Below are 69,542 nucleotides of genomic sequence, written 5' to 3'. Positions count from 1 at the left end.
GAACTCCTGACCTCAGGTGCTCCACCTGCCTTAGCCTCCCAAAGTGCTGGGATTACAGGCGTGAGCCACCATGCTCTGCCTGAAATTTCTGTTTAAAATGGCCATTTAAGAAAATTAAAAACAGATATTTCAGGATAAATTTGACAAACCTGTCCAAGACTTGCACTCTGACACCCTAAATACACCAAGCAAAAGTAAAAAACTAAGCAAATGGAGAGAGATATACAGTGTTCATGGATAAAATCAATGTTGTCAAAGTGTCAGTGATTCCCAAACTGATCTATAGAATCAGCCCAATCCTCCGAATCAAAATCTCAAGACAATTCTTTTTTATTTTTTTTTAGAAATGGGCAAGCTAATTTTAAAATGTGCATCAAAATACAAAGGATCTCTGGTGCCTGTGCTGCTGGAAATAAAGAAAAAAAATACAAAGGATCTAAAATAACTAAAATCAGGCCGGGTGTGATGGCTCATGCCTGTAATCCCAGCACTTTGGGAGGCTGAGGCGGGCAGATCACTTGAGGCTAAGAGCTCAAGACAAGACTGGCTAACATGGTGAAATCCTGTCTCTACTAAAAACACAAAAATTAGCCGGTGTGGTAGCACAAGCCTGCAATCTCAGCTACTCGGGAGGCTGAGGCACGAGAATCACTTGAAACTGGGAGGTGGAGGTTGCAGTGAGCTGCGATCACACCACTGCACTCCAACCTGGGTGACAGAGTGAGACTCTGTCTCAATAAATAAATAAATAAAATATAAAATAAAAGAACTAAAATGACCTCGCAAAAGCCGAACAGCAGTGGACTACTTATTCTGGTTGACATCAGGGTTTATTATAAACTACAGTGAACAGTGCTGGTATAAAGACACACAAACAGAGAAATGGGTCAGAATACAGTGCCCAGAAATAGATCCGCACGCATGTGGACAACTGATTTGCAACCAAACTGCCAAGGCAATTAAGAAGAAAAGGCTATCTTTTCAACAAATGATGTTGGAGCAGTTGGATAGCCGTAACAGTGAACTCCAATCTTTACCTCCTGTGACACACAAAAGCCCAGTGAAAATGGATCACAGGCCTAATGGAAGAGATAAAGCTGCAACAACTTTTAAAAGAAGACAGAGGTGAAAGTCTTACTGATCTTGAGTTTAGCAAAGACTTATTAAACACAAGATTAAAAACACTATTAAATAAAAAAAGAGGCTGAGCGCGGTGGCTCACGCCTGTAATCCTAGCACTTTGGGAAGGGGAAGCAGGCGGATCACAAGGTCAAGAGATCGAGACCATCCTGGTCAACATGGTGAAATCCAGTCTCTACTAAAAATACAAAAAAAATTAGCTGGGCGTGGTGGCACGCACCTGTAGTCCCAGCTACTCAGGAGGCTGAGGCAGGAGAATTGCTTGAACCCGGGAGGCGGAGGTTGCAGTGAGCCGAGGTTGCTCCACTGCACTCCAGCCTGGCGCCTGGTGACGGAGTGAGACTCTGTCTCAAAAAAAAAAAAAAAAAAAAAGAGGCCCAGCACTTTGCGAGGCTGAGCGGGGTGGAGCACCTGAGGTCAGGAGTTTGAGATCAGCCTGGCCAACATGGTGAAACACCATCTCTACTAAAAATACAAAATTAGTACCAGACCAGGCATGGTGATTTACGCCTGTAATCCCAGCACTTTGGGAGGCCGAGATGGGTGTATCACGTGAGGTCAGGGGTTCAAGACCAGCCTGGCCAGCATGGTGAAACCCTATGTCCACTAAAAATACAGAAATTAGCTGGATGTGGTAGCACAAGCCTGTAATGCCAGCTACTGGGAAGACTGAGGCAGGAGAATCACTTTAACCCTGGAGGCAGAGGTTGCCCTGAGCTGAGATTGCACCACTGCACTCCAGCCTGGCCAACAGAGTGAGACCAACCTGAACAACATGGTGAAACCCTGTCTTATTTATAAAAAAAAAAAAAAAAATTTGCTGGGTGTGGTGGCACATGCCTGTAATCCCAGCTACTCAGGAGGCTGAGGCGGGAGAATTGCTTGAACGCAGGACGTGGAGGTTGCAGTGAGCCAAGATTTCACCACTGCACTCCAAGCCCGGGTGACAAGAGTGAAACTCTGTCTCAAAAAAAAAAAAAAAATTGGTAGGCTGAGGTGGGTGAATCACGAGGTCAAGAGATCAAGACCAGCTGTGTGTGGTGGCTGACGCCTGTAATCCAAGCACTTTGGAGGCCAAGGTGGGAGAATCACCCTGAGGTTGGGAGTTCAAGACCAGCCTGACCAACATGGTGAAACTCAGTCTTTAAAAAAAAAAAAGAGAGATCAAGACCATCCTGGTCAACATGGTGAAACCCCATCTCTACTAAAAATACAAAACATTAGCTGGGCATGGTGGCATGTGCCTGTAATCCCAGCTACTCAGGAGGTTGAGGCAGGAGAATTGCCTGAACCCAGGAGGCGGAGGTTGTGGTGAGCCGAGATCGCACCATTGCACTCCAGCCTGGGTAACAAGAGCGAAACTCCGTCTCAAAAAAAAAACATTGGATTTCATAAAAAATTCCTTAAAACTTCTGTTCTTTGAAAATACTGTCTGTTCTCATGCTAGTAATAGTAAAGAAATTAAAAAAAGAAGAAGAAAAAGAAAAATACTGTCAAAAGAATGAAATGACAAGCCACAGACCAGGAGAAAATGTTTGCAAAATATTGTATTTAACAAAGAGCTGGCATTACTAATATACAAAGAACTTTTTTTGCTCAGTAATAAGACAAACAAATGGAGAAAAAAATTGAATAAGCCGGGTGTGGTGGCTCACGCCTGTAATCCCAGCACTTTCGGAGGCCGAGGTGGGTGGATCATCTGAGGTCAGGAGTTCGAAACCAGCCTGACCAACATGGAGAAACCGCATCTCTACTAAAAATAAAAAATTAGCTGGGCATGGTGCTGTATGCCTGTAATCCCAGCTACTTGGGAGGCTGAGGTAGGAGAATCACTTAAACCTGGGAGGCAGAGGTTGCAGTGAGCCACGATCGTACCATTGCACTCCGGCCTGGGCAACAAGAGTGAAACTCCATCTCAAAAAAAAAAAAAAATTGAATGAATATTTCATAAAGAACAGATGCCCAAGTTAATAAGCCATTAGGAAAATGCAGCCTGAAACCAGAGTGCAACATCACGGCACATCTATGAGAGTGGCTACAGTGAAAATTACCGGCCACACCCAGTGCAGCTGGGGTGTGGAGCAAGTGGAAATGGTATACACTTCTGGCGGGAATGGAAAACGGCACACACACTTTGAAAACACTGATTTTTGTTTTTAAGAGACAGGGTCTGGCTGTGTCACCCAGCTTGGAGTGCAGTGGTATAGTTACAGCTCACTGCAGCCTGGAACTCCTGGGCTAAAGGGATCCTCTGGCCTCAGCCTTCCAAGTAGCTGGGACTACAAGCATGCACCACCATACCCTGCTAAGTTTTTTTCTTTCTTTTCTCTTTTTTTCCTCCCTTCCTTTCCTTCTCTCTTTCTTTCACAGGATCTTGCTATTTTGCCCAGGCTGGCCTCAAACTCTTGCCCTCAAGTGATCCTCCCACCATAGCCTCCCAAAGTGCTGGGATTATGGGTGTGAGCCACTGCACCTAGCCTGAATTTTTAAAAAATTACTCACATAGGCTGGGTGTGGTGGCTCATGCTTGTGATCCCAGCACTTTGGGAGGCCAAAGTGAGCAGATCACTTGAGGTCAGGAGTTCAAGACCAGCCTGGCCAACATGGTGAAACCCCATGTCTACTAAAACACAAAGATTACTCAGGCGTGGTAGTGGGCATCTGTAATCCCAGCTACTCGGGAGACTGAGACAGGAGGATTGCTTGAACCCAGGAGGTGGAGGTTGCAGTGAGCCGAGATCGTACCATTGCACTCCAGCCTGGGCGATAAAGCGAGACTCCATCTCAAAAAAAAAAAAAAAAAAAGTTCACGTATCTTCCGTGCAACTCAGAAATTCCCCTCGTAGATCCTTATACAAGAGAAGCGGAAGCACCTGTCACCACAGACTTGGATGTGAATGTTCCTAGCAGTTTCACTTGTAATCCCCAGAAACTGGAATCCTTCCCAAATACCATAAACAGCTAGATGGAGAAACAGATTGTGCCTGTGACGGGAAACGATTCTGCAACGAAAATGAAGGCAGTATAGACTGCGAGAGGCAGAACAACCGTCCCCCAGAAGATGTTCATGCCCCAGTCCCCGGAACCTGGGACTCTGGTAGATTTATGCGGAAGGGGAATTAAGGTTGCAGACGGAATTAAGGTTGCTAAGCAGCTGACCTCAAATAGGGAGATTATCCTGGATTATCTGAGTAAGCAATGTGATCACATGCCGCTTAAAAATGGAAAAAAGAGGCAGAAGAGGAGGTCAGAGTGCTGGGATGCGGGAAGGACTGGACCAGCCAAGCTGGCTTTGAAGATGGAGATGGGCCGCCAGCCGAGGAACGCAGGCAGCCTTGGGAGCTGGAGGGGCGGGGACGTGGGTTTTCCACTGGAGCCTCCGGAGAGCGCACAGTCATTTCTGTTGACACCTTGATTTTGGCCGAGTGAGACCCATTTCAGAATTCTGGCCTCCAGAATTGTAAGGTAATAGATTTGGGTGGTTTTTTTTTTTCTTTTTTCTTTTTTTTTTTTTTGAGACGGAATTTCGCGCTTGTTACCCAGGCTGGAGTGCAATGGCGCGATCTTGGCTCACCGCAACCTCCGCCTCCTGGGTTCAGGCAATTCTCCTGCCTCAGCCTCCTGAGTAGCTGGGATTACAGGCACGCGCCACCATGCCCAGCTAATTTTTTGTATTTTTAGTAGAGACGGGGTTTCACCATGTTGACCAGGATGGTCTCGATCTCTCGACCTCGTGATCCACCTGCCTCGGCCTCCCAAAGTCCTGGGATTACAGGCTTGAGCCACCGCGCCCGGCCCAGATTTGGGTGGTTTTAAGCCACTCAGTGTGTGGCAATTTGTGACAGCAGCCGGGAGAAAGTGAACACATCGATATATGCATGATATGGATACATCTCAAAATGATTACGCCGAGTGAAACCAGATAAAAACAAGCACATGCCATCTGACTTCATCGATAGAACATTCTAGAAATGGAAACTCGTCTTACAAAAAGGCAGAACAGTACTTGTCCAGGAACCGGCAGGGGTGGAGGTGGGGAGAAGGGGGGAACAGGGAGGGATGGCCAGTGTGTCACAGTGGAGGCCGTGGAGGGATGTTTCTTATCTCAACCATGGAGATGGCTCGTTGGTGCTCACCGGTCTCAAACCTGGTCAAATCGTACACTTCAGGCTCGTGTGGTTTATTGTGCATCAATTATCCAATCATTCACCACGTAATCACAGGGAGATGTGTTCCGAGAGACGTGTCCTCAGATTTCATGGTTGTGTGACTATTACAGAGGGCACTTACACAAACCCAGATGGTGTGGCCTGCCGCACACCCAGGCTGCCTGGTACAGGCTTCTGCTCCCAGGTGTCAGGCCTGCTCAGCTGGGCGCCGTGCTGAGTACCGCAGGCAACCGTAACACCATGGTAAGTATTTGTGCATCTAAACACAGAGAAGGCCGCTCATTGAGCTACGGCCGTATGAGGGCTCCGACGTCACTAGGCGGTAAAAACTTTTCAACCCCATTATAATCAAACAGAACTGCCAGGGTCTAAGTGGTCCATTATATTTCAGACGAAATGATCAAAAGGCTGGGTGCTGTGGCTTAGCGCTGTAATCTTAGCACTTTGGGAGGCTGGGACAGGAGGATTGCTCGAGACCAGAAGTTTGACACCAACCTGGACAACCTTGTGAGACTCCGTCTATACAAAACATGAAAACACTAGCCGAGCGTGTCTGCTGGTGCATGTCTGTGATCCCAGCTACTCGGGAGGCTGAGATGGGAGGATCACTGGAGCCAAGGAGGTCAAGGCTGCAGCGAACTCTGACCGCATCACTGCATCTCACCCTTGGCAATAGTGAGTCTCCAAATTAAAAAAAAAAAAAGGTAAAAAACAGTTTTAACCACTGGAACATAAGCGAGCAGTAGCAAAATGGGATCAGATGGTTCAGAAGAAATGTGCCAGATGTGGGTTTGGGCTGGGGGTAGACCCAGCCTCAGGAGGGCCGGGGAGCAACCTCTGGGCTGGATCTGTGGATCAGTCGCAGTCAGCGGACTGGGAGGAGGCGTCCACAGACATGAGCTGGGCAGAGGGTCAGCCCTCGCAGGGCAGAGGGCACATGGAGGAGAGTTCCAGGGTAAGCCGAGGCCACCAAGCTCAGCGGGGGACCAAGATTACAAAGGACCTTGAGGCCCAGAACTCTGTTCCTGTGGCCAAGTGTGCTCGAAATCAGAGTCCTGGGGTAGAGGAATGGGATCTGATGAGCCTTTCAACAAGATCCTCTGCTGACTGCACCATGGCGAGCAAACTGTAAGGGCCCTAGGCCTGCAGAGGAGAGGGCCTGCGGGCCCAGGTGGGCACCTGCTGGGAGAAGGGATCTGGGAAAGGGCGGTGTTGGGGGTGGGGAGGGAGTTGAGTCACTGACACGGAAAGAGCACTGATGGCTGTGGTGAGTGCAGGGAGGATCCCCTGCCAGGCCCGGGCTGTGGGGTGCAGGCAGGAGACCCAGGCAGAGGTGCTGGAGCCCATTAGGGGTTCATGTGTGTTCCCCAAAATTCATGTGTTGGAGCCCTGATCCCCAAGACCTCGAAAGGCAATGTGAAGTCCTGGGGATCGGGGCTCCAACACATGAATTTAATATTTGGGGATGGGCCTCCACAGGGGTGGAGCAGTTAGAATGAGTATTCAGGGTGGGCCCTCATCCTGCAGGCCTGGTGTCCCTGTGGAAAGCAGAAATGAGGACACAGACACGCACAGAGGGGTGGCCCTGTGGGGACACAGGCAGAAGGAGGCCTCAGGAGGAGCCAGCCCTGCCCACACCTTGATCTCGGACTCCAGCCTCCAGAATGTGACGCAACGGACGTCTGTGGTTTAACCCGCGCAGTCTGTGGTCTCTGTTCGGGCAGCTCTAAGGGAACTCCCGAGTTCAGCTGCTTTTCTGAACGAACTTCTGAGAGCTAGCTGAGCCCATTGCTGAGTCCACGTATAACTCTGCGGCGGGCCCATCGGAGCTGGGGACCGTGAGGACCCTGCTGAGCCTGCTGAGCCTGGGCGGCTGACTGTGCTGTGGTGGATGTGGGTGGGGAGGAGGGACAGCGTGCGAGGGGACAGGCCCTGAGCAGGGCAGCTGGGAGAATTGGGGTTCATTTAGGGTAGAGTGTGGGCGGGCCCCGCAAGAGCCTGCAGCATGGGACACAGGGCCACCCTCAGGCCCTGGTGGACGCTGCTTGTGTCTCTGGGCCCAGGGACAAGGCCGCCGAGTCTGCTTCTGGTTGTGCCGCTCACCTCAGACCGGGACGTGCCCAGCAGCATGAGCGTGGGAGCCCCTAGAGCCGCCAGCCCCAGCTCTGCTCTGACCAGCAGACGGGAAGGGAGAGAAAATCACTCTCGTTTCCTCCCCTAGAGATCCGGGGAGGTGGTGGAAACTCCGTGGAGAACCCTCCTGGGCATCTCAGTTCCCTCCTCTGCCACAGAGGGCAGGTGGGGCTGGGCCCCAGGCCAGGGACTCCTGCATCGCCACTTGGGGGCTCTGCTTAGTGGCCAAGCAAGGAGGTGGCCTGGTGCGATGGCTCATGCCTAGAATCCCAGCACTTTGGGAGGCCGAGGCGGGTGGATCACCTGAGGTCGGGAGTTCGATACCAAGCTGACCAACATGGAGAAACCCTCGTCTCTACTAAAAATCAAAAATAGCTGGGCGTGGTGGCACATGCCTGTAATCCCAGCTACTCAGGAGGCTGAGGCAGGAGAATTGCTTGAACCTGGGAGGCGGAGAGGGTTGTGGTGAGCCAAGCTTTCGCCATTATACTCCAACCTGGACAACAAGAGTGAAACTCCATCTCAAAAAAAAAAAAAAAAAAAAACAGGATAAGAACAGGAGCTGGAGGAGCCTGAGAGATCTGAGGAAGAACGGCCACCAGGGCCCAGCCAGGGATGGGGCCGTGGGGGCTGAGGGCCAGAGCAGGCTGGGGGCCCTGGGCTGGGAGGGGAGACGCCTGCCCACCGCATCACTTGGGGTGGGGGGAATCTCAGGCATGGGCACCAGGCTCCAGGGTGAAAATCCTGACTCTGTGACCTCATGGCTGCTGGGCCTGCCCTGCCTCTGTCTTCCCGCCTGTGAAGTGGGACCCAGCTTCAGCCTCTCTCCAAGATGGAGCAGATCCCGCATCCCCAGCGCTCTCCATGAGACATTCTGCCACAGGATGGGGTAGACACTTGGGGACAGCGAGTCGGGGCTTAAGGCAGGAGAGGAACAAGAGGAGTGACTGCTGTCTGGCCCACCTGGGGATGAGAGGGGCCAGGACTGTGGGACTTGTGGTTTGACAAAGGTCAGTTGGTCACCAGACACAAGGGCTGTCTGAGTCTCTGACGAGTTAACTACTGTGGCAGATTACCACAAACAGTGGCTTAAAACCACACAAGTCTATCAACTTGTAGTTTGAGAGTTTGCAAGTCCCACAAGGTTTTCATGGAGCTAATATCAAGCTGTCTGCAGGGTGGTTCCTTTCTGGAGCCCCTAGCCATACATCCATCTCTCGCTGTGTCTCCCATTCCCGGAGGCTGCCAGCATTCCCTGGCTCACGGCCCCCTCCTCTGCCTTCAAGTCCAGCAGTGGCATCTTCTGGTCTCCTGTGGCTCTGACCCTCCCCGCCTCCTATCCTGACACTTGTGATTGCCCTGAGCCTGTCTGGATATTCCAGAACCATCTCCCATCCCGTGTGCCTTGACTTAGCTACATCTGGAGGCCCTTTAGTCATGTAGGTCCTGATGGTTAGAACATGGACATCTTCGAGGACCCTTTTCAGACCAGCAAAAGAACAAAGGATTGGGTAGAGAAAGGGAAAGAAGTGGAGGGGCCGTGAGCAGAGGCTGGGTACAATTGAGGGATCCAGAGACAGGAGGATGAGGCGAACAGGGGCTCCTGTCCTGTTCCCTGGTGAGGTGAGGGCCTGGCTCCACTCGGTCCAGATGGATCCCTGCTTCACTGGACGTTGTGGCAAGCGCCTTCTCTTTCCGGGCAGGCAGTGCTGTGAGGCTGGCACCCCTGGGGTGCTGGTTTTTCCCCTGCTGAGGACACGGAAGCTTGGGAGGGGCCCCCCCAGCTCGAGTGTGAGCTGCTGTGGGGAGGGGGCTGCTAGTTAAAGGGCATCCTGCCCCTGGGGCCTGTAGAGTGGCGACCAGAGCCCTCTGTCCACTGGGGCTCTGTTCAGGGCACAACTACTGTGGGGAAACAGCGGGGACACTGCCTGTCACCCCAACAGAGATGTGACTTTTGCAAAACTGGAAAGGCAGCAAAAAAAAAAAAAAAAAAAAAAAGCCTGATCGGGAAGTGCTGCACTTTACTTGAGCAACCGCCTTTGTGGGTGCAAGTTTCCTCATCTGGGGCAAAGGATCAAGGCCCTGCCTGCCCCTTGGGGCCTGGGGGGATGAGGCAAGGGAGGCTAAGAAAGGGCTTGGGGGCAGCCTGGCACGGTGGCTCACGCCTATAATCCCAACACTTTGGAAGGCTGAGGCGGCGGATCATGAGGTCAGGAGATGGAGACCACCCTGACCATGGTGAAACCCCGTCTCTACTAAAATAAAAAAAGTTAGCTGGGCATGGTGGCACGTACCTGTAGTCCCAGCCACTCAGGAGGCTGAGGCAGGGGAATTGCTTGAATTCGGGAGACGGAGGTTGCAGTGAGCCAAGATTGTGCCACTGCACTCCAGCCTGGTGCAAGAGCAAGACTCCGTCTCAAAAAAAAAAAAAAAAAAGAAAAGAAAAAGAAAAAGCAAGGGTTTGGGGACATGACGCCAACTGCACGGGGGAGGGGCTGGGGACCGCCACTGCCTTTCCAGCGTCTTCCTCCTTGTTGCTGGGCCGTACTGGGACCTCTCTTTGGCCTCCAGGTGGACTCTCCCGGCTCTGTAATGTCACCCTCCCAGGCCCTCAGCCCGAATCCCCAGCCACAGTCCCACCCCCTCGGGACCTGGGAAGCTCACAGCCCCTGGGAGGTGACAGCTCCCAGCGGTGAAACAGCTGTGACGGGGCTCCCCCATGCTGTCTGCACCTCAGGATGGGAGGTCCGTTCTGGCCGAGGGTGAACGCTCCTCGTCGCGGTCTCAGCAGTGGAAGGACGGGCTTGGCCAGGCCCAGGAGGCAGGAGGGCACTGCCCATGTGGCAGAACCTGTACACAGAGTCCGGGCAGCCGCACAGGTGGGCAGGGCCTCTGCCAAAGGGTGTGGAAGAGCTGCCATCTGCTGAGGGGAACAGGCTCTGTGGCTGAGAAGAGGGGCTGCCTGGAGCAGGGCGAGAGGCAGAGCTGGGGATGGGCACAGTGCCCGGGCCTCAGGGCCTGGAAGCTAAGGCCAGCCTCACATGACAACCCCAGCACAGGGACACGAGGGCCACCTCTGGAAGGGGAAGGAAGTCGCTGGCTGGCCTGCAGGCCACAGGAAGGGCCTCGCATCATGTGCTCAGAGGTCAGCTGGACCTGGGCCTCAGTGGTCGCTGGTGCAGGACACTCAGGGAGGGAGTGGACTTTCCACTGCCCCAGGGTCTCCCTTGCAGGCCAGGGCCCGGGGTTAGCGCCCAGCAATGCTGCAGACACGCTCAGTGGCTCTGCCTCCCCTCGCTGACTCTGTGGCAGCCCACCTTTCCCAGTGTCACAGCTGCCACCCTTTCACCTGCAGGAATTGCTTCCATGTGCCAGATGCCCCCAGCAGCTTCAAGCGCATCCTAGGGCATCCTGGCCACCACGCTGGTCCCCTGCCCCTTCCCAGCCACACAGCCCGAGAGAGTTAGCCCCAGACACCAGCTCCTGGCACCTCCTCTCCATATCCTTCAAGCCTGAACCACTGGGAGCTGCCTCTGCAAGCTCCTGAGTGCTGCTCATGGCCATGTCTGGGGATCAGTGTGGACGCGTCCCGTGCTCAGCCCCGGGACCCCGCACACACCCTCCTTTCCCGGCTGGCTGCTCTGTCTCCGGCTCTGCCCCCTCTCCAGCTCCTCCTTGCTCCTCTGGGTCGACCCTGACCCCTTGACATTTCGTGCCACCTCCAGGCTGGAAATCCTCTTGGGCTGAGGGGTTCCATGTGCATCTCAGTCAGGGCGCTCCTCTGATCCCCAGACCTGCGTCCAGCTGCCCGTTGGCCACGCGGTGGGGGACTGGCGGCAAGTCACCCTCGGTGGTTCTGACCACCTCCTTCAGACAGGCTCTTCCTCAGCCTCCCCTTCTAGGAGGCATCCCTGTCACTGCCACCACCTCCACCCATCCAGCCCACCAGCAAAACCTGCCACCCCACGCTGACTTGTCGGCCAGCACGTCCCATACAGTCCCCCATCTTTCTCCTCTGCTTCTCCCACACCCAACTACACTCCTCTCTCAACAAGCGCCAGTGGCTCTGATGGCCTGCTGAGGTGCTCCTCACCCTCCTGCTCTCAGCCCTGCAGATGCCCCCCGGGACACTCAGGACGCAGCCTGCAGGGTCCAGTTCCCTCCTCTGTGCGCTCCTGCGCCTGCACCACTGGCCTGGTGCACTTGTGCCCGCGGGGCACGAGCTGTCTTCCTCCCTGCCTCCGCTTCCTTACCTGGTAGCCCCTTCTCCAGAGGCCTTCCCCGACCCCAGGCGTCCCCAGCAGCGGCCCCACCCTTCCCCTTGACTGCTCTTCCAGTCACTATTCCTGTGTTTGTCACTATGTTGCCCATGTCCCCCGTGTTCCCCATCCCTGACCGTCCGCTCCTGGAAGGCAGGGATTTCTGTCCGTTCTGCTCATCACAGCATCCACGTCCTGCGTCTGGCCACAGGGTGAGCAGCACAAACCCTTGGCAAAGGAAGCAGCCAATGGACCAAGGAAGCAGGGGCCTCCTCATCCTGCTGCGACAGCTCCGTCCCTGGGCCAGGCCAGGAGGGCCGGCACCCTTGCAGACAGGACCCCACTGGGCAGTTTCCGTGGAGACTTGGGGAGCATGGCGCAGAGCCACGGGTAGGGCTGCCTCCCGCCTGGCACTGGTCCCCCCAAGAGGACCAAGCCTACGTGCATGAGGAGCAGGGGGAGCCACGGGCCCTGAGGACCCCCTTTCCCTGTGCCCAGCTGGTGCTCTTCTGTGTTAGGGGTTGCCCAGAGAGGGGCACAGTCCCTGCAAATTCAGTGGGGTGAGCGAGTGAGGAGCAAAAGCGAGTCCCACGTGGGACCCAGAGAGAGGAGCTTGCTTGCCACCACTCCCAGCAGCACCCACCCGATTGCCCGAGAACAGACTCAGATGCCCTCACCATGGCATTCGAGGCTCTCCCAGCCTCCCTCGACCTCCCTGTCCAGCCTCCAGGGCTGCAGCTCCGCCTCCACCCATGCACCCTCGGTCTGGCCAAGCCAGCAGGACGGCGTGCTGGCCTCCCTGCTGCTTCCTGCTTCCGGGGACATCCTGCCCCCAGGGCCCTGCCTCCCACAGCAGGCTCCCCACCCTCTGGCTGGCCTCCTCTTAGAAGACGTCCTCCCTGCCTTTCATGAGCTCTGTAGCCTGGTCACCATGCTTCTCCCACGGCCTGTGTGCCCTCCATGGCCTGAGGGGCAAAGACCCCTGGGCTTTCTTATGTGGCTGCCAAGCAGTCCAGAGCCAACGGAGAGGGGCAGGTTACACGGGAGCGCCTGCTACTACGTTCCCACCCTGCACGTTACCATCCCATTTTACAGATTGGAGACTGAGGTTCCGACAGATGAGAAGTCCAAGTGAAGCCACACAGCTGGAGGACCTCTGTCTGCCACAGAGCTGTGGTTTCTGCCAGCATGACATGGGGAGGTGTAGGGCATCGTACTGGGTAACTCGAGGAATGTGGGCTCTGCATCCACAGCACCCCTGACGAGGCGTGGGGTCCCTCCAGGACTGGAAGCGGAGGCCTCAGCATCTGCCTCTGGGCAGGGCAAGTCCCACCCTCCCTGCTCTGCCCCTACCTCAGCAAACCCATGCAGGCTGGAAGAATCAGGGCATTGTTCACGGGACAGAGGGGACACCTGTCCCCGCCCACCACTCCCTGCCCTTCTGAGTCACTGCTCCAAAGAGAGGGGGTGTCACAGTCCCAGACCCGTTTGTCCAGCTGCCTGGGAGGGGCAGGGTACCACAGAGGAACTGGCATCCCAAGAATGGGCGCGGATTGACCGCCCCCACCGGCCCACCCTGGGGAACAGTCCGCTTGGCTGTGGGTGGAAGGTGGGCGAGGGCCGCAGGAGAGTGATAAGGTCTTTTCCTCGAGTGGGACCAGATCAGGCCACAGCAGAACGAGTTCTTCCGGGAGAGGAGGGAGCGGCCATGCCCAGGCTCCATGGAGCTCTAGCTCTCCTCTCCATCTGCACTCCCACGATGAGGTCACGACGGGGTCGGTGTGGCCCTAGCCTGGGGACTGGAGTGGGACTGGAGTGGGGATGCGGTGGCACTTCCGGCTTGCTGTGGCTCTGCTGCAAGGACTTATTGGGGTGGACTGAGGAGGCTTGGAGACTAGATGGCCTGGGCTCCTTCTGGGTATGGAAGTCAGGACCCATTTAGAGTGGCTGGCCTGGTGTGAGGCTACGGGGTGGTCACTGGCCCCGTCTGGGGCGGAGGTGAATGCAGATGTTGGGACAGTGCCTGAGGCCCCTGGGGCCAGCGGAGGGCCACTTCCTCCATCACCCTCCAGCTGCTAAGGCATGAGTCATGCCTCTGTTCCGTGGCACATTCAGATGGCCCAAGACCCCTTTGGGGAAAGCCACAGGCATTGCCCAACCCCTCCTGACACTCACAAACCCTACACCAGAAACAAATGTCTCAGCCCAATCCAGCCTGGCCAAACTGGGGCAGAACCATCAACCACCAGGACCACCCTAGCTAAACCAAGCTGCCCATCCTACCCAACCCAACACCAGTCGCCCCATCCCCCCAAATCACCATCATGGCCCCCTCCCACCGGCTCAGCCCCTGTGGCCCCCTCCCACCGGCTCAGCCCCTGTGGTCCCTCCCACCCAGCCCAGCCCCAGCTCTACAACTCATCCTTTCTCAGTGTATCCCTCTCCACCCCAAGCTTCATCACCAGATACTCCAATTCTGGAGTAAGGGGCTTTGGGATTCAGGTCCCTCCCCCGCCCCTACTTCTCTCCCTTGCCCGTGTGTTCACACAGATGCCACCACCAGCTGGTGACTTCCAGAGCTCTGCTTGGACTCCAGCAGCCTTGCTTCTGACCTCACCCTGCAGGCCCGGGGGACATGGGGACACCTTCAGTCCACAGGCACTGCACACTCTCTGGGCCCCAAATTGAACCCCTCTTCCTCACCCAACATTCTCCATTTCAACAAATGGCTGTGTTGTGGGTAAACTAATGCCCCCTCCAGAGACGTTTACATCCTCATCCCTGACACCAGAGAGACGTGGCCTTACCAGGTCAAAGGGACTTTGAGGATGTGACTCAATAGCTCTCGAGATGGGAGCTTATCTTAGATTATCAGGGTGGGCCCCAGGTCACCACAGGAGCCCTTGGACGGGAATGGCAGGGAAGGAGGCGGAGGAGAAGGTGATGAGAAGATCGAGGCAGGTAGAATTGTCGGCTTTGAGGACATAGGTAGGTCCCAGCCAAGGCAGCCTCTAGAAATGGGCAAATCCAAGGAACAGGTTTGTTCCGGAGCTTCCAGAAGGAGCCATCCCTGATGACACCTCAGCTTTCGTCCAGAGACACTGAGTCTGGACTTTGGCCTCCGGGATTGTGAGAGGATGTGTTGTTGTTTCAGCCACTCCGTGTGTGGGCAGCTCTGCTTCTGTAGCAGGAGCGGCCGCGGGAAATGGATCTCTTGGGCACCGAATACAGGAGGAAGGAGTTTATTCGGCCAGGAGCAAAGTGCCATAGTTGCCTAACAGCCAAACACCCCTAACAAAGGAAGGTTCCATCTTTATATAGGCTTATACTTTAGATGTTACTTGTGGAAGAATCTTAGGTGTTTTTTTTTTTTTTTTGAAGATGGGGTTTCACCATGACGGCCAGGCTGGTCTTGAACTCCTGACCTCAGGTGATCCACCCACCTCGGCCTCCCAAAGTGCTAGGATTACAGGTGTGAGCCACCGTGCCTGGCCGAATCTTGTTTATAGCTTAACATGTGAAAAGGGTTCGGTTTACAGTCTTAGGAATTACATATGAAAAGGGTTTCGGTTTATAGTCTTAGGAATGAAAAGGGGAAGTTGATCAGAGATGCCCGGGTCTCCCTCTTCACTCCAATGGGACTCGCGCCGGATCAAGGCTGCCATCCTCATTTCTAGGAGAAGCAGAAAGGAAAAAGTAAATGCTGCCTTCACCCTCTCCCTTCCCTCTACAGCCACCTCTCCCCAGCATCTGCCATCTGCCCCTTGTCCCATTCTTAATGTCAAATCTTAGTTCACCCCCTCGAACCCAGAGGACCCTTGAGCCCCTGACCACACTGCAGGGAGTGAGCCCCTGTGCTCAGGCCAATCACTCCTCCATCCTTTCCTGGGTGACCCTCGCCTGCCCTGCCTCCAAAGCCGGTAGACCAGACGTTTCAGCCCCTCCCCTCCACACGCCTGGCTAGGCCGGCACAACGGGCCTGTCCAGCATGGTTGCCTGGCTTCCAGACCCCGGCAGGGCAGGGCCCTCCTCTTGAGGATGCCTTCCCTGAGCCTGTCTGTATGGGGCAGGGCCCTCCAAAGAGACAGAACCAATGTGGTGTGATATGTATACATGTGGAGATGGGGATTTGTTTCCGAAAGTTGGCCCACGTAATTACAGAGGCTGCAAGTCTGAAATCTGCAGGGCAGGCCAGAGACGCAGAGAGAAGCTGATGCCACAGCGTGAGTCCCAAGTCTGTCCCTGGGAGAATTCCTTCCTCAGGGGTCTCAGTCTTTTTTCTCTTAAGGCCTTCAACTGATTGGATGAGGCCCACCGTGATCTGCCTGGCACATCATGGGCTTTCCCCAAAGCCTGCTGATTTAAATGGGAACGGGAGTCACGTCTGAAAAACACCTTTACAGAAGCAGTTAGCCTAGTAGTGTTTGCAAATATCTACATACTGTGGCCTAGCCAAGTTGACACAGAAAATTTCATCACAGAAGTTGAGTCCATGCAAATTCCCATCACTTCCTGAGTGCCAGGCTGGTCTCCCCAGTAAGCCAGGGCAGGGCAGCTCCCTCCCTGGGCCTCTCCCCTACCTGTTCCTGGCAACCCAACCCCCTGCCCCACACATGTGCCTGGGCAGCCCCTCCCCCTTCCCCTACCTGTGCCTGGGCAGCTCCTCCCCCTGCCCCCCACCTGTGCCTGGGCAGCTCCTCCCCCTACCCCCCATCTGTGCCTGGGTAGCTCCTCCCCCTGCCCCCCACCTGTGCCTGGGAAGCCCCTCTCCCTGCCCTCTACCTGTGCCTGGGCAGCTCCTCCCCCTGCCCCCCACCTGTGCCTGAGCACCCCCTCCTCCTGCCCCCCACTTGTGCCTAAGCAGACCCTCCCCCTACCCCCCATCTGTGCCTGGGCACCTCCTCCCCCTGCCCTCCACCTGTGCCCGGACACCCCCTCCCCTCTGCCCTAACTGTGCCGGCTATTCACAGCCCCACCCCTCCCCCACCAGTCCCAGTCCTGTCCAAGGTCAGCTGACAAAAACTAATTCCCTCCCTGGCCTCCTCAACTGCTCTTTCAGAACTAAAGCTGCCTGTGTCCGGAGACCCAGCGTGCCACACTGCCCTTTCTCTTGAGGGTCACAGAGCCCCAGCTCTGAGAGTGGGGTGACTCAGGTCTAAGAGGAGGGAGGAGCAGGGCCGGAGCAGGGGTGACTCAGCATCTCAGCTGTTCCCACTCCTACCTCGTGGAGTTGGCGAGGGACTTAGGAAGAATTCACTTCCCTGCTCCGTACCCAGCAGCCTGACCCCATCCATGGAGTCTGACCTCAGGCCATCCCTTAAGCTGTAGGGTGGCAGAAGGACCCCTTGTTCCTTTCCTTTCCCTCAAGGGACAGAAGTCACACACACACACACACACACATACACACACACACACAGGGCCCCCTTGATCAACATCTTGCATTTCTGAGCACATTATTTTAAGTGATGATCCTTGGTAGCGATGATGCCTTCACCACTGTTACCTAAGTTCACAGTTGACAGCAGGACGCCCTCTTTGAGTTGCACATCCTGTGGGTTTTAACAAATGCATAATGTCCTGTTCTGCCACTACAGTATCAAACACGGCAGTTTCACTGCCCTAAAAATGTTCTATGCTTCACCTATTCATCTGTTCTCCCCAAACCCTGGAAACCACTGATCCTTCTACTGTCTCTACAGCTTTTCCTTTTCTGGAACATTGTGGAGTTGGAATCAGACAGTGTGTAGCCTTTACCAACTGGCTTCTTTCACTTAGCAATATGCACTGAAGTTCCTCTATGGATTTTCATGGCTTGTAGCTCTTTTTTTTTTTTTTTTTTTAAATTAACACCGGGTCTCTCTCTGTTGCCCAGGCTGGAGTGCAGTGGTGCCATTTCAGCTCATTGCAATGTCCGCCTCCCGGGCTCACGCAGTCCACCCACCTCAGCCTCTCCAGTAGCTGTGACTACAGGCGCCTGCCACCAGCTGGGCTGATTTTTGTATTTTTTGTGGAGATGTGGTTTCACCATGTTGCCCAGGCTGGTATCAAATCCCTGGGCTCAAGCAATCCACCCACCTTGGCCTCCCAAAGGGCTGGGGTTGCCTGCGTGAGCCTCATCCCCTGCCTGCTCCTTTCCTTCTAGTGGTGAATCATATTCTGGTGTCTGGATAGACAGCAGTTCGTCCGTCCACTCACCTCTCAAAGGACATCTTGGTTGCTTCCAGTTTTTAGTGAGGGTAAATAAAACTACTATAGACATTTATGCGAAGGTTTTGGTGCGAACATAAGTTTTTAACTCATTTAGGTAGATACAGAGGCAGAGAGCGGCCGGAGGGTATGGCAAAAGTGCATCCAGCTTTGCAACGAACCGCCGACCTGTCTTCCAAAGTGGCTGCACCCTGTTGCAGTCCGTGCGCATGAGACTTCTGTGGCTGCACATGCACCCTAGCATTTGGCATTGCCAGTGTTTTGGATTTGGGCCACTCTAGTAGGTGCGTGGTAGTGTCTCCGTGCTATTTTAACCGCAGCTCCTAATGACGTGCCGTGTATTCGCCAGCTGCATTTTTTCTTTGGTGAGGTGTCTGAGCAGACGATGTGCTCACCGTGAGGTCTGACGGAGCCACGATGCCATGGTAACCCCCATGACCCACACGTACACCTCTGGATGGCCTCCTGGAATCAGAAACTCTGCAGTAACTGGAAGACCATGGAAAGAGGAAGAAATGATCAGCCCCTTGCAGAGGCGCCTGCTTAACTCTGGGACATTCTCAGTTGTTCCTTATTCCAGCCCAACTGATAAGGCCATTGGACTTTGTGACCAGCCTTGGTCAACCTTGTGACTCCAGGCCTTACAACCCTTCCCAGCTTGAAAAAATTCCCAAACCTATAAAACCAACTGTTATCTCACTGCCCTTCACTGACTGTTTATTCTGGGTGAATAAACAGCCACGTTGCTCACGCAAAGCCCGTTCGGGGTCTCTTCATTCAGAGTGCGTGTTTTAACACTCACTTTTTAAATTGTTTTCTTTTAGTAAGCTTTGAGAGTTCTTTGACTATTTTAGATACAAGTCCTTTATCAAATATGTGTTTTGCAAATCTTCTCTCCCAGTGCGTGGCTTTTCTTTATGTTCTCTTTGGGGTTTTTCTGCGTGGGTTCTATTTAAATTACAAATCTTTGCTGTTTCCAAGATCATGAAGATGATCTTCTTTGCCTTTTTCCTCTCTAAAGGGTTTACCATTTACATCACATCCTTAAATGATCCAAAATTGAATGTTGTGTGTGGTGTGAGGGAGGGATAGAGATCCTTCCGTTCCATTTTTATTTATTTATTTATTTATTTAATTTATTTTTTTAAAGATGGGGTTTTACCATGTTGGTCAAGCTGGTCATGAACTCCCGACCTCAGGTGATCCTCCCGCCTTGGCCTCCAAAGTGCTAGGATTACAGATGTGAGCCACCACACCCAGCCCCTTCCATTCCATTGCCTGAAAAGATCAGCCTTTCCCCCCACCTGCATTTCCCACTGCATTTCCATGTCACCTTGACACTGCATACCTGAGACTCTTCCTTTCTGTCCACCCATCTGTTATCTTTGTGTCCACTGCACACCCTCTTGATTATTGAATATGATAGTCATTCTGTCTTCAACTTCACCGCCACCACATCACTGAAACGGCTCTTGTCAAAGTCAAATTGTGAAATGTGGTGGTGAATGCTCAATCTTCCACAGGCTCATCAGCAGAGCCACTTAACACAGCGGCCACTCCCTCCTTAAACCACTTTCTTTAGCCAGCTATGTGGGCCCCACCCTCTTGCTGGCCTCTCCTGTCTCCAGATGGCCCCTCATCTCCTTTCCTGGTGCCTGCTCAATCCTCTAACCTCTTTCTTTGTTGTTCTTTGAGATGGAGTCTTGCTCTGTTGCCTGGAGTGCAGTGGCACAATCTCGACTCACTGCAACCTTCACCTTCCAAGCTCAAGTGATTCTCCTGCCTCAGCATCTCGAGTAGCTGGTATTATAGATGCCAGCCACCACACCCGGCTAATTTTTGTATTTTTGGTAGAGACAAGGTTTCACCACATTGGCCTGGCTGGGCACGAGCTCCTGGCCTCAAGTGATCTGCCCACCTTGGCCTCCCAAAGTACTGGCATTACGGGCATGAGCCACCATGTCCAGCCTCAAGCCTCTAACCTCTTAAAGCAGGGAGTCTCCTGGGCTCAGTCCCTAGACTTCTTCTATTCTCTAGCTACACTCAGCCATAGTGCCATCCAATCTCATCATCAAAACACAGGGCACTGATGTCCATCTCATGTCCGTCTCAGCTCGGACCTCTCCCCAGACTCACAACTCAGATCGCTGCTGCCATGCAAAAGAATCACCCACTGCCCCACAGGCTTCGACTCAACCTGAAACATCCAAAATTGAGCTCCTGGCCTTCCTCCCCAAGCCTCTTCCCTCTGCGTCTGCTCCCATCTCAGCCAATAAAAGGCCATCCTTCCAGGGTTTTGGGTAGGGCGTGGAATGTCAGTATTGACTCCTCCATCACACACCATTCGCCTAATTCGTAACCACCCAAAGGGTTCACCTTGCTAGACAGTGTCAATTCATCAAGATGGGTATTTCAATAGAGTAATTCACACAGAGCCAGCTGTGTGGGAGACTGGAGTTTTATTAGTACTCAAATCAGTTTCCCCAAACATTTGGGGACTAGAGTTTTTAAGGATAACTTGGTGGGTGAGGGGAAGCCAGTGAGCCAGGAGTGCTGATTGGTTAGGGATGAAATCACGGGGAGTCGGAGCCGTCTTTGGGAGCTGAGTCAGTTCCTGGGTGGGGGGGGCCACAAGACCGGATGGGCCAGTTTATCGATCTGGGTGATGCCAGCCGGTCCATCAAGTGCAGGATCTGCAAAATATCTTAATCTCTGATCTTAGCAGCAGTTTAGGGAGGGTCAGAATCCTGTAGCCTCCAGCTGCACAACTGCCTAAACCATCATTTCTAATCTGCGGCTAATGTTAGTCCTACAAAGGTCATCTAGACCCCAGGCAAGAAGGAGGTCTCCTTTGGGAAAGGGCTGTTACCGTCTTTGTTTAAACTGTAAACTAAGTTCCTCTCAAAGTTAGTTCAGCCTATGCCCAGGAATGAACAAGGACGGCTTGAGATCGGAAGGAAGATGGAGTTGGTTAAGGTCGAGCTCTGTCACTGGCTCAGTCATAATTCTGCAGAGACAGTTTCAAATCCACCTGGAAATCCTCTGGCTCTACCTCAACAGTGCGTCCGGAGTCTCACCCCTGCTTACTCTCTCTCTCTGAACTCAGAGGCTTTCTCTCCTCCCCACCTCCAGGCCAGCTCCCTCTGTTTTGTGGCCCCTGCTCCGTTTGGCGTCAGTGGCTCCTGGCAGGCCTTTGGATGCTCATCACCTCCTTCAAGTCTGATTAGAAGGCCGAGCACAGTAGCTCACGCCTGTAATCCCAGCACTTTGGGAGGCCAAGGCAGGTGGATCACCTGAGGTCAGGAGTTCGAGACCAGCCTGGCCAACATGACAAAATCCCATCTCTACTAAATATACAAAAATTAGCCAGGTGTGACAGCGGGCGCCCAGCTACTTGGGAGGCTGAGGCTGGAGAATCGCTTGAATCTGGGAGGCAGAGGTGGCAGTGAGCGCAGATGGTGCCACTGCACTCTAGCCTGGGCAGCAGAATGAAACTCCATCTCAAAAAATACACATCTGATTAGAAGAGGCCTCTCTTCTCACAGCAACATCCTCTGTCACTCCCTGTGCCCTGCAGCAGCCTCCTCCTTGGCACGAGCCACCCCCCAAGCCCTGTGTGGGCCACCCATTTCATTTTGACATCTGCCCGTCCACACACCTCCCCACCCCACCCGTGCCTAGCTATGAACACACGACGGCGGGAATTTGTCTGTTGTTCGCTCGTGGTAGGTGCCCGAGACTCCCATGTGGAGTGAGTGTGAAGACGCTCAGGGCCCCTGAGGGACTGAGCTGCCCCGCAGACCCTTCTCACTGTGGGGCTCAGCTTTCCCCGGGGAGACGCGCCCCCAGCCCTTGCCTGCCCCTGCTAGGAGGTGTCGGAACGCAGCGGGCACCCAGGAAGTCCAACTCCTTCTCTGCCCCTTCTCTCTCGGGCACTTTGCGATCCTCTGATTTCCCGACTCTCCAAACAGCCAGGAGGGAGCCAGAGGGGTCACGAACCCCGACCTGTGGCCGGTTTCCCAGGGGGAAGCTTGGGGCCCCTCCCTGGTGGGAGGCTCAAAGGGTGGGGATAACAGAGGCTGGCCAGAGCCTGAGCCTGGCCCCCACCTTCACCTCCTCTCTCCAGGTGGGCTACGCACCCCAGAGCCCATGTCCCTGCAGCGTGCGGTCAGCGTGAGGGCGAGAAAGACGAAGAAGGGTCTCTTCCCCTGCACTCTGCCAGACGGCAGGGCTGGCTGGCTGCTCGGGCTCAGAACCCCTCCGGTGAGAGGCTGTGAACGGGAGGCAGGGCCCAGGCACAGCCACTGGCCGCCACGATGACCGGGCTTGGGGAAGTTATAGAAAAGGTGGGAATCCCAGTCCCGCCCGCTGAGAGCCACAGAACCCTGCGGCCTCAGTCAGGCGGGGTGGGGACCGGCTACCTCACAGGGAGCTGGAGGAGCCAACGCACCCCGACGGGGAGCCCGGGAAGCGTCCTTCACTGGGGCCTAGGGGCCTTCCTGCCACCTCCTTGGAGGGGCCTTCCTGCCGTTTAGCACATTCCCTAGTTCCATTTCCTTTTCGACTGGGACGTGTCTGAAATTTGTCCCAATGTCCCTTCCCTACGTACAGCGGCCCTGCCTCCCGCTGGGCTGCGTGCTCCAGGGCATCTGCGTGCTCCAGGGCACCCTCCCCTCCAACAGGCCTAACTCGGGCCTGATTCAGCCCCCCACGCCACACAGGACCAGGGCACAAGAGAAAGGTGAGGTCCTGGGGCAGCTGTCACCATGGCCTCTGCAGGCTCAGTGTTGGGAGACCCAGCTTCTGGCCTGGTTCCACTGTGCTGCTTTGGGGTCGGGGCCTAGAGGGACAGTACCGAGTTAGAGACAGGCTTCGAGGGACAGTGCCACGTTGGAGACAGGGCTGGAGGAACAGTCCCATGTTGGAGACAGGATTCCAGGAATAGTGCCACGTTGGAGACGGGATTCTAGGGACAGTGCCATGTTGAAGATGGGGCTCGAGAGACAATGCCACATTGGAGATGGGGTTCCAGGGACAGTGCCTCATTGAAGATGGGGCTGGAGGGACCGTGCCACTCTGGAGATGAGCCTCCTGGGACAGTGCCACGTTGGAGATGGGATTCCAGGGACAGTGCCACGTTGGAGGCGGGATTCCAGGAATAGTGCCACGTTGGAGACGGGATTCCACGGACAGTGCCACGTTGGAGATGGGATTCCAGGAATAGTGCCACGTTGGAGTAGGGATTCCAGGGATAGTGCCACATTGGAGACAGGGTTCCAGGGACAGTGCCACATTGCAGATGGGGCTGGAGGAACAGTGCCACGTTGGAGACGGGGTTCTAGGGACAGTGCCATGTTGAAGATGGGGCTCGAGGGACAGTGTCACGTTGGAGATGGGCAAGTCTGGGCCAAGGGAAGAGGGCCCAGGGTGGCCAAGACAGGGTGCAATGAGGTGCTGCTTGGACAGGGGCACTTGAGAGCAAGGCTGAGTTCCATCTGGGTACCCTGGGTATAGGGAGTGCTGATGAAAAAAAAACAAACACTGTAAAATATTTGAAGATATTTATTCTGAGCAAGTGTGAGGACCCTGACCTGGGAGACCCTCTCAGGAGGTTCTGAGAATATGTGACCAAGGTGGGTGGGGAACAGCTTGCTTTTATACATTTTTTAAAAATTTTCAATTTTTTTTTGGTAGAGACAGGGTCCTGCCATGTTGCCTGGGCTGACCTCAAACTTGGGCCCCCGTTGTCCTCTGAATATGCAGGGATTATAGGCAAGAGTCTCCATGCCTGGCCTGGTTTTATGTATTTTATGGAAACATGTTACAGACCAAAACCATAAGTCAACAGAGTCTGGGAGACATCGGTTCAGCCTGGAAACAGGGTTGGCAGGGGTGGCTTCCAGGTCACAGGGGATTCAAAGATTTCCTGATTGCTAAGTGGCTGAAAGAAAGTTATAAAGCATTAAAGTCGGCCAGGTGCAGTGGCTCACGCCTGTAGTCCCAGCACTTTGGGAGGCCAAGGCGGGAGGATTACCTGAGGTCATATGTTTGAGACCAGCATGGCCAACATGGTGAAACCCCATCTCTACTAAAAATACCAAAAAAAAAAAAAAAAAAAAAAAATTACAGGCACGTGCCTGTAATCCCAGCTACTTCGGCGGCTGATGCGTACAAAAGCTTGAAACCCAAGGAGATAGAGGTAGCATTGAACCGAGATCGCGCCACTGCACTCCAGACGGGCCAACAGAGTGAGACTCTGTCTCACATCAAAAAAAAAAAAAAAAAAAGAAAGAAAGAAACGCGGGGTGCGGTAGCTCAAGCCTGTAATTCCAGCACTTTGGGAGGCCGAGGCGGGTGGATCACCTGAGGTCAGGAGTTCAAGACCAGCATGGCCATCATGGTGAAACCCCATATTTAGAAGAAAGAAAGAAAAGAATTTAACTTTGGTTTGCAAGAGGCTTTCAGAGCGGGGGCCTGGGAGCGTCTCGGAGCGGGACGAGGGGGCGCCGGGAGGAGCAGGTGCAGGGGCCCGGAGCGCAGCGCCCTGGACAGGTGCAGGCCTGGGCGCGCCGCGGCGGCCGGGACAGGGGTCACCCGCGGGGCCCTCCAGGGCGGGCCGCCCCACACCCCCGGGCCAGGCGGAAAGGGGAATCCTTCAGTCTCCAGAAGCTGCGCCGGGTTGACCCCGCTCGAGCGGGTTGGGGGGCGGTGGGCGTGGCGGGCGCCCTCCCGAGCGCTGTGCGCGTGCGCAGGGGGTCGCCCCGCCCAGACTCCGCCCCTTCCCCGCCCCGCGCACGCCGGCCGCGCCCACGTGACCGGCCCGGGTGCAAACACGCGGGTCACCTGACCCGGCCCAACTGCGCCGTCATCCCGGTATAAGCGCGCGGCCTCGGCGACCCGCTCGGACCCTGCCACCGCCGCCATGCAGCCCCTCTGCTTCCTGCTGCTCGCCCTCGGCCTGCTGGCTGCACCCGCCGCCGCGCTCGTCAGGTGAAACCTCGCGGGCGGGGCTCACAGGACGGGCAGGAGGCGCGGCGCCGAGGTCCCGGGGCCTGTGGTGACTCCCGCGCTCCCCTGGGACCCCCACGAGCCCCTTGCGGCCCCGCAGCCCCGCCCCGGAATGCACCTGTGTCCCCTGCGCGGCCTCCTGCACTGCCCACCCGCCTGTGGGGCGCCGGGCTCCGGAGGTGCAGGGGACCCCGTGCCACCCTGGGGTGTACCTTGAGGGGCCAGGGGGAGGCATGAGGACGGCGGACTGACCGCAGCCACCCCCGGGACGGGGCGAGGGGAGGTAGTGCTCATTCGGGACAGGTGGAATTCGGGTGTGTACTGAGCGCCCTTGTTGCTGGAGAGCTAGCTTCAGGTCCCCGAGTCTGGGCGAGTCCATTTCCTTAGGGACCTCTTTACCATCTGTGAACTGAGGGCTTTAAAAGTTTGCTTCAGCAGCTCGTATCACAGGCCCTGGCCTGGGAGGCCCCTCAGGACTTTAGGAACCCCCATGTCCCTGGGAGAGGAGGAGGCATGGCGAGTGGGCCGGCTCACCTACCCCGGGCCTGGGGCTGTGCTGCTGTGAGGCCCACACCCTCCTCAGGTCGAGCCCCTGTGCCAGGTGAGGCCTCGGACTGGGCCTGGATGGGCTGGGGCCCTGGCCTGCCTACCGGCTGGGCAGAGAAGGGCCGTGCTGCGGTCTGTTTCAATGGACTCCTTCCCCAGCCCTTACAAGGCAGCCTGCACCCCCAGCAGGGGTATGGTGACCCACCCGACCGGACCCCGGCCCCACCCTTGCTCTGCACCTTTGTGGGAGATGTGGGATCTGTGGCGAGTCCCCTGCCCCTGGGCAGGTGGGGGAGGTCAGAAGGCTTCAGGGTCTGGAGCTGGCTGGGCCAGCAGGAGCAGGGGGTTGGGTAGGACTGAGCCTCACCAAAGTCTGTGGGGAACGGCTCGGGGGCGGGTAGCCCCAATTAAAGTCATTGTTGGGGAGCAGCCACAAGCCTGAGCCTGCCCTGCCCTTGCCAGCCCTATCTACACACCTCCCCTCTCCAAGGAGTGCAGACCGCAGTGGAGAAACAAACCCGGGGCTTCTGGAGGGCGGGATAGCTGAATCCAAGCCTTGACCTGATCCCAACTCCCGTGCAACTGATACCATTACACCTGCGTCCCGGGTCCCTGGAGGGCGTGTCCCTCCCCCAGGGCAGAACCTGAGGCTCTTCCAGCCCACTGCTCTTAAGCAATAATCCCATCTTCCTGCACCGCGCCCTCTCCTGCCAGAAAAAGCCAGCTTTGACCTTGGGCTCCCAAGTCCCTGGGGCAGGAGAGAGGTTTTTATCCAAGTGATTAAAAGCCCAGGGGGGCTTCCTTGGAACAAGGAGTAGGTTCACACAAAGGGGAAGGCCAGGGACCCCTCACTCTGCTGTCAGCTTCCTGGGTATAGAGCTAGGACCCCTGACCTCAGTCTGGAGCTCCCTCCTGCACGGTGACCAGCAGCGTCCCGGGTGGCAGGGCTCTGGAGAGGTACCCTGAGTGCAGCTATCGGGGGAGCCAGGGTGGTGGGTGGGAGAGCACAGAAGCCTCTAAGCCAGGCGTCCCCAAACTTTTTACACAGGGGGCCAGTTCACTGTCCCTCAGACCGTTGGAGGGCCGCCACATACTGTGCTCCTCTCACTGACCACCAATGAAAGAGGTGCCCCTTCCTGAAGTGTGGCAGGGGGCCAGATAAATGGCCTCAGGGGGCCGCATGCGGCCCCGCGGGCTGTAGTTTGGGGACGCCTGCTCTAAGGCCTCAGGTACAGTTCTGGACCTCATGCAGCCACCATGGGGTGAGGAGAGGGGCGGATGTACAGAAATGGGTGTGGGATGAGGGCGCTGGGCAGCCACAGGGTCCAGGTGGAAGAGGACAGGTAGTCAAGGAGGGCTTCTGGAGGTAGCTTGGAGGGCCCATCTGATGGCCAGAGGCGGCCACGTGGGAGGTCAGGCAGAGCTGTCAGTGCCGGCCTGGAGGTGAAACCACCTCAGTTCGGGTGGGTGGGGGGCGAGCAGGTGTGACGGGGCCGGGTACAGTGGGCTGCCTCAGAGCACTTTGGGCAGGAGTGACAGGTGCCTGCCAGCACTCTGAGTATCCATGCTGGCCTCCATCCCGGAAGAGAGCGGCACAGGTGCAGAGGGAGGACGGGAGCCCCTTGGGGTCCTTGGAGCCTCTGGAATGGCTGAGGAGAGGCGGGGTGGGCACACTGGCCCCTAGATTGGGTGTGTGGGCTGGGGTGGGTGGCAGGTGACCACGTAGGACGGTGTGGCCTGTGCAACCTGGGGGGGTGATGGGCCCTGTTCACTGACGTGGGAGCTGGGCCAGCAGCTTCCAGGTGACAGGCAGGAGTTTGGTTTTGGCCGTGGTGACTTTGAGATCCCCAGGGGCCTCCGGGTGGACGCGCAGTGTTGGTGGCCTCAGCTATAGGCAGGAGGGCCTCCCTGATATGCCCTGACCCTGGTTGACAGAATCCCACTGCACAAGTTCACGTCCATCCGCCGGACCATGTCGGAGATGGGGGGCCCTGTGGAGGACCTGATCGTTAAGGGCCCCATCTCAAAGTACTCCCAGGCGATGCCGACTGCGCCCGGGGGGCCGGTTCCCGAGATACTCAAGAACTACATGGACGTGAGTATGGAAGCTTAGCCCTGCTGGAAGTGGAGCTGCGCTCCGGACAGCCCCGTGGGAGGGTGGGAACCACTCCCCACCCCCTGTTCTCAGCAGTGCAGCTGAGTGGGCGGGGCGGTGTACTGGCTCAGCCGCACTCCTCTGCCCCATCCTGGAACCTCTTGCTCTGGTTCAGGGTCTTGGTCCCTGCTCAGGGCTGGGAGGGTGATGAGCGGAGCCCTCTGCCCTCGCTGCTAGCTCGCTCACAGGGTCCTTGGGCCTGCTTGGGTGTGGCTGGCTGCCCTGGAGCCTGTCGTGACTGCTGTCCAGCCAGAAGGCCTGTGGTGACTTGGGGCCCCTCCCCAGCCTCTCACCATCTTCATCCCCTAGCAGCAGCCCGTACTGTGTCCACTGCTCCTTCAGGGGGAACCAGGGTCCAAGCTGGGCGGCTCCCAGGTGGAGCACCGGGAGTGCTCTTGGTCAGCCTCATCCCAGCTCTGAGGGGTCAGTTCAGGGCCAGGGCCTGTGGTCCAGCCTCGGGGCTCTGGCCCACTGTGGGGGGCCTTGCCCTCTCTCCCACTTGGCCCAAGTCCTGGCTGTGACAGGAAGCCCAAGACTCACAGGCATGTGACTGGGTGGGGGGGCCCTGAGGGGAGCCGGGGACTGTGTTCCTGGTCCCGACTGGTCAGTTCCTGATCGCTCAAGCATGTGAGCAAGCAGATGCATGCACACACACGCACATGGAGAATTGCTGAGTCCCCCTAAGCCCCGCCGGCCCCGGCCCGTGGTCACCTCTGTGGGGCCATGAGTCAGCAGCTGCTGCCACTCTGGGAAGCCAGGCAGTTGGAGACACACTGGGCAGGGCTGGTGCCAGGAATCTGGTGGCTCACGGTGGCCCAGGCGCCACTAGTGGGGGATGTGGGTGCCCAGGCGACCCTCCTACTCTCTGCTCCCTGAGAGGCTCAGCGGGTATGGGACCCCTTGTATTTGCATGATCCCTGGGTCAGCACCCCCAGCTGCCCCTGCTTTCCCCGTGTACACATGGGGAAACTAAGGCCCTGGGCTGTGAAGGCAGGGTTGCTGGGTAGGGAGTGACTCCAAGGCTTGCCTTCTCCCCTTGACCAGCTGAAACCCTCCCCCTGGAAGCCCTCCAGGCTTGGGGTTGGCCCTGGAAGGCAGGGCAGGCACTGAGGCACCCAGAATCAGAACCTGACATGGCCCCAACCCGGAGAGGAAGTCACTTCCCATCTCAGGCCCTGGACCCTGGGACACCAGGGGAGTCTTCCAGGCACGCCTTTCCTGCACCCAGGGCTCAGGCTGAGGCCACATCTGTCCCCACCCTGGCTTGACTTCTTGCCTTCTTTTCTGTGGGGAAGTCCTCAGCCTCAGCGTGTATTGGGCAGGGTTAGGGGTCTGGAGACCCCAAGGGCCTGTGGGCACGAGGACCTTGGGCTGAGGACCTGGCCCGTCTTCCTGCAGGCTGAGCAGGTGGGAGCCGGTGGCTATTGGCAGGTGTGGAACCCGTGATCCCTCCCTCCAGCATGGGCCTTCAGGGCCTGGCCCTGGGGACAGCTGGGTCTTCCGAGGCCCCGTGGGGAGATGGGGCCCCCTCCACCATCCCTGACGGACCCTGTCCCCTGTCAGGCCCAGTACTACGGGGAGATTGGCATCGGGACTCCCCCACAGTGCTTCACGGTCGTCTTCGACACGGGCTCCTCCAATCTGTGGGTCCCTTCCATCCACTGCAAACTGCTGGACATTGCTTGCTGTGAGTCACCCACCTGGCCCCATCTCCCTTGCCCTTCCGGGATGTCACCTCAGGGATGCCTCAGGAGTCACTTGGGCAAGTGCTTCTCCTGCCTCTGGGCCCCGTGAGCCAGGCCAGCCCCCTACCCCGTCCCAGGCACTGGCTTTCTGGGTGAACCACCCAGAGCCGTGGTCTTGCTCTCGGCAGCACTGAGGCCAGGGCGGCCACAGAGGGAGCCAGCTGTGGCTGGGAGGGAGGCCCGGGGTCACAGCCCACAGTCCCGAGGCTCTGGCGTGGACGGGTCTGGTATCCCCTCCACATCCCACCCTGAGGATGCAGCTCGGGGTGGGTTCCATGGTAGATTGAGGGGATGGGAGGGCCGTGGCTGTGGCATGGCTGCAGGGTGACTGGCAGCCCCTTCTCCCCCGGGGCAGGGATCCACCACAAGTATAACAGTGCCAAGTCCAGCACCTACGTGAAGAATGGCACCTCCTTCGACATCCACTACGGCTCGGGCAGCCTCTCCGGGTACCTGAGCCAGGACACCGTGTTGGTGAGTCCCTCTGGGGCCTCTCCGGGAACTTGAGGGCGCCAGGGTGTGGGGTTCACCCCTCGTGGGCATGTGATTGAAAGGGAGGGCTCTCAGCAGGTGGCCGGGGCGGTCAGCAGGGTGAGGAGGGGGTAGGAGGTGGCTGTTGGCCAGCAGGAGGGTGGGAGGTGGGGAGAACTTTGTGAGGAGGAGCCTGGAATGATCTGGTCGAGTGCAGGCTGGAAGGACAGCCTTGAACCCGGGGCGGGGGGTGCAGGGCCAGGTGCCCCAGAGTCAGGCCACAGTGAGTGGGAGGGAGGCCAGGGCAGATTGACTGGGCTGTTTGGCACATCGGGTTTGAGGTGCCAGCAGTTGTTGAGGGCCGGGGCTGGGGCTGAGGGGTTGGGAGGCTCGGGGGTGGGAAGATGGGCCAGGAACCTGCTGTGGGGGCTGCTGGCAGAGAGGCACCTGCGGGAGCCTGGGAAGGAATGGGAGGCTGAGCAGCAGTGGCAGTTGGGGGCCCCGCCTGCCTTCTGCTGTCCCCAGGGCTCAGGACAGAGGGGCTCCCTGCCCAGGGTGAGGGCGAGCTGGCCCCTGACGCCCTGCCTGGGCCTCAGTGAGTTCTCACCTCGGAGCTGCCGGCTGGGGTGGGCAGGGCCAAGGGGTTCAGGAGCTCTGGGAGGATGACACAGGTCCCAGCTCTGGAGCGGGCCAGGAGGGCGGCAGAGCTCCCCTTCAGGGCCAGGGCCTGGGAAGAGGGGCCCTTCCTCCAGCTGGACCTGCTCCTAGCAGTCCCTGCCAGGCTGGGGTCCAGGTCAGTCCTGGGGGCTCCTCGGGCCCCTCTCTTCCCTGGGCCCTGCTCCGCCTGAACGGGAAGTTACCCCATCTGCCCCCTTCCGCCCCGTCCGCCTGGTGTCAGCCTCAAGCAGCCGTTTTCTTCCCACATCCTGCTGTGGCGTGTTCTCTCTGCAGCCTCATCCAGGGCTGGGGGAGGGAACAGGCAGAGAAGGGGAGGGGGGCAGCATGGCTGAGTCTGGGCTGGGGTCGGCGGGTTCCCCATCTCTCGGGCTTCTAGCCCAGGCTGTCTCTTGTTCTCAAGGCTGAGGGCAGGAGCAGAGCAGGACCTGCCCGGCGTCGGTGCTGGGAACCAGAGGTCGGAGCAGGAAGCAGAGCCAGGGGCCTGCCCGTCTGTGCCCCCGCCTGTTCCCATCTCATTCAAACCAAGCCTGCCGCACCCCGTGTCCCCATCCCCAGCTGTGTGCAGCTCAGGGCTCTCAGCCCTTTCTTCTGGGCCCTCTGGGCCCTGGCGTGTGTGATGAGGGGCATCCTTTGAGCTGGGTTTTGTAGCACAGCCTCGAGCCCAGGGAGGCGTGCAGGGCTCAGCCTGTCTGCGGCCCGCTGACCCTGCCCTGGCCTGCAGGTGCCCTGCCGTCCATCGTCGTCAGCCTCTGCCCTGGGTGGTGTCAAGGTGGAGAGGCAGGTCTTTGGGGAGGCCACCAAGCAGCCGGGCATCACCTTCATCGCAGCCAAGTTTGACGGCATCCTGGGCATGGCCTATCCCCGCATCTCTGTCAACAACGTGCTGCCGGTCTTCGACAACCTCATGCAGCAGAAGCTGGTGGACCAGAACATCTTCTCCTTCTACCTGAACAGGTGGCCCGTGGGTTCCCTCTTTCCTCCTGCTCACCTCGCTCAGCGTGGCCAGGAGCCTCCTGGGCACCCCCACTCCGCGCTGCTCCCTCCCTGCTGCTGTGGCCACAGCTCCTGACCTCTGACCTCAGGGCACCCGGGAGGCAGGGGTGCTGCCCCTCTGTGGAGGAGTAAGCAGCATCGCAGAGAAAGCTGTTTGGCGGAGGTCTCCCGGTGGGAGGGGCTTGGGCCGGGCCGTGGGTCCTCAGACCTTGGCTGGCTGCCGAGGCATCTCTCCAGTGAGAACAGCCCCAGGTCAGGGGCGTGGCAGTTCCTCTTGGTTCAGTGCCTGGTGCTCCCCGGACCTGGTGATGGGCACATGTGATCCTGGTCCCGGGGTTGCTGATGGTGGAGAGGGGGCCTGGTGTCCAGGGGTCTGGGGCTGTCTGGGGAGGTGACCTTGGGTGGGCACGGGTCCCCGGCACCATGTGGCGGGCTGCTCTGTAGGCGTCCCAGCGGGTGCTGGCTGCCCTCTAGGGAGCATAGGGGGACTCTTCCTTCTGGGATAAGGGTCCCCAGGACCCCCACCTGTATCTGCTGCTCCAGCGTTTGTCACCCGTGGTCAGGTGACCTTGGGACCTCAGCCTCTGTTGGTTTACTCTTCTCAGGCAGACCTGAGTTGGGGTTCCCAGGAGGAGGGGTGGCTGGGATTGGAGACTTGCTTTGGGGGTGGGCAGCCTGTCAGCCAGCGGCCTCCCACCCTGAGCTGTGCCTGGTCACTGCCCCACTCTCCAGGGCTGATGTGGGCAGTTCACGTGGCTCACATGGCACGTGGAGTCTCCGGGCCTGACTGCTGACCTTGGTGCACTTCCAGCAGAATTCCGGCTGTCATCCTGGCCTGGCTCTTTGCTCTGTCCCTTGCCCAGGCAGTGAATACTCCATAGCAACACCCTGGGCAAAGCTGGTCACTAGAGGCCAGGACACAGGTGAACCGGCTGGGTCATTTCTCCAGGAGTCTTGGGGCACGGGAGAGGCTGTGAGGGGAAGAGGGGTACCCTCAGAAAAGGAGGGCACGCAGGCATGAGTGCCCATGACTGGGAGGGGGCACACAGCGTGACTGTCCAGGTGGGGGAGGGGCCCTCAGGCATGAATGCCTGCATGAGTGCGAGAGTGGGGGAAGGGACACAGGCTGAGCGCCCAAGTAGGAGAGGGCGCACGGAGTGAGTGTCCATGTGGGGAGGGAGCACACAGGTGTGAGCGCCCAGGAGGGAGGGACACAGAGTGAGTGTCCACATGGGGGAGGGGCCTGTGGGGAGGGGAGGGGCATGCAGGTGTGAGTGCCCAGGTGCGGTCCCCAGGCAGTGGCTGGGGCAGGAAGTGAAGCCGGGCAGGGGTGAGGGTCTGAGGGCTTGGAAAAGCAGTTTTGGCCGCGGAGAGTGTGGGGTGAGAAGCTGGAGAGGAGGCGCTGATCAGGTTTCTACACTTGGGATTGCAGAGCTGCTGACAGGAGGTGCAGGCCGAGGAGGGCAGAGTCCTGAGGCTGTTGGGAGGACTGGGTCAGGCCTGGTGCTGCCTCGTGGGGACTGGCAGCCCGATGGTGGCCAGCTTAGCTGCACATGCCCTGCTGGAATAGCAGAGCTGCCCCAGACAGGCAGAGCTTCTCTAACGGGACTGGCAGGATTTGCTGCATTGAAAGCTCGTTCGTGATGAGTGTTTAAAAACGAACCCCGACAGGGGCTGCAGGTCCCAGGAAGTGCAGTGCACTCCTGCCCAGGAGCGCCGCCATCGGTCTGGATGAGGGGGGGTGAGCCCACGTGGCCCGGTGCTGTGGGTGGAGGACGTTCCCAGGAGCTGCGGATGCTGAGGCCCCGGGGCCAGAAGGAGCCATCCCCGCTTCCTGGATTGTACCTTCTCCCCCTCCTGGAAGCCTCCCTTGTTTTTTTCTCAGACAGACAGACAGACAGGGTCCTTCCCGTTGGGCTCCTGGCATTCACTTCCTTGTCTGCCCCCAAGCTTTGCTCCTGAGCAGACCAGGAGAACCTGAGGGTTGAGGTCAGTCTCTTCTGGGGCAGGCTGGGCTCACAGTGGCCCACCGGAGTATGGGGCAGAGCCCCACCCTGGGAAGACGGGGGTCCATCTCTCCTGCCGTCTGGGCCTTTCCGTCCCTGCAGGCCCAGGAAGACCCCTCCTTCAGGAAGCTCTTTCTGATTGCCACATTGATCCCCGTACTCTTGACCAGGCATTGTGGGGGCTGTAGCAGCAGCTGACTCTCCCTTCCTTTTCCTCTCAGGGACCCAGACGCGCAGCCTGGGGGTGAGCTGATGCTGGGTGGCACAGACTCCAAGTATTACAAGGGTTCCCTGTCCTACCTGAACGTCACCCGCAAGGCCTACTGGCAGGTCCACATGGACCAGTGAGTATTGGCTGCAGTTGGCTCCCCTGGGTTCTGTGGGTGGGGGCAGCGTGCGAGGACCCTGGAGGACCCCCGGTTCTGCAGGTGGGGTGGGATGTTGGGGGGAGGGGTAGAGCTGGGCAAGAAAGAGATGGGGTCAGACCAGCCTCCATCCCTTCATCCCTCCGTCCCCTCCACCCGCCATCCCCCGTCCCCTCTGTCCTCCATGTCCCTCGTGTCCCCCGTCCCCCCGTCCCCTCCGTCCCCCCGTCTCCTCCAGCCCCTCCGTCCCTCTGTTTCCTCCGCAACTCTTCATGCCTTCCGTCCCTCTGTGACTCCATGACCTTTGGCCACTGGGGCTTCCCTCCTGTGAGAACATCACCCTGTCCCTCTGTCCCTCCATGACCTCCATCCCTTCCATGCTCCTCCATCCCTCTGTCTCCATCTCTATCCCCTCCATCCCTCCATGCCCCCGTCCCCCCCGTCCCCTCCATTCCCTCCGTCCCTCTGTCCCTCTGTCCCTCCGTCCCCTCCATCCCTCATCCCCTCCGTCCCTCCGTCCCTCCATGCGTCTCCATGCCTTCCATGCTCCTCCATTCCTGTTTCTCTTTGACCCCCCATGCCCCTCCATCCCTCTATCTCCGTCTCTTCTATCCCCTCCATCCCTCCATCCCTCCATCCCTTCCATGCCCTCCATGCCCCCCGTGCCCCTCACCACCACCTGAGGGTCTCCCACTCTCTGCCACTCTCCTTCTCTTCTCCCACCCCTCACCCTGGAGGGCCTACAGCCCCCTGTGCATCCAGCAGCCCAGAGAGGAGAGTGCCAGGGAGGGGCTCCCGGGGAGGGGCACTGGGCCCCCAGTGCACATTGTCATTGGGCATGGGCCTCACGCCTTGACTCCCCGCAGGGTGGAGGTAGCCAGCGGGCTGACCCTGTGCAAGGGGGGCTGTGAGGCCATTGTGGACACGGGCACGTCCCTCATGGTGGGCCCCGTGGACGAGGTGCGCGAGCTGCAGAAGGCCATTGGGGCTGTGCCGCTGATCCAGGGCGAGGTGAGCACTGGGGCTGGGGCTGGTGGGGTGGAGCCCCACGGCCACCACTGCCACCCTGACACTGCTTGGCCCCTCTCAGTACATGATCCCCTGTGAGAAGGTGTCCACCCTGCCCACGATCACACTGAAGCTGGGAGGCAAAGACTACAAGCTGTCCCCGGAGGACTACACACTCAAGGTGGGCAGGCCATGGGGGCGTGCCCCAGGTGAGCGGGCAGCAGGGGGAGGGGAGACACCCCAGGTGAGCGGGTGGAAGGGGGAGACACCCCAGGTGAGCGGGTGGAAGGGGGAGACACCCCAGGTGAGCGGGTGGAAGGGGGAGACACCCCAGGTGAGCGGGTGGAAGGGGGAGACACCCCAGGTGAGCGGGTGGAGGGGGGAAGGCGTTTCCCAGGTGAGCTGGCAGAGTGGGGGAAGGCACACCCCAGGTGAGTGGGCGGGAGCAGGGAGACACCCCAGGTGAGTGGGCAGAGTGGGGGTGCATGCTTCAGGTGAGCGGGCAGTTGTGGGGGCACACTCCAGGTGAGTGGGCAACAGGCGGGGGTGCCCGTGGCCTGGATGCCCAGGGCGGGTTGCAAGTGGTGCCAGGCTTGGGTGCTGACCACCAGCTCCATCCCAGGTGTCCCAGGCCGGGAAGACCATCTGCCTGAGCGGCTTCATGGGCATGGACATCCCGCCACCCAGCGGGCCACTCTGGATCCTGGGCGACGTCTTCATCGGCCGCTACTACACTGTGTTTGACCGAGACAACAACAGGGTGGGCTTCGCCCAGGCCACCCGCGTCTAGCTCCCGAGCCATCCAACCGCCAGCACAGAGACGGAGGAGGCCCCCGGCTCCCCCCATTCTCTCACACACACACACTCGCCCGCCCGTTGCCCGGGCGTCCTGGAGACTGGTGGCCCAAGCCCGACCTGGTTTGTTCTGTGGCTTCCCCTCCCTTGGGTCAGAAACACTGCCTGCCTGTCTGTCTGTCCGTCTGTCTGGAGGGGTGGAGCTGCTCCGGAGCACAGACCTGTTTCACGCACCGGGAAGTCCTCGGCCGAGCTCGGCAGCTGAGCGTGTACGTCCTGGGGCTCCCTTCGTCCAGGGAGTCCCCTCCTCAGCCCTACCCGAGGCCGCTGGGCTGAGCCTCCACCCTGCACCAGGCCGTCCTCCTCGACCCTCCCTTGGAAACCTGCCCTGCCCAAGGGCCCCTGTGCCCAGCTTGGGCCCAGCCGGGCTCTGCCACCCCTACCTGTCTAATGTTTTCGGCTCCGTTGAGGGTGAGGCCAGTGGAGGCCTAGGATGAGCTGGAAGGAGTGAGAGGCGACAGCCCACCTTGTGGTGGGTACAGGGTGGTTCTGGGACTCGGCCCGTCCCAGGGCCGTTCGGTGGCCTGGAGGTCAGGCCGGGACACGGGGCTGGCGCCTGCCTTCCTCTGCAGCTCACCCCTGCTGTCCTCCCCTTTGGCGGCCGAGAGCCCAGGCTGACCTGGAAATACAGCTGTTGGCCTCCCTCTGTGCTGCTGTGCTCTGTGCTCGGTGGGGGGGCAGCTCCAGCTTGAGATGGGAAAGGGGGTGGGTAGTGCGTAGCCGCCACATCAGGGCTGACTGAGGGCAGCTCTGGGACAAGCATTTGGGGTGCCCTGGGCTGTGGCCCGCTGCCCATGGGCTCTGGGGCTATGGCCAGCTGTCCAGCCTGGTCAGCTAGCGGGGACCGACTTGTTCCCAGGTCTGGAGCTGTAGCCAGCAGGATGTGGCCTTGGCCAGCCCTGCAGGGTGGGGCCGACAAGGTTTCCAGTATGAGTGCCAGGCTGGAGGAGTAACTTCAGGGAGGTGGTCCAGCCGGGCAGCCGTGCCTCTTTAACAGAAGATGTCTCTGCGCTGGGGAGCATCAGAGCAGGCCCTCCCGGTCACTCTCCGTACCCTTTGGGCCCTCGGTGGCGTGGCCATCTGGCCTAGCTAGGCCTTGCCTGCCAGGCCCTAGTAGCTGCCTGTGTGTGGTGAGCCGAGCTGGTGCGGAGCAGGCCTGCCCAGGGTCACTGGTTTCAGGGATTGGACTCACAGTTACTGCAGCCACGGATGCCCTGGCTGATGAACATGGCGCACTTGTTCCACTGGGAGGGGAGGGGTTGGGAGCATGTCCTCGGATGCGGTGGCAGCAGCCCATGGGGTTTTAAGGGATAAGTAGGAGTTTGTGGGCACGTGGTGGTAGGGAGCAGAGTTCTTTGGGATCAGGAGCTCTGGAGTCACCTGGACCCTCAAGCCCCACCCCAACAGGTTAGAAGGTGAGGCAAATGTGACATTTTCTATCCTGATGCCTCAGCCTGAGGGAGGCGGCTACCCTGGCCTTCCTCCCCAGGGGCTTCAGGGCTTGTACCCTAGCGCCATTTGGGGGTGGATCCCTGGAGCAAGAACGGTTACCCAGGGTGGCACAGAGGCTTGGAAGTACATGCCCAGCGTTCTGCAGGTCTGAAACCTGAGCAGAGCTAGGCAGAGTTCTGCAGGGCCTGGCAGCGCTTCTGGGGAGACAAATGTCCTGTCATCAGATGCTCTGTGCACTGAGAGGCCCAGGAGGGCAGAGTGTTCGAGGAGTCAGCTGTGCCCTGCTGCCCCTGCCCCGTCCTGCTCCCCCCCACCTCCCTTCCCCTACAGCCGATCTGCTCCTTCTAGCTCCCATCTCCACGCTGCTGTCCTGGGGTTGCTCCAAGGGTTCCCTCTGGCCAGGCAGGATTCTCGGAGCCCCTGGGGTCTGACCTCAGGCTCAAGTCCAGGCTCCTCTGTGGTTTTCTAGCTGGGTGACTGGACCCTGAGCCTAGAGTTCCCCCTGTCTAGACTGAGTTGTACCAGACACCCCTAGCAGAGGGATCCCAGGCCCTTGCGGAGCCCAGCACAGTCATGTGAATGCTGGCTGGGCCCTGGCTCTGCCCTGCACCCCCGGCTCCCTCTCAGCAGTGTTGCCTGGCTTCCGGAGGGAGGCAGCTCCAAGGTGGCCTGAGGCCAGGAGTGGGCCCTGGCTCCCCTCTCACCTATCCAGTGACCTGGGGCAGGTCCTGGTTCCTTGGGCCCAGCAACCCTCTCCTGCTATTGAGTCCTCCTCACTGCCTGAGGCCCCCAGGGGAGACTGGGGCAGCACTGGGCCGAGGCTCTGTTGCCGGCCAGGGTCTCCCAGAAGGTGGTGGCTGGCCGGGCAGGCCCAGCTCAGATGCTGGGGACACCAGGGCATGGCATGCAGGCCACACATACCCTGGGAGGCCCCCAGGGGAAGCCCAACTTGAACATGCTAGGTCCAGGTTTCCCTGGGCCAGGTCCTTGGGCAGGAGGCAGAGGAGCTGGGGAGGGAGAAGGGAACCCTGCTTCCCTGGCAGGCCCTATCTACCCATGGCCTGTGGGCTCCTGGGAGGGCATGGCTGGGGTGCCCAAGGAGACAGGGAGGAGGCTCGCTCATGCCTGGGGATCCCTCCTGCTCGATAGGGTTTATCATCATTTAAGATCAGTCTTGTGCTGTGGGTTCCTGGCATGCCATGGAGAATGCTTTGCCAGGGGTCCGCCCAGGCACGAGGGGTGGGGACTAGGCTGGAAAAGGGAGGGGCTTGCAGAAGGCCAGGATCTTCCAGGGGATCAGGGTTCAGAGAAGGGCTCAGGGCTCAGAGCACAGAGGTTTGGGGAGAGAAAGGGTTCAGAGATGAGCTGGGGTTCAGGCACAGGTGAGCAGACAGGAGCAGGACCAGGCTTCCAATCAGGAAAACGGGTCTCGGGGACACAGGAGGCCGATCCAGAGTGGCAGAGGAGAAGGGAGTTTCATAGGAGGAAGGAGCTTGTGGAGAGATGAGGGAGGGAATGGGGGTCACCGTGCATCCTCAGCTTCAGGGGACTTTGGAGAGGGTCAGAGTTCAGTAGAAACCGGAGGTTGGTGAAGAGGACCCAGCTCAGGGCACCTGTGTGGTGAAGTGGGGAGCCTGTAGGGAGAAAGGGAAGGCTGGGGTTTTCTCTATGGGGAGGGACTCTTGGGGACTGTTACGGGGATGGAAGATCAGCTGGGGTCAAGCGTACTGAGAGAGTGAGGACATGGTGGGGAAGCCAAGGCAGCTGAGGCTGGGAGCCCAGGCATTAGTAGGAGACATGATTTACGGGGGGCAAAGCATCCTCAGGGGACGGGGCCCACAGGGCTGGTCAGGATCGCAGAGGCTGTGGGCAGGTGAGTGCACCAATCTCCAGGGAGATGAGGATCTCAGCAGCACAGGGACCAGAGTTCGAAACGGGACGCCTTGCCCTACAGGCAGAGGGAGCATGCTGCGGTCTGTACAGGAGAGATCACATGCTCCCTGAAGTCTGGGAGTGACCTAGAGTGGGCCCCCAGCTGGGTGAAGTCAGACTCCAGGAAAGGGGACAGGAGCTCCAGCGGGCAGTAGTGGGCTCAGCAAGGAAGGAACAGAGTAGGAGGCCCTGAAACTTCACAGAGGGCCTGGACTCGGTAGACTAAGGAGGGAAGGGACTGGAGGGTGGCCCTGGGGACCTTGGGGACAGGACTGGGCAGAGACGGGCACTCAGGTAGGGGGCCTGCTGGGGCTCAGGGCACTGGGTTAAGGAGGGGACTGAGCTGCCAGCACTGAGAGCCAAGGGGGCTTGGGAGGCAGCAGGGCCCTGGCGCTGGGGTGGAGCGCGATGGGGAGACCGGGGAGAGGAAGGGGTCTCTCTTGGGGAGGCAGATGGGGATGGTTCAGGGAGCGGCCCATCTTCCACGGCGCTGGGGTATACACTAAAGGGATAGGGTCGCGTGGGGAGGGGAGGAAGGCTCACTGGGTCCGGGGAGATGGAGGTGGAGTGGGCACCCTGGTCGGGCGCTGTAGGGGTCTCATCCCTGAGGCACCTTGTAACTCCCCAGGGTCGCGGCTTCCGGTCCCGCGGCCCCCACCCTCCCAGCAGTAGGAGACGGGAGGCGGGGAGGTGGCTGCGCCCGCCGCCGCCGCCGCTGCCGCCGCCGCCGCCACCGCCGTGAGTCAGGCTCTGGGCTGCAGCCGCGCGGCCGGCCTGGCGCTGCGGAGGGAGCGCAGGCGGCGGGGGAGGCAGCGGCGCCGCCGCCGAGCCCCGCGCGCTCCCCACCCCCTCAAGGTTGGGCCGCTGGGACCCGGATCCGTGGACAGACAGCAGCCCGCGGGACGGCGGAAGGACGCGAACCGAGGCGCAGAGGTCCGGCAGCCCGCCTGCCGAGGAGTCGCCTGTAGGTGAGGAGGCGCCGTCCGGGCGGCTGCGGCAGACCTAGGTCGGGCTGGGGGCCGCAGAGCCTTGGCCGCAGACCCCCAGGCGCGCGCCGCATGGGCGCTTGGCAAGCGGGTGGCGCGGGGCGCGGGCGACTGGGTGCCTCGTTGGAGAACGGGGTGTCTGTGGCCCGGTGGCGCGTGGCTCCAGGCGAGTGTCGCGCTCGGGGTCCACGGGTTGGAGGTGGGGGACAGTGCGCGCCAGTGGGAGACCCCGCACCTGTGCCGGCTCTCGGCGCTTGTGGCTAAGCCGGCGTCGCCCTGCGTGGGGAATTGTTTACTCGGCAGCGGCGGCTCTGAGCGCCCGCGGGTGCCCCCGGGGTCTGGAGAGCCCGCGGTGGAGCGGGTGGCGGGATCAGGTGTCCGCGGGCGCCGTGTGCAGGTGCTTTGGCCTCGCTGCTCGCTCTGCCGGTTGGCGGCCGAAGCAGCCGCGCTGTGGGTCCGCCGCTCGCCCGTGCGGGGCTGTTTGGGGTACCAGGGCGCGCGCTGTGTTTTGCAAGTGTCAGTCCCAGCGTCGGTGTGCTTCTGAGGGGGGGTGCTGGTGTGCGTGTCAGTGGGTGAGTGTTTGTGCGCAGATGGCAAAGGAATGAAAGCCCCAGGTCCCTGCCAAGGCTGCTGCGATGGGCTTTGGCATCGTCAGTGGCCGCCGCTGCCCGGGGCGGGTGGGGGAGGCAGGTGGCAGGCTGGCAGCTGGCGGCCCCCGCAGGGATTTCCGTCTCCACTGGGGCTGTTCTCGGGGCTGCCAGGCGTGAGGGTAGGTGCTGGCCGGTGGGCCAGGCCCAGCTCGTTCTCACTCTCTCCTTCCCTCCAGGCCCAGGGCCCCGGCCAGTGCCCAGCCCCGCTGGGAGCCCCGGCCAGCACCACGGACGGCGCCCAGGAAGCCCGAGTCCCCCTGGACGGGGCCTTCTGGATCCCGAGGCCCCCGGCAGGTTCGCCCAAGGGCTGCTTCGCTTGCGTGTCCAAGCCCCCTGCCCTGCAGGCTCCAGCGGCCCCTGCCCCTGAGCCCTCTGCCTCTCCCCCGATGGCGCCCACACTGTTCCCCATGGAGTCCAAGAGCAGCAAGGCCGACAGCGTTCGGGCTGCCGGCGCCCCCGCGGCCTGCAAGCACCTCGCCGAGAAGAAGACGATGACCAACCCCACGACCATCATCGACGTCTACCCGGACACCACCGAGGTGAACGACTATTACCTGTGGTCCATCTTCAACTTCGTCTACCTCAACTTCTGCTGCCTGGGCTTCATCGCCTTGGCCTACTCTCTCAAAGTGAGCCTGGGCGGCGGCGGCAGGGGCGAGGGTGGGCTGGAGAGGTGGGGTGACAGGTCAGTCCCTGGCTGGGGGTGCTTGACCCCTCTCTCTCTCAGAGGAGCCCATGGGTAGAGCAGGAGCAGTTGAGGGGCTGAGGGATCAAAGGACAGTGACGGGTCCTGATAGTGCGGCTCAGAGAGGTGGGAGTGCTGGCTACGTTTGGGAAGGCAGGGGTCTGCCCTTCCCTCTCCTGAGCCATTAGGGCCTAGCTTCCTGCTCAGCCAGCCCGGCGGAACCTGTAGGGGGAGTGGATAGGGATTCCGGCTTAGGGGACATGGAACAGACCTGGACAGCAGCCACCCCTTGGCGTACAGGGATGGGGCCAGCATAGGGCTGAAGAGGGCTTGGAGTCCTCCCCCTGCAGAAAGGGAGGCCACCTTCTTATCCAGCTCCTCACCCGAGACCCCAAGGGTGGGTACTTAGGCAGCTCAGCCCAGCCCTCCATGGAAGCCAGTGCTGGGTGGCCAGGGCGGCCCAGGGAAGGAGGTGTCAACGTATCCCGCACCTCCCCAGCCCCCACCCTGAGAGGGTATGGCTTCCAGAAGCCCCTCTGTGCTGCGAGAATAGCTGGCTGGGAGCAGAGCAGGTGCTGGGAAGACGTGACCCTGTCCTGCCGAGGGCAGGTGGAGCGAAGGGGACTGAGATGGTGGGAGGGAAGCCGAGATGGGCTCACACTGAGGGGCAGCCCCGCGGAAGTGTGTCCAGTGCTGGAGCCCTTCCTGGGGGAGGGAGCATGAAGGGGAGGGCAGGCTGGTGCCCTCCTCCCCACCCTGACGCACCGGAAGGAAGGGCTTGGCTCACGTTTAGCCCGATCATCACATTTCCCCAGCCCAGACTTGAGTGGCCAAGGCCAGATGTACTCCACTGATGCAGCTGCCCTGCAGGGTGGGGGAGAAGAAGGGGGATGTGGGGGAGGGCAGAGGCTGGGCAGAGGCTGGCTGGGAGGAAGGATGCCTGGCCAGCTTCACTTCTGCTCCATCCTTGAGCTCAGCCCCACCCCACCTGGCATCGCAACCGGCCCCAGCTATCCTGTCCTGCTCCTGACTCATCATCATTGCTAGACCCAGCGCTGCCCACTGGCACGTGCCTTCCTCCCCTCAGGCCTGAGGACCCATCCTAGGCTCTACCACAGGGGCCTGTGTGTGGGCATGTGCCAGTGTGCATGTACTCGCGAGGGTGAAATTGCATAAATGGGCATGTACTGAGTGTAACTGTGTGTGCATGTGAATGCACGGTGTGCATGAGTGTGTACGTATATTTTGTGCATATGTGTGCATGTGTATGAATGTGTGTAGGCATGAATGTATTTGCATGTGTGTGCACACGTGCATGTGTGCAGTCACACTTGAGTGTGCATGGTTTGTGCAAATGTGTGCACAGTATGTGTGCATCTGTGGTGTGTGTGTATGTACCTGCGTGTGTGTGCATGTGTGTAATCACACGTGAGTGTGCATGGTATGTGTAAATGTGTGTGCACAAGTGTGAGGGCATGTGTGATGTGTACCTTTGTGCATGTGTGTAACCACACTTGAGTGTGCATGGTGTGTGTAAATGTGTGCACAAATGTGTGAGGGCATGTGTGATGTGTACCTTTCTGCATGTGTGTGTAACTGCACAAGTGTGTATGTGTGTAAATGTGTGTGCACAAGTGTGTGTTCATGTGTGGTGTGTGTATGTAGTTGTTTGTGCATGTGTGTGCAATCACATGAGCGTGCCTGACATAAATGTGTGTGCACAAGTATGTGGGGATGTGTGTGCATGTGGTGTATGTACCTGAGTTTGCATGTGTGTAATCTCGTGTGCATGCTGTGTGTAAATGTGTGTGCATGTGTGGTGTGAGTGTATCTCCGTGTGCGTGTGTGTAATTGCATGAGTGTGCGTGCTATGTGTAAATGTGTGTGCACAGTGAGGATGTGTGTGGTGCATGTACCTGATTGTGCATGTGTGTGTAATCCCACATGAGTGTGTATGGTGTGTGTAAATGTGTGTGTACAAGTGTGTGAGAGCATGTGTATGGTGAGTGTATGTTCCTGCATGCACACATGCATGCACGCTTGCCTGTGGAGAAGCAACAAAGGAAGGGGCCCCTGAAACTAGGGGTCATGCCTCTGACCAGCTCCAGCTCTGGCTCCCCAGAACAATCCTGAGCAGAGAGCGCCATTGCTGGGGGGCTGAAGCCGCAGTTGGTGGAGCTCTGCCTCCTCTCTCTGTGCCCTGCCAGCAGCCTGCGGACATGGGTCTGGCTGCCTGGACTCCCGTCCGGAAGCCGTCCCTCCTCCTCCTTGGCTCAGGCTGTGGCTGGCCGGTTGGCATGGGGCAGGCCCATCTGGCTCGGGTTGTAGGTAGGTCAGGGGTTTCTGCAGGGGTTGGGGGTGCTGTGAGGTTGACTCTTCTGAGGGGCAGGGACTGCTCATTACACCTTCTCCTGGGGCTGCTCCTTGTGTGTCCTTCCTGCCGGGGGCGGGGGCAGCAAGTGCAGAGAGTTCTTGGGGCATACCTGGGAGTGGTTACAAGGTGAGCTGCCTCCATCCTGGGCAGAAGGGAGGATGGAACTGACTGGCTGGCTGTGGAGCCCACGCCTGAGAATACGTCTATCTGGTCACCCAGCTGCAGGTCTCCTGACCAGCACCCTACACCAAGGTCATGGGGCCGACGCGGGGTCAGAAAAATCTGAGCTCTTGGGACAGACAAGCCATCTTGCCCCTCTGAGCCCCTGTTCCCTCATCTGTTCACAAAACAAATAGAAACAAAACAACATTCAAACCAACTCATGTGAGCTGGGCGAAGGCCGTCATGCAGTGGCGTGAAATAAACACTGTGTCCTTGCCTGCCCTCACGTGCCCATCCACCCATGGAGCCATCCATCCACCCCCACCCACATGGGCCAATTCAGCTCCACGCAGGCTGGATCTGCAGGGCAGAGATTGAAGCCTTATTTTGCACAGCCTGGTATCCAGGGGAGGCAGAGATACAAAAAGTCAATTCTCCACTCGTGCCACCTGCACAAACCGCCTGCTGATGGCCACTGGCTCCCGTGGTCAGCTGAATGATGGCCAAGTGTCTCATCTCACTATTCAAGCCCCATTTTTAACCCTTCTGGCCTCAGCAGTTCCCTGCGCTGGTCACTTGGCAAATGTGACATGAGCAATGTGCACAGCCTGGTTTGCATATGCACATTCTCTGCCTGGAGAGCTTTTGTGAGATCTGCGTCTCTCCTCTGCAAAGCCTCCAGAGGCAGTCCTGCCCCAGCCACATCTGCTCACCCCCGCCGACCTGTGCCCAAGGCAGAGCTGGCCAACAGATGGGTCAAGACCTGTTGGTCGAATGGGTGGGTAGACGGAGGGCACATGATGAGATGGAAGAAGACCACAGCGTTTCAGAAAAGGAATACTTGATTTCCAGTTTGGGGTGAGGCTGGGAGACTTCTAGGAGGAGGCAGCATTTTCACTGGGCCTTGGAGGATGGCGAGGGGAAAGGTGTTTCAGGCGGGGAAGGAGCATAAACTGAGACACATAGGCGTAGCAGCCTGCGGGGTGGGCAAGGCTCCTGTCCTCGCTGGGAAATGGAAGACAGTCCTGGAATAGCGTCTGAGGCAGTGCAGTGAGGGTTTTAGAAACCTCGCGAGGGGCTGGGCTCTCATCTGTGGGAGACATGGAAGAGAGGGATGCGATCAGTGCCATGAAATCTGCAGCCAGTGTAGGGGAAGGGGACAAGACAGGCCTAGAGGCAGAGGGTTCAAGTCCTGTGTGGTGGTCCAGGTGGGAGAGCATGTGAGTTGGGAATGGGGGTGGGAGAGGAGGAACAGGTGTGGCTAGGACACAGCAGCTGCTAGATGTGAGCCCAGGAGGCTGTGAGACCTCCCAGCGACAGGACAATGAGAAAGAACAGGTGTGTGGGTTTTGCACTGGGTTTTGGGTGTACACACTCGCCCACTCCTTTCTGAATGTCTGTGTCATGCATTCATCTTTCACATTCTCCATTCATTCATCATTCTTCCATTCACTCATCTTCCATCCATCCATCCATCCTCCATCTGTCCATCCATCCAAACCATCCATCCATCCTCCATCCATTCATCCATCCATCCTCCATCCATTCATCCATCCACCCTCCATCTATCCATCCTTCATCCCTTCATCCATCCATCCTTCATCCATCCATCCTCCATCCATCCATCCTCCATCCATCCATCCTCCATCCCTTCATCCACCCATCCTCCATCTGTCCATTTTCCATCTACTTATCCATCCTCCATCTGTCCGTCCTTCATCTATCCATCCTCCATCCATCCATCCATCCTCCATCTGTCCATCCATCCAAACCATCCATCCATCCTCCATCCATTTATCCATCCATCCTCCATCCATTCATCCATCCACCCTCCATCTATCCATCCTTCATCCCTTCATCCATCCATCCTTCATCCATCCATCCTCCATCTATCCATCCTCCATCCATTCATCCATCCACCCTCCATCTATCCATCCTCCATCCATTTATCCATCCATCCTCCATCTGTCCACCCTTCGTCTATCCATCCTCCATCCATCCATCCTCCATCCACTCATCCATCCATCCTCCGTCCAAACTTATACTCAATCCATCCTCCCACATTCTCTTCAACTCCTCCTAATAGCCACCCAGCCTTGCATCCATCTGTCTTCACACATGATCACTCAGGCTTCTCCCTCCTTCCCCTGCTCTCCCATCCTGTCTGCACCAACCTTATGCATCAACCCACTGAACTATCCAGCCAGCCTCACTTTCTCAGTAATTGCCCACTTTCCTTCCCAACCCTACCTGTCAGTTGACCCAATCATTCCTCCATCCTGTGACCTCATATGGCAACCCATCTATTTACCCTTCAAGCCGTCCACCTGCCCTTCCCCCAGCTGAGTGACACTCACTCATTCACGGAGTGCCTCCTTCCTACTCAGCATGCTTCAGCTCCCCCCATCTGTCAGCACAATCCTTCCACTGTCACTCTCATCCGTCCTGTCTCTAACTGTTCATGCTTCCATTTCTCACATTCTTCTTTTCCCACTCGTTTTTTCTTTTCTTCCCTTTCACCCAATTTCCAGCCATCAGCCTGTTCTCTCTCCCAGTCTCCTCTTCCCTCTCTTCTACCCACTCAGCGCCATCCATCGCCCCTGCGCCTGTATGGCTGCCCCACCATCCATGTCCCACCTCTGCTTCTGGTACTTTTGGGCCCTTTCCACCATCCCTTGCGCACCATTTGCCTTCCCTGCTTCTTTGCCCACTCTCCTCCGGCCCCTTTCCTGATTGCTTTTGACTCCCTAACCTCTGTCATTGTGGGGCTCCAAGGCTCAGCCCTCAGTCCTCCCCTTCCTTCACTCCCCCTCCATCCACTCATCCATCCGTCCTCCATCTGTTACTCCCTTGGTGCCCCATCCAGTCTCATGGCTTTGGTATTCGGCCGTTCTTTCACAGCTGTAAGGAAATACCTGAGAGTGGGTAATTTATGAGCAAACAGGTTTAATTGTCTCATGGTTTGGCAGGCTGTACAGGCAGCATGGTGCTAGTCTCTGCTTCTGGGGAGGCCTCGGAAGCTTCCAATCATGACAGAGGGCAAAGTGGGAGCAGGCATCTCACCTGGTGAGAGTCGAAGCAAGGGGGAGAGAAGGGGCAGGTGCCTCACGCTTTTAAGCAACCAGCTCTCAGGCACTCAATCACTATGGCAAGGACAGCATCCAGCCATGGGGTCTACACACATGACCCAAACACCTCCCACCAGGTCCCCCTCCACCACTGAGGATCTTCAACATGAGATTCTGCAGGGACATATATTCAAACTGTATCAGCTTTAAATACCATCTTTCTGCTGATGCCTCTCAAATTTCTGTCTCTGCCCTGGACCTCATCTCTGAACTCCAGACTCACAAAAATTGCTAAGGCAAGTGTCTACTATGTCTAAAAGGCGTTCCTAACTTGACATGTCAGAAATTGAACTGATAAGCGAGGCTTCCTTTTGCAGTCTTCTACAGCTCCCTGTTGAGTTAATCAAAGCCCTGAAACCTTGAGACCATGTGAAGTTCCATGCTTTGTATCACACACCACATCTGATCCCAGCAAACACCATCAGCTCTACCTTCAGCGCACGTCCAGGCACTGGCCAGGTCTCACTCCCTTCACTGCTGCCCTAGTCCAAGCCACCCTCACTCCCCTGGACCATTCAGCTCACCTCTCTGCCTGTTCCGCCATCTGCTCTTAGTACAGTGGCCGGCACCGTCTCATTCACATACGTCAGATCATGCTCATCTTTTTGGCTCCAAATGACTAAAAGTGCCACAGAGCCTGTGCCATGCCCCTGGCTGTTCTCCTCCGACCAGACGTCCTCCCCTTCTCTCTCTGTGATCTGCTGCCACCACTCTGCAGCTGGTCCTCGGAAGCACTGCGTCCCCCATAGCTCTGTGCTCCCAGAACATGCCTCCCTGAGATGAACACATGGCTGAGTCTGTCACATTCTTCTGGTCTTTCCTCAAATATCTCCCCAGCCGGTGAGCTAGACTTCTACCACACTCTCTGTTCCCCGTAGCCCCTTCAGGTTTCTTTTTAGAACACTGAGCATATTACATTATTTTACTTATTTATTGTGTTTATTTTCTGTACCTTCTCCCTACAGTGTAAGCTGTGTGAGGCCAGGGACTCTGTTTTATATCTTGTGATATAGGCAAGACGTAGAGCAGCAACTACGCAGAGTAGGCACTAAGTAACTATTGATTGGTGATTGATTGATTGATTAATGAATCTATCCATCTACCATCCATTGGTCTACACTGTATTTATTTATCAACAACTCTCCTTCCTTTCCACTTACCCACCAGTCTTTTTTTTTTTTTTTTTTTTTTTTTTTTTTTTTAAGAAGAGGAAGAAAGAGAAAGAGAAAGAGGGAGAGAGGATGGGGGTATTGCTTTATTGCCCAGGCTAGAATGCAGTCTAAATATGGGTATGCCTATAATTGTCTTTAATAATGGAGACATGAAAGAAAATGTGGGAAGAGAATAACAAACAAGGAGCCAACCAAGATTTCATTTAAACTTCTAAATTGATATGATGTGGTACTGATAAGAGTGTATATTTTGTGTATTTAAAGTGGAGAGTTCTATAAATGTTAATTACATTTACTTGTTCCAGATCTAAGTTCAAGACCTGAATATCGTTGTTAATTTTCTGTCTCATTGATCTGTCTAATATTAATGTTGAAGTCTCCCACTATTATTATGTGGGAGTCTAAGTCTCTTTATAAGTCCTATATGTCTAGGTATTCCTGTATTGGGTGCGTATATATTTAGGATCTTTAGCTCTTCTTGTTGTTGCATTGATCGTTTTATCATTATATAATGTCCTTCTTTGCTTCTTTTGATCTTTGTTGCTTAATTGTAACTTCTGCTTTTTATTTATTTATTTTAGCTCTCTGTTTGGTTGGTAAATCTTTCTCCATCCCTTGTTTAGAGTCTTTGTGTATCCTTGAATGTGAGATGGATCTGGATGCAGCATACTGATGGGTTTTGTTTTTTTATTCAAATTGCCTGTCTTTGGATTGGGGGATTTAGTCAATTTAAATTTAGAATTAATAATAATATATGTGAGTTTAATACTGCCATTAGCTGGCTATTTTGTCCATTAGTTGATGTAAATTCTTCATTATATTGATGCTCTTTTTGATAATTTTTTTAGAAAGGCTGATACTGTTTGTTCCTTTCATATGTGTAGTGGTTCTTTCAGAAGCTCTTGCAAAGCAGGCCTGGTGGTGATGAAATCTCTGAGTGCTTGCTTATTCACAAAAAACTTTATTTTTCCTTCACATGTGAAGCTTAGCTTGGCTGGATGTGAAATTCTGGGTTGAAAATTCTTTTCTTTAAGGATGTTGAATATTGGCCCCCACTCTCTTCTGGCTTGTAGGGTTTCTGCTGAGAGATCTGCTGTAAGTCTGATAGGCTTCCCTTTGTGGGTAACCTGACCTTTCTCTCTGGCTGCCCTTAGTATTTTCTCCTTCATTTCAACCCTGGTGAATCTGACGATTATGTGCCTTGGAATTGCTCTTCTTGAGGAATATCTCTGTGGTGTTCTCTGTATTACCTGGAGTTGAATATTATCCTGCCTTACTAGGCTGGGAAAATTTTCCTGAATAATGTCCTGAAGCGTATTTTCCAGCTTGGATTCATTCTCTTCGTCACATTCAGGTACACCTATCAAGCGTAGATTAGGTCTTTTCACATAGTCCCATATTTCTTGGAGACTTTGCTCGTTCCTTTTTATCCTTTTTCCTCTCGTCTTGTCTTCTTGTTTTATTTCATTGAGTTGGTCTTCGACCTCTGATATCCTTTCTTCTGCTTGATCAATTCGGCTGTTAAAACTTGTACATACTTCACGTAGTTCTCGTATTGTGTTTTTCAGCTCCATCAATTCACTTATTTTCCTCTCTAAATTTTGTATTCTTGTTGACATTTCGTCAAACCTTTTTTCAAAGTTCTTAGTTTCTTTAGATTGTGTTATAACAAGTTCTTTTAATTCAGAGAAGTTTCTTATTATCCACGTTTTGAAGCCTGCTTCTGTAATTGGAACCCACTCGTTCTCCATCAAGCCTTGTTTCGTTGCTGATGAGGAACTGGGATCCTCAGCTGAGGAAGAGGCGTTCTGATCTTGGGCATTCTCAGCCTTTTTTGACCGTTTTCCTCCCTTCGTTGTAGATTTATCCATCTGTGGTCTTTATAATTACCGTCTTTGTAATTGGGTTTCTGAGTGGACGTCCAACTTACTGATTCTCAGCGCCGAAATCTGAGCAACCCACTGCACCGACTAAATCAGCGGCGTTAAGATTGATGGTGCTTTTCCGACTCTGCACCGAGAACCGACGCTCCGAGGCGCCGGCAAAACCGCCTCGCCGGTCACAAGAGTCGCGCTGGCGACCCGTGGGGCTCCTCCGCTGGGAATCTCCTGGTGCGTGAGCAACAAGAATTCATGTGAAGGTGTGGCGTCCTCTCCTTCTTTGCGCTTTCAGTGGGAGCTACAATCCCGAGCTGCTAGTGATCAGCCATCTTGGATCTCTCTCCTTACCCACCAGTCTTACCCATCCATCACGCGTAATAAATCCTTTTATCTACCTGTCTCTGTCCCAGCCATCCAGCGTGCATTCAGAAACCCTTCTGTGCACCTGCCCCTCCAGTCTGGCGTCCGTTCCTGTATTCCTGTAACCACCTGTCCATTCATTCAAATCACGTGAATTTCCCTTCTTTTTATCACATGCAAACCTGATCCCAGCAAACACTGTCACCTCCACCTTCAACACATGTCCAGAAGTTGGCCGGGTCTCACCACCTTCACTGCGCTGCCCTGGTCCAAGCCAACATAAACACATAAGCACACATTCTTGTGTATTCACCTATTTGCCTGTCCCACCCACTGAACATGCTCTCACATATCCACACATCACCTCCCACCCAGCAGTCATTCACTTCCCCAGCTGCCCCAGCTATATGGCATGTATTTGCATATCCATCTGTCCACTTGGACATACATTCACTGTTCATCTATGCACTTGTTCCCATCCAGCATATACAGATGGTTTCCACCTTTTCATGGTTTGATGTACCATTTTTCAACTTCACGATGGCTGGAAAGCCATAGGCATTCAGTATGCTCCTCAGCTTACCAGGCTTGTGAAAAATGCTCATATGAAAATGCACTTTCAGCTTACAGTGCTTTAAACTTATGGTGGGTTTACTGGACTGTAGCCCCATTGTACCTCAAGAAGCATCGTATTCATAAATTCAGCTACCCTTCTGTTCCACTCATCCAATGTACATTCATATATTCATCCAGCCATCCTCCCTACCCATCACAAGTTTCTATGTCCATTTCTCTGTCCCATACACCCAGCCTCCATCTGTATAACCCCTCAGCTCCATCCACCCACCTTCTGGATCATGGGGTCACTCCCCCATCCTCCTCTTCCCTATCTTCTTTAGTTCTGGCTGCCATTCCCAGGCACCCAGTACCCCAGCTGCCTCAACCTCCTGCCCTCCACTCCATCCACTTTTTAAAAATATTTTATTTTATTTTTTTAAGATGGGATTTCACCATGTTGGTCAGGCTGGTCTTGAACTCCCAACCTCAGGTGATCCACCCGCCTTGGCTTCCAAAGTGCTTGGATTACAGGCATGAGCCACCACGCCCGGCCTCCATCCACTTTTGATACTCAAAAGTGTATTTCACCGTCCCTCTGACACATCATTCCAAATATCCAACAAAGAAATCGTGACCAAAAGTTTGTTTTAGGAATTCAGAGTTGTCTTGGTATAAGAAAATCAATGAATATAATCTACTATATTAATGAATTAGAGAAGAAAACAATATGTTTATCTTGTGGAAATTTTAATGCAATCATAGATTTCTAATAGTAAGATGAGCAGTATCCTTCCTGGTACATTGAGGTCAAGAATGAGACTCAGCTGCTCGTCATCATCACTGCCATCTGAGATCGCTCTGGAATCTTCTTTGCCTTCATGAGAGGAGCTCACTTTGGCCCAGACACTGTAGTGGAGCTTCACATCCATCAACTCATTAAGCCTTTTCCACAACCCTGGGAGGCAACACTGTTGTCATCTTCATGTTACAGATGAGGAAGTGAGGAAGGGAAGAGTGAGTTGTTAGCTTGCCTAAGGCTGCACAGTCTGTGACCCGCAGAATCAGGATTGAAATCCAGTCAGTGTTTCTGCATCTGTGCTTTAACCTCTCCTATGCTGTCTAGGAATAGACTGCAAGGAGGAAATAGAACTACCAGTATTTGCTGTAGATGTGATTTATTACAAAGAACATGTGGTCAATTAGTAGAATATGATAGTTTAGCTGGATACAAAATCAGTTAGACATGCAATTTTGAAACATACTTTTACATTATAATAAAAGCCAAAATAAGCTGGGCATGGTGGCTCACGCCTGTAATCTCAGCACTTTGGGAGGCCAAGGCAGGTGGATCACGAGGTCAAGAGCTCGAGACCATCCTGGTCAACATGGTGAAACCCTGTCTCTACTAAAAATACGAAAATTAGCCGGACATGGTGGCACACACCTGTAGTCCCAGCTACTTGGGAGGTGAGGCAGGAGAATTGCTTGAACCGAGGAGGTGGAGGTTGCGGTGAGCCGAGATTGTGTCACTGCACTCTAGCCTGGGTAACAAGAGCAAAACTCTGTCTCAAAAAAAAAAAAAAAAAAAAGAAAAAAAAAGAAAAAGAAAAAGAAAAAAAAGAAAAGAAAAAAGAATAAGAGCCAAAATAAATAGATTAAGACTAAATTTAACAAAAGATGTAATAGCTCTTTCTGGAGAAAGTTATACAACTTTATTTTAACAAAGCCATCAAATAAGACCTAAATACGTGGGGGACATATTCAGTCCTTAGAAAGGAATACAAATTTCAATGCAGATGTCAGTTTCCTCCAAAATCACTAGCATAAGGACCCAATGGAGCATAGACTTTCTGCCTCCTTCTCTACCCTGATTCCTCAAGTTCTGCTTCTTCCCATCTTTGATCTCTCCATTTTGGTTGCACATTCTGTACAATGTGCCTTCCAAGTCACCCACTTGCCCATTTGCCCTTGTTCCCTTCCTTCTCTTCTCCCTCCAACTTTTCCACTCCATTGACTCCACTCCATCTATTCAACCACTCCACTCCATCCACTCCATCCATTCTTTTTATTCCACTCCATCCATTCCTTTTATTCCACTCCATCCATTCCATCCACTCCACTCCATGCACTCTATCGATTCCTTTCATTCCATGTCATCCAATCCAGCCATTCTGTTCACTCCACTTCATCCATTCACTCCACTCCATCCACTCCACTCCATTCACTCTGTCCATTCCATTCACTCCACTCCATCCAAGCCATCCTATTCTGTCCGTTCCACTCCATCCACTTCACTTCACTCCATCCATTCCATCCAGTCTACTGTATCTACTCCATCCATTCCATTCACTCCACTCTATCCAAGCCATCGTACTCCATCCATTCCACCCCATCCACTCCACTCCAGTCTATCCATTCCATCCACTGCACTCCATCAACTCCACCATTCACTCTATCTATTCAATCCATTCCATTCACTCCACTCCACCCACTTCACTCCATCCGTTCCATCCACTCCACTCCATTCACTCTATCAATTCCTTTCATTCCATGTCATCCAGTCCAGCCATTCTGTTCACTCCACTTCATCCATTCCATCCACTCCATCCATTGTATCCACTCCACTCTGTCTACTCCGTCCATTCCATCCATTCTACTCCATTCTCTCCATCCATTCCATTCACTCCACTCCATCCATTCCATCCACTGCACTCCGTCAACTCCACTATCCACTCTGTCTATTCAATCCATTCCATTCACTCCACTCCACCCACTTCACTCCATCCATTCCATCCACTCCACTCCATTCACTTCACCAACTCCACTCCATTCTTTCCACCCCATCCACTCCCTCCACCCGACTCCATTCACTTCATCCACTTCACTCCATCTACTTCACTCCACTCCATCCGCTCCACTCCACTTCATCCACTCCACACTATTTTGCTTCACTGCATTTGCTCCACTCCACCCCATGCCATTCCACTCCACTGAATTGCATTCTCTCTTTCTCTTCCCCACTCCCTCCATTCTCCCCTGCATATCCATCTCTTCATCCTTTTTCTCTCCTCTCCCTTGGTTCCTTCCACCAGTCTGCCTGCATCCATCCACCCACAGGCCAACCCACCCATGCTTCCCTTCTTCCACTCCGTTATGCACCCGTTGCCCTGACCGCCCATCTATCCGCTGTCCCTCCACTCCTCCTCCCCGGGTCTCCTGTCCATCTGCCTAACCTGCATGCTGAGGGATCCAGGCATTAGCCCCAGTATCTATCTGCTCACCTTCTTTTCTTGGCCCAGCCCCAATCTACTAAAGCAAAGACTTCTTGCCCCTTCCTCTCTTTCTCTCTTCCCATTCTCCTTCCCTTCTTCATCCTAGGACTTGCTTTCTTCTTACAGCAAACTCACGCACATATCTGGATGTGATAGGAGGAAAGAGTGCTGAGGAGGGAGGCCCTATAACTCATGCTGAATGACAATACATCTTGGAAATGAGTCCAGCTCCGTCCACGGCCTCCCCAAGACTTCCCGGGCTCCAGCCCCCTCCCTTCACCTTAATATCACTCCCCAAAGGCCCCGGGGACCCCTGCCTCTTCTGCCAATGCACATGCCTATTCTCAGGGCAACCCAGTTAATTTTAAACTAGGCAGAAACAATCAAATTAGGAGACACTTGTGTCGCCCCGTCCTCCAGTTATATTCTCTCTGAGGCCAACTTCTTTTATTTTAATCATTTAAGACTTGCAAAAAAGAAAACAGCAAAACAAAACATTTCTTCATATCCTTCACCCAGCTGTCCCAAATGTTAACATTTTACCGTATTTGCTCTTCTCTCTCTGTATAAATACATCTTCCCTATTTGATAGACCAGTTGAGGTTGGGAGTAGGTTTTAGAGATGACACCCCCGTGCCCTGAGTTCATCAGTGCACAGTACCCCAGAGCAGGGACACGTTCCTCCAGAACCATAGTTCACTTGTCGGCACTCGGAAACCAGGCACCGAGACTGCGGTGCACTGAGGCACCGGCCCTGCTGGGCTCCTGGCTGCTCCGAGGCCCTGCTCCCTGGCTGACTGCCCATTTCCTCTCCTCCTCCCGGCTTCAGGTGCGTGACAAGAAACTTCTCAATGACCTAAATGGAGCCGTGGAGGATGCGAAGACCGCCCGGCTGTTCAACATCACCAGCTCTGCCCTGGCAGCCTCCTGTATCATCCTCATCTTCATCTTCCTGCGGTACCCCCTCACCGACTACTAAGGGCCACCAGGCACGGCTGCTGGTGGACACGAGCACTGAGACGTGTTTATTCTCATGGCCCTTGAAACGCAGGATCCCATGAAGTGGGGGTGGGGCAGGGAGTCTAGTCCTGGGGCCCCCTTGAGCTGTGAACCGTGCAGGAAGGCCGTCAGAGGCTGAGTACGGCAAGGAGGCAGTGAGCTTGGCCCTCAGCCCACCCCTTCTGCCTCCTGGCCTCCACCCTGCCTGTGTCTGGGGGCTGGGGGCTTCTCCCCACGCTGCTGCACCCCGGCTTCCAGTGGCTCTGTCCCTGCCCTCATGTGCCCCTTCCCAGGCTCCTGATGCCCAGCAGGAAGGGCTTATGCAAAAGTGTCCCAGGATGGGAGGGCTGCCAGCATCCGAGGACATGCTCTGTGCTCCCTGACCCCACCTCCTCCACGCTGTGACCCTGCTCAAAGCCCTTGCATCTGTGAACTTTCAATGAAATACCCATGCCGCTCCAGCCCAGCCTTCCACTTCATGTCCCCAGCAGGGGCTAGAAAAGTCTGGAAGCTTTGCGAGCTTCCTTCAGGGACCGCCTGGTGGTCAGGGCCCGTGGTTCTGTGTCACAGCTGACGGCAGGAGATGCTTTGACCCATCACAGCTTTGCCGGGCAGTAAATGGGGGGGCATTTGGTGGGGGTACCCCAAACTCGAGTCCCTTGAAGGGTCAGGCAGTCTCCTGGGGGGACGGAAAGGGCTGGGGCACTGCCTCAGCTGCGCACTTGGCCAAGTCGGAGCAAAGGAAGCCACAGATTCACTCAGAAGGAAGCAGCAGGCAGTGACGACAGACCCGTGGCCAGCTCCTGTCCCTCCTGGGGGGCTCTGGGATCTGGGCAGGCCCCTTTCCCTCTCTCGTGCCCATCTCCTTAGCTGTCAAATCGGAAAATGGCCTTTCACTTCTACAATCACTGTGAAAATCAACTGAAGATGCCGTTCAAAAGCCGAGGCCGATGCCCTGGGGGCCCAGCTGGTCTGGGAAACCGCAGGAAATTCTGCAGCTCAGGTGCACAACGCGAAGGACTTGGGATTCCACGGGAAGGCAGACGACCTTTCCCAGGGAAGGGGCGTGGCCGTGGGCTTCGTGTTTTGGGAAGATGGTGCCCTCTGGGGCAGCTAGGCCAGCCTGGAGGGGATCCCAGTGGACAGAGGTGGATGCAGGCGGAGGGAGCTGAGCCAGGGCCGGGGCCAGTGGCAGAGGGCTGGACAGCAGGTGTCTGGCAGCTGCACGGGCGGTGGGGTTGACTGGCTTGCGAGGTAAGGTGGGGGGACGCCCAGAGAGTTCCGGTGCCTTGACTTGGACAGCCCAGTGGGTAGAGAGGGCTGTGTACCAAGGGCAGGGAACCAGGGAGATGTTGGCTTTGAGATGCCAAGCAGAGAAGGGAAGAGCCTTCTGGGCTGGAGGCGTGGGGTGCCTTGGAAGGGTGGCCCTGGAGTTAGCAGCAGACGCGACCGCCGCAGGGGTCAGGGCACAGCCGTGGCAGGAGTGTAGTGAGCAAGACTTCGGTCACAGTTCTGACCCAGAAACCTGCAAAGGAAGGGAGGGTGGTCAGCACCAGCCCTTGGGCCTGGGCTGCAGCCCGGGTGGAGGTGGGGGAAATGCTCAGAGAGGAGGGGAGGGGAGTGTGTGACCTCAAAACAGGAGGGCATGGGGTCAGGATCAGGAGAGGAGACAGGGTGGGGACCATGTGGGACTGTTGGGCACTGACCCTTGACCCCAGACAGTGGTGGGATGGGAGGGCAGGAGGCGACGGGCCGTGAGGCTGTCCCTGCGCCTCTCGGAGGGTGGTGGGAGAAGGGCCAAGGGCGGCTGCATGCCTCACCGGGCCTGCGGCAAGCCTGGCTGTGGCACCTTGGATGCTTGCACCATTAGACCCAGAGGCTTCTGGACGAGTCTGGGCTGGAAGATGACGGTAGAAGCTGCGGGCACTGGGAAGAAGGTTCCAGCTTCTAGATCCCGGGTCACGTAAGGGAGACCGGGGTCCTGGGACATGAGGTCAGCTAAGGCCCACCCCAGTGTCCAGGCTTCTTCCCTGCTATGCCTGGGAGGGAAGAAAGTAGAGGGGCAAATGCCTTCTCTGCCTATTTCCCTTAAGCCTTCGATGCCAGGGCTGGTGTGCCTGGGACCGGGGCCAGGAGGAGGCACACCCACGTTAGGGAAGGCTTCAGCCAGCTTTTCCCTGGGATGTGCTTGTGCCTGGCTGAAGCTTTCTGAGTTCATGCGGGGAAATAGAATGACCACTGTCCAGCCAGTAGAGGCACCCCTAGCTCTTGGGATGTTTGTATCCAACCCCGGGCAACACAGGGCTACAGAGGCCCCCGGCTTCCACAGCTGGGGACAGGGAGAGGGCTGGCGCTCCTACGGCGGGCGTCCACGGTGAGGTGGGGCTGCCTCGGCAGGTGCATTCTCACCCTTAGCAGGCAGGCAGGCAGGCAGGCAGCGGCTCTGGCGCTGGGCTCCGGCTCCGAAGTCCGTGTCTTTGCCTGTCAGTGCTCGTCGCTGCCCTGCTGGCGCTCCCTGCCCACTGCACTCCCCTCACCCCATTTTTATGTGGTTTTGCACAGTGCCTGGCAAGCATCTGACATTCAATAAACATTGTACGAATGAAAGAATGAATCGCCCTCTCTCTCTCTGTCCTCCTTATGTGCCTCCATACTTTTCTGTATCTTTTGGGAGTCAGGTGACTTTCCCTGCCCTCCCCTTTCCCTGTACTGCCCTAGTCACTGCCCTTAGGACCCCAACCCAACAGCCCAGTTTAAAAGGGTTGGGGCTGGGCGCAGTGGCTCATGGTTATAATCTCAGCGCTTTGGGAGACTGCCATGATTACATCACTGCACTCCAGCCTGTGGGGACAGAGTGAGACCCTGTCTCAATCAACCAATCAATCAATAACCAGGACTGAGGAGGCAAATGGAGAGGAAGTCTAAAGGCTGAGCCTCATTGTGCATCTGTGTACGTGTGTGAGAGACTGTGTGCATGTGTGTTGCGTGTTCATGTGACTGTGCATGTGTGTAACTGCACATGCGTTCGTGTGTGTGTAGTGTGTGTGTGGGCGTACTTTCATCTGTGACTGTGTGTATGTGGTGCATGTGTGCGTGACTGCATATGTGTGGCTGTGTGCATGTTTGTGGGTGACTGTGCATGTGACTATATGCATACATATGTTGTGTGCACATGTGTTTCCATGTGTGTCATTGTGTACATGTGTTTGCATGTGTGTGACTGTGCATGTGACTGTGTGCATGCATGTTTGCATTGTGTGTGCATGCGTGTGACTGTGCATGCGTGTGTTGTGTGTTCAAGTGTGTGTATGTGTGTATGTATTGACTGTGTGCCTGTGTATATATGCTGTGTGACTGTGTGCATGTGTTTGCATGTGTGTACATGTTGTATGTGTGGTATGCATGTGACTCTATACAAGTATGTGTTGTGTGTGTGTTGTGTATACAAGTGTGTGCCTGTGTGTGTGTATATGTGCTGTGTGTGACTATGTGACTGCAAGTGTATGCATGTATGTTATGTGTACATGTGTATGCATGTGTGTGTTGTATGTACATGTTTGTAACTGTGTATGTGTGTGTGACTGTGCATGTGTGCACACTGTGTCTACCTGTGTGCATACATGTGACTGTGTGCATATGTATATATGTGTGTGTGACTGCATGTGTGGGACTATGTGCATGCGTGTACGTGGATGCATGCATATGACTTCATGTATGTGTGTGTATGTGCTGTGTGTGGCTGTGTGTATGCATGTGGCTGTGTGTGTGACTGTGCATGTGTGTATAGGTGTGTGTGACTGCATGTATGTGTGTATCTGTGCTGTGTGTGACTGTGTGCATGTTTAAGATGTGTGTGCATTGGGGACGAGGTGCCACAGGGTCATCCCTCCACCTCCCTTCCTGTGACCACAGTGGCCCAGAGCTCTCCAGGCTCCCCTGCACTTGCCAAGCCGCCACCCATTCCAGCATGTGGGGGAGCTTGATGCCTCTTCTCCAGACATCGAAATCCACATAACATTCTTTCTTTTTTTTATTTTCTTGTTTAATTATACCATGAATTACTAGTAATTGACACTGTTAACTAGTCCTGTTTTCTTTTTTCTTTTTTGCATTTTAGGTTTTGGGGTACATGTGAAGAACATGTAAGATTGTTGCATAGGTACACACATGGCAGTGTGATTTGCTGCCTTCCTCCCCTTCACCTGTATCTGGCATTTCTCCCCATGCTATCTCTCCCCACCTCCCCACCCCCCGCTGTCCCTTCCCTGTTTTTCCCCTACAGACCCCAGTGTGTGATGCTCCCCTTCCCGTGTCCATGTGTTCCCATTGTTCAATACCCGCCTATGAGTGAGAACATGCGGTGTTTGATTTTCTCTTCTTGTGTCAGTTTGCTGAGGATGATGGCTTCCAGATTCATCCATGTCCCTACAAAGGACACGAACTCATCGTTTTTGATGACTGCATAATATTCCATGGTGTATATGTGCCACATTTTCCCTGTCCAGTCTATCATTGATGGGTATTTGGGTTGGTTCCAGGTCTTTGCTATTGTAAAGTGTGCTGCAATGAACATTCATGTGCATGTGTCCTTACAGTAGAACGATTTATAATCTTTTGGATATATACCCAGTAATGGGATTGCTGGGTCAAATGGAATTTCTCTTTCTAGGTCCCTGAGGAATTGCCACACTGTCTTTTACAATGGTTGAACTAATTTATACTCCCACCAACAGTTTAAGAGTGTTCCTATTTCTCCACATCCTCTCCAGCATCTGTTGTCTCCAGATTTTTTAATGATTGCCATTCTAACTAGTGTGAGATGGTATCTCAATGTAGTTTTGATTTGCATTTCTCTGATGACCAGTGATGATGAGCATTTTTTCATATGTTTGTTGGCCTCATGTATGTCTTCTTTTGTAATGTCTGTTCATATCCTTCATCCACTTTTGAATGGGCTTGTTTGTTTTTTTCTTGTAAATCTGTTTTAGTTCTTTGTAAATTCTGGATATCAGCCCTTTGTCAGATGGGTAGATGGCAAAAATTTTTTCCCATTCTGTTTGTTGCTGATTCACTCTAATTACTGTTTCTTTCTTTTCTTTTCTTTTCTTTTTTTGAGATGGAGTTTCGCTCTTGTTCCCCAAGCTGGAGTGCAATGGCGTGATCTCGGCTCACCGCAACCTCTGCCTCCTGGGTTCAAGCAATTCTCCTGCCTCGGCCTCCTGAGTAGCTGGGACTACAGGCACGCACCACCACCATGCCCAGCTAATTTTTGTATTTTTAGTAGAGATGGGTTTTCACCATGTTGACCAGGATGGTCTCGATCTCTTGACCTTGTTATCCACCCGCCTCGGCCTCCCAAAGTGCTGGGATTACAGGCTTGAGCCACTGTGCCCAGCTTTTTTTTTTTTTTTTTTTTTTTTTTTTTTTGAGGCGGAGTTTCATTCTTGTTACCCAGGCTGGAGTGCAATGGCGCAATCTCGGCTCACCGCAACCTCTGCCTCCTGGGTTCAGGCAATTCTCCTGCCTCAGCCTCCTGAGTGGCTGGGATTACAGGCACGCGCCACCATGCCCAGCTAATTTTTATATTTTTAGTAGAGACGGGGTTTCACTACGTTGACCAGGGTGGTCTCAATCTCTTGACCTTGTGATCCACCCGCTTCGGCCTCCCAAAGTGCTGGGATTACAGGCTTGAGCCACCGCGCCCAGCATGACTGTTTCTTTTGCTTTGCAGAAGCTGTGGAGTTTGATTAGGTCCCACTTGTCTATTTTGGCTTTTGTTGCAAATGCTTTTGGTGTTTTAGTCATGAAGTCCTTGCCTGTGCCTATGTCCTGAATAATTTTGCCTAGATTTTCTTCTAGGGTTTTTATGGTATTAGGTCTTATGTTTTAGTCTTTAATCCATCTGGAGTTAATTTTAGTGTAAGGTGTCAGGAAGGGGTCCAGTTTCTGCTTTCCGCACATGGCTAGCCAGTTTTCCCAACACCATTTATTAAACAGGGAATCCTTTCCCCATTGCTTGTTTTTGTAAGCTTTGTCTAAGATCAGATGGTTGTAGATATGTTGTATTGCCTCCAAGGCCTCTGTTCTGTTCCATTGGTCTATATCTCTGTTTTGGTACCAGTACCATGCTGTTTTGATTACTATAGCCTTGTGGTATAGTTTGAAATCCCGTAGTGTGATGCCTCCTGCTTTGTTCTTTCTGCTTAGAATTGACTTGGCTATGCGGGCTCTCTTTTGGTTCCATATGAAGTTTAAGGTGTTTTTTTCCAGTTCTGTGAAGAAGGTCATTGGTAGCTTGATGGGAATAGCATTGAATTTGTAAATTATTTTGGGCAGTATGGCCATTTTCACGATGTTGATTCTTCCTAACCATGAACATGGAATGTTTCTCCATCTGTTTGTATCCTCTCTTATTTAGTTGAGCAGTGGCTTGTAGTTCTCCTTGAAGAGGTCCTTTATGTTCCTTGTTAGTTGTATTCCTAGATATTTTATTCTCTTTGTAGCAATTGTGAATGGCAGTTCATTCTTGATTTGGCTCTCTTGAAGTCTGTTATTGGTGTATAGGAATGCTTGTGATTTTCGTACATTGATTTTGTATCCTGAGACTTTGCTGAAGTTGCTTATCAGTTTTAGGAGATTTTGGGCTGAGATGATAGGGTCTTCTAAATATACAATCATGTCGTCTGCAAATAGGCAGAATTTGACTTCCTCCTTTCCTATTTGAATACCCTTTCTTTCTTCTTCTTGCCTGATTGCTCTGGCTAACATTCTTTCTTAATTGCATGTGCTCAGCTGTCCCATAGGAGCTTAGAGACAGGAATATGTGCTCCCTGGCTCCTCCTGCTCCCAGAGCATGCAGTTGACTAGCTCAGATGGATTGGGGAACAAGGGGATGGGAAATCTCTGACCCCACCAAACCACAGGGCCCACTGAGGCGAGCTCCATTGCACTCAACTTTGGGATGAGAGGAGCAGCCCTTGACAGGCACTGGGCAGAGAGGGGACTATTCTGAGACAGAAAAGGGACAGGAACCTCCTCCCTACTCCCACTCTACATCCACCTGCTGAGCTGGAGGCACCACGCGGCTGGTCGGGGTGGCTTGCAGCCAGGGCAGGAGATGTGCCCTGGGAAGACTGGCCAGGGAGGCTGTGGGGACAGAAGAGGCAGGAGTAGTCACTGTAGAAACAGCATCTGAAAATGGCCCACAGTGGATAAGCTATGTCCATCTGCCGATTCAAGACGACCAGTGAAGTCCACATAACAGGAAGAACATTAGACCCCAGTTCAGCACATCACGGCGAAACTGCACAGCACCAGACGCAAAGAGAAAAATGCCTTCAAAGCAGTCGGAGAAAATCCGTGATGTTCAAAGCAGCAACGATGACTTTTCACCAAAAGTAATGGCTGTTCATGACCTACCGGAAAGAAAGTATTTCTTTAAACAAAAACTTCTTAAATGTGAAATATAACGAGCGGAATAGTGCCCAAAGTCAATTAAAAGTAAATTTTTTTAATTACATTTTTTTTTTTTAAAGATGGGGTTTCACCATGATGGCCAGGTTGGTCTTGAACTCCTGACCTCAGGTGATCCACCCACCTCGGCCTCCCAAAGTGCTAGGATTACAGGTGTGAGCCACCGCGCCCGGCCAAGTAAATTTTTTTTTTTTTAAAAGTACAGCTTGATGAATTTTCACAAAGCAATCACCCATCAATTTAGCCATAAAATATCAAGAAGGAGCACTTCATCCAGACCCCTGGAAGCCCCCGGGGACTCCTTCTGACCCTTTTCTTCCCAGCTGGGACCCAGCACCCAGACTGATCAACACCCAGCAAGCAATTCCAAGCTCCTGTGTGCATTTTGATGACCTAAGAGTGCGTCCCTTAGCGTCATCATCTGTTAAACAGGCTCCTGAGTTTTGGAACTTTTTATGAATGGAACCAGGCCATGCTCTCTTTTATGCCTGTTTCTTTTTCCTGCTGAATATTGCCCCTGGCCTCGGGATTCACTGAAGTGCGTATGATTTTCTTTGCAGCCCGACATCTGTTGCACCACATACCACAGGGCACACACCCATTGTACCGTCAACAAACACTCGGATGGTTCCCATCTTGGCATTTAGGGACAGCACTGCTATGAGCCCCCCTGTGTGTGCTGCTTGGGGCACCAGGCACCCATTCCTCTTGGGCAGATTCTTAGTGGTGGGATTGCTGAATTAGGAGGTTCACGGATCCTCCACCTATCAGCAGGCGATGCCCGACCTCCAAGGTGGCTGTGCTGCCCCCCAGCAACATGCGCTCCCACCGTTTCACCTCCTCCCCAGCGCACCTGCTCTCAGTCTTTTTTGTTGTTGTTAAATGGAGTTTTGTTCTTGTCATCCAGGCTGGAGTTCAATGGCATGATCTCGGCTCACTGCAACCTCCATCTCCCGGGTTCAAGTGACTCCTCTGCCTCAGCCTCCCGAGTAGCTGAGATTACAGGCAACTGCCACCATGCCCAGCTAATTTTTTTTTTTTTTTTTGACAGAGTCTCCCTCTGTTGCCCAGGCTGGAGGGCAGTGGCACGATCTGGGCTCACTGCAACCTCCGCCTCCCGGGTTCAAGTCATTCTTCTGCCTCAGCCTCCCGAGTAGTTGGGATTACAGGTGTGCACCACCATGACCGTCTAATTTTTGTATTTTTAGTAGAGACCAGGTTTCACTATGTTGGCCAGACTGGTCTCGAACTCCTGACCTCAGATGATCCACCCACCTCAGACTCCCAAAGTGCTGGGATTACAGGTGTGAGCCCCCGAGCCCAGCCCGTCAGTCTTTCTTTAATTTTAGCCGCTCATGTGCTAATATCTCACGGTGGTTTTGGTTCGTGCTTCCCAGGTGGGTGACGAAGTCGAGCATGTTTTCTGCACGTTAACCGGCCGTTTGGTTTTCCTCTTTGCGAAATGCCTCTTTCTGTGTCTTGACCATTTCTTTCCTACCAGGCTGTCCGCTTCTCCGTGATGCCAGGGGTTCTCTCGGGACAGCGTGTACATGTCGTCTGACGGTTCTAAACACTGCAGATCACTTCTTCCGCTCTGAGGCTTTCCTCTTCACTCTCTTAGTGGCGTCTTTTTATAAACAGAAGTTTCCAATTTTAATACAGTCGCAGTTACCAACATCTCCCAGCTGGTTACTGCTTTTCTCTGCAAGACACAAATAGAGTGATCAAAATGAAAAACGTCGATGCATTTGACAAATCTGAGCACAGGTGGGGAGCTTCTGGGATGCTGGGAAGGTTCCGTTTCCTGATGCTGGTGGTGGTTGCACGAGTATTTGCTTCATAAAAGTCATTAAGTTGTACATTTATGCTTGATGTACTTTTCTGTACAATATTTATGTCTTTTTATGTATTGCAGTATTATTCATAGATGCTTTCAATGGGAAATAACTCAAATGTCTACTGACACATTTTCATACGCATATGAAAATAAAATAAATAAATATGCACATCTTTGGGTTCAAGTAATTTCCATGAGGGAAATTATCCTATTTATTCATAAATAATTCCAATGCATAGAATGGAATATCTCCAGAAGAAAATTGGCTCTGGGAAGGGAAACTGAGCAGCAGTGATTAGTAATTTTTATTATGAACTGAGATGCACAGAGAGGAGTATGAGGGGGTGTCCCTGTGGGGAAGACACTGGAGGAGGAGGGCAGGAGCCTGCGCACAGAGAGGAGGGGCTGCGAGGAGGGGGCCGGAGCCAAGCGTGGTGAGAGGGAGGGCGTCTGCAGGGAGGTTGGCAGTGGCGATGGGAGGGAGGTGATTGTGTACAAGGAGTTCATGAAGAAGTAAACACGTTAAAGGTAACCAGAGTCTGCTTTCTCACTGTGGATGAAGAGTCACAAACACCAAAAGGTATGAAACTAGAGCGCAGCCTGCAGGGTTGGAATGAAGTTGGAGAAATTCGTTTATTCTCCAGCTCCTTCCTCTAAGAGGCTCTGGAAGCAGCAACCCTCCGTGGCAGTAAACTCATCTGGCACCCAGACCCAGTCCCCTAAATACCACTCACCACCAACAGGACCCGGGGCTCCTTGGGGAAGCAGCTGATTCCAGGCTGAGAGAGGGCAGGGGCAGTTTGAGCCAGGGTGAGGACGTACAGAAAACATGCAGGAGCTGCCTCTCACCAGCCATGCCAGAGACAACTTGAGCATCACAGCCAATCATGTCAGTCAAGATTCCAGTCCACTGAATAAATAGGAACCCTGAGCTTAATACACCGAGACTAATACATCGATACACTGGAAGCTGAATGACCACAGGGATTTTTAGTTCCAAAGAAACTTCCTGAAGAGTCATCGCAATTACAAAGAGTACCTTTATGACTTTACGCCTTCAGAGGTAACTTCACAGTCGAGGAAACCCAGCAGGCATCACCTTGATCAAATGATCAAAGTGAATGTCATCAATAGCAAATAAATAACAAATCGAAACTATTCACCACCTGATGGGATGCAACGGGAAGAACAGAGTCGTTTCTGTGATGTTTCTGCCACTTGACTGAATGTTTGTGTCACCTCCAATGTGGTGGCATTTGAAAGCTGATTAGGGTTAGATGAGGTCATGAGGATGGGGCCCCCATGATGGGGTTAGTGTCCTTATGAGAAGAGACACCAGAGGGCTTGTTCTGTCTCCCGCCTCAGCCTGTGAAGACACAGGGAGAAGGCCGCTGTTTGCAAGCCAGAAAGAGAGCCCTCACTGGGACTCAAACCTGCCAGCACCTTGATCTTGGCCTTCCAGCCTCTGGAACTGCGAGAGAATAAATTCCTTTTGTTTCAGCCACCCAGGCTGTCATATCAGCTGTGGAGGCCTGAGCTGAGCAATATCCTGCCAAAAACGCACAGCCAAACAGCAGACAGACCCAAACTGAGGGGTCATGAGAACAGACCTGGCTTGCAGTCAGAAGTGTCAAGGTCGCAAATGTCACGGAAAGATGGAGGTACCATTTCTGACAAATGAGATTATGCACACTCTCACTCTGTGGTTTGCCTTTCACTCTCTCAATGTTATATTCTGATGACTAAGTTATTTGTAATTAAATTCCATTTATAATTTTTATCTTGTATCATGATGTTTTTCATGTCTTGTTAATTTTTTTTTCTTTTTAAATTTTTTTTTTTAATAGAGACAGGGTTTCACCATGTTGGCCAGGATGGTCTCGATCTCGTGACCTCATGATTCCCCCGTCTTGGCTCCCAAAGTGCTGGGATTACAGGTGTGAGCCACTGCCCCTGGCCTGTCTTGTTAATTTAATTATTATTATTTTTTTTAACTCACTTCAGGGTCATGAAGGTTTTCTCTTAATAACTTTATTTTTCTGCCTTTCGAATCGAGGTCTGTGCTCTGCCTTGGATGAGTTTTTGTGTATGATGTGAGTTGGGAGGTTGGGGAGCTGAGGATGCCATAGGTCCTCCGTCCTGGTCCCCTGGGATCATACCACTGTTTCTCTGTGGCCCACCCTCAGCCTCAGTGTGCATCTGTCTCCAAGAGTCCACGGCTAAGACAGTTCTTGGGAAGACCCTGTATCTGGATTTTTTTTTTTTTTTTTTTTTTTTTTTTGGAGACGGATTTTCGCTCTTGCTACCCAGGCTGGAGTGCAATGGCGCGATCTCGGCTCACCGCAACCTCCGTCTCCTGGGTTCAGGCAATTCTCCTGCCTCAGCCTCCCGAGTAGCTGGGATTACAGGCACGCGCCACCATGCCCAGCTAATGTTTTGTATTTTCAGTAGAGACGGGGTTTCACCACGTTGACCAGGACGGTCTCGATCTCTTGACCTCGTGATCCACCCGCCTCGGCCTCCCAAAGTGTTGGGATTACAGGCTTGAGCCACCGCGCCCGGCCTGTATCTGGATCTTATATCCCTTTTCACAGCCATTAGTCACGGCTCTTTCCGGCTGGCGTTCCAAAGCCAAGCTCCCCTGTCTGCGTCAAGATGAACTTGTAAGCTGTGATCAGAAGTTCCCGTTAATAAGGCAGAAGCTGGGCCTGCCCAGAAACCCCAGTCTCCTGAGATCTTACTTTCCTTCCCACGTTTTCCTAGGAGCATGTCCCCCGTAAATTTCAGACATGTGGATCTTCTCACTTCAGGTTCTGCTGCCGGAGAATCCGAACCAACTCAGGGGCGAGGTTAGTCTTTTTATTCTTCCCATACAGACATCCCAAGCCGCCATGTCGCTCATGGAAAAGAAGACCACCTTTCCAGCACGAAGTTGCAGGGGCCCTCGGCGGGTGGTTGGGTGATCTTGGAGACGTGGCCCGTGCATTTCTGGACTTCAGTCTGTACTGCTGGTCTATTTCTCCCAACTTTGTAGCAACATCGGACTGTCTTCATTACTGTGGCTTCGTCTGTAGTAAGTCTTCATAACTGGTATTTTCTTTTTTTGAGATGGAGTTTCACTCTTGTTGCCCAGGCTGGAGTGCAGTGGCACGATCTCAGTTCATTTCAGTCTCTGCCTCCCGGGTTGAAGCGCTTCTCCTGCCCCAGCCTCCTGAGTAGCTGGCATTACAGGCACTCTCCACCATGCCCGGCTCATTTTTGTATCTTTAGTAGAGACGGGGTTTCACCATGTTGGGCAGGCTGGTCTTGAACCCCTCACCTCAGGTGATCCACCTGCCTCAGCCTCCCAAAGTGCTGGGATTACAGGTGTGAGCCACTGTGCCCAGCCCATAACTGGTAATGTTTTTCCAGAAATTTTTCCATTTCATTGAAGCTGCCAAACATATTGACATAAGGTTGCTCATGGTCTATTTTGATTATATTTTGGGTGTCTGTAGGCTCTGAAGTGATGCCCACATTTTCATTCTGATCAGCTTAATTCATATTCCTGACATTTTATGCTCTCTATTCTTGGTCAGTCTTTTAGATAATGATCAATATACTTTTTCTTTTCCCAAAAAAACACATTTGACTGTTGATCTTCTATTGTGTTTCTGCTTTTCATTTCATGAATTTTTGTTCCTAACTTTATTATTCTCTTTCTTGTAATTTCTTTGGGTTTAAATTGCTCTTTCTCCCCCCACCCTCTTTGGAAATTAGTTTTTTGGACTTTTCTTCTTTCACAATATGATTTAAACCCATAAATATCCCACAAGTTTTGATATTGTATGCTTTATTATCATTTGTTTCAATATAGTTGCTGAGCTCTATCCTGATTTCTTCTTTGAATCTTTAATTGCATAGAAACTTGTTAATTAATTTGCAGGCATTCAGATTTTTATAGTTTTCTTTCTTTCTTTCTTTCTTTCTTTCTTTCTTTCTTTCTTTCTTTCTTTCTTTCTTTCTTTCTTTCTTTTTTTTTTGGAACAGAGTCTCCTCACTCTGTGGCCCAGGCCGGAGTGCAATGGCATGATCTTGGCTCACTGCAACTTCCGTCTTCCAGGTTCAAGAGATTCTCCTGCCTCAGCCTCCCGAGTGGCTGGGGTCACAGGCGTGCAACCACCACGTCCGGCTAATTTTTGTGTTTTTAGAAGAGGTGGGTTTTCGCCATGTTGGCCAGGCAGTATTTACTTATTTTTGAGACTGGGTCTTGCTCTGCCACCCAGGCTGGAGTGCAGTGGCACAATCATGGCTCACTGTAGCCTCGACTTCCCAGGCTTTAACAATATTCCCACCTCAGCCTCCTGAGTAGCTGGGAACACAAGCACACACCTGGCTGATTTTTTTCTTTTTGTTAGAGATGGGGTCTTTCCATGTTGCTTAGGCTGGTCTTGAACTCCTGACCGTAAGCGGTCCACCCGTCTCAGCCTCCCAAAGTGTTGGGATTACAGGTGTGAGCCACTGTGTTCAGCTGTAAACTATTTTTTTTTTTTTTAAAGCTGGATTGACTAATTTGACTTTTAACTGCAGTGATTATCCACTTATTGTAACATTGAATATAATTACTGATATAGTTAGATTTAAATCTACCTCTGTTTTGCAGTGTTTTTCCTCGTTTTTATTTCTTTTCTGCCTTTTGTTAGATGAATCAAATGTTTTTATTTCATTTTATCTCCATTAGGTTTTTAGGGATATACTTTTGTATTAATCTCTTAGGAGTTACAACATTACAGCAGGCGTTACTGGCTTCTTACAGTCTAAACAGAGTTGAACTTTTACCACTTACCAAACAGTTCAGGCATTTCACAGAAATTTAGTCACGTCCACCTCCTCCTGCCCTTTGTG

General features: G+C 54.8%; 2 protein-coding genes across 5 annotated transcripts; both read left to right on the top strand.

Moving 5' to 3' along the window:
- The first annotated feature begins 24,724 nt into the window (after positions 1–24,724).
- CTSD (cathepsin D) lies at positions 24,725–36,384 on the top strand. The gene is made up of 9 exons (XM_039470402.2): positions 24,725–24,898; positions 27,398–27,557; positions 29,181–29,304; positions 29,718–29,836; positions 31,233–31,465; positions 33,732–33,854; positions 34,742–34,886; positions 34,966–35,064; positions 35,506–36,384. Exons 1-9 carry the CDS (start codon positions 24,831–24,833, stop codon positions 35,671–35,673), a joined length of 1,239 nt encoding a protein of 412 aa, XP_039326336.1. The 5' UTR covers positions 24,725–24,830; the 3' UTR covers positions 35,674–36,384.
- Positions 36,385–36,468: 84 nt separating this feature from the next.
- Positions 36,469–57,958, top strand: IFITM10 (interferon induced transmembrane protein 10). Of its 4 annotated transcripts, none has more exons than XR_012518230.1 (5): positions 36,469–38,572; positions 39,978–40,086; positions 40,935–41,387; positions 50,141–50,390; positions 55,179–55,255. XR_012518230.1 is itself a non-coding variant. In XM_074401841.1 (4 exons), exons 1-4 carry the CDS (start codon positions 38,385–38,387, stop codon positions 55,326–55,328), a joined length of 900 nt encoding a protein of 299 aa, XP_074257942.1. In that variant the 5' UTR covers positions 36,469–38,384; the 3' UTR covers positions 55,329–57,958. The 4 variants fall into 4 exon arrangements, 1 of the variants encoding a protein (XP_074257942.1); XR_012518231.1 differs by having other exon boundaries at positions 44,037–50,390; XM_074401841.1 differs by lacking the exon at positions 50,141–50,390 and having other exon boundaries at positions 55,179–57,958.
- The last annotated feature ends 11,584 nt before the right edge of the window (positions 57,959–69,542 follow it).

The sequence above is a fragment of the Saimiri boliviensis genome, chromosome 6 (assembly GCF_048565385.1).
Source record: "Saimiri boliviensis isolate mSaiBol1 chromosome 6, mSaiBol1.pri, whole genome shotgun sequence".
Classification (NCBI taxonomy): Eukaryota; Metazoa; Chordata; class Mammalia; order Primates; family Cebidae; genus Saimiri; species Saimiri boliviensis.
The sequence above is the reverse complement of the archived record's forward strand: the minus strand, read 5'-3'. Positions and strand labels throughout refer to the sequence as shown.

Excerpts from the sequence above, each read along its gene's own strand:
- IFITM10 (XM_074401841.1), top strand. The coding sequence starts at position 38,385 with ATGCCATGGAGAATGCTTTGCCAGGGGTCCGCCCAGGCACGAGGGGTG. Across the intron at positions 38,573-39,977 it reads GAGCTGGGGTTCAGGCACAG|GTTGGGCCGCTGGGACCCGG; the intron begins GTGAGCAGACAG and ends CACCCCCTCAAG. Across the intron at positions 41,388-55,178 it reads CCTTGGCCTACTCTCTCAAA|GTGCGTGACAAGAAACTTCT; the intron begins GTGAGCCTGGGC and ends TCCCGGCTTCAG.
- CTSD (XM_039470402.2), top strand. The coding sequence starts at position 24,831 with ATGCAGCCCCTCTGCTTCCTGCTGCTCGCCCTCGGCCTGCTGGCTGCA. Across the intron at positions 31,466-33,731 it reads TTCTCCTTCTACCTGAACAG|GGACCCAGACGCGCAGCCTG; the intron begins GTGGCCCGTGGG and ends TTTTCCTCTCAG. Across the intron at positions 34,887-34,965 it reads TGCCGCTGATCCAGGGCGAG|TACATGATCCCCTGTGAGAA; the intron begins GTGAGCACTGGG and ends GGCCCCTCTCAG.